The sequence below is a fragment of the Dermacentor variabilis genome, chromosome 5 (genome assembly GCF_050947875.1).
Source record: "Dermacentor variabilis isolate Ectoservices chromosome 5, ASM5094787v1, whole genome shotgun sequence".
In the NCBI taxonomy this organism is placed as follows: domain Eukaryota; kingdom Metazoa; phylum Arthropoda; class Arachnida; order Ixodida; family Ixodidae; genus Dermacentor; species Dermacentor variabilis.
Window position 1 is genome coordinate 27,050,582 of NC_134572.1, and position 72,089 is coordinate 27,122,670.

General features: G+C 43.9%; 1 protein-coding gene across 1 annotated transcript; it reads right to left on the reverse strand.

Moving 5' to 3' along the window:
- Positions 1-256: 256 nt before the first annotated feature.
- On the reverse strand, positions 257-32,924 carry LOC142582376 (venom metalloproteinase BumaMPs1-like). The gene is made up of 14 exons (XM_075692025.1): positions 32,798-32,924; positions 30,932-31,095; positions 30,745-30,834; positions 30,408-30,545; positions 25,071-25,125; positions 16,396-16,523; positions 16,000-16,074; positions 15,783-15,913; positions 14,281-14,330; positions 9,868-9,976; positions 4,377-4,541; positions 3,577-3,715; positions 2,476-2,583; positions 257-377 (listed from the first exon to the last, which is right to left on the reverse strand). Exons 1-14 carry the CDS (start codon positions 32,853-32,855, stop codon positions 336-338), a joined length of 1,452 nt encoding a protein of 483 aa, XP_075548140.1. The 5' UTR covers positions 32,856-32,924; the 3' UTR covers positions 257-335.
- Between the last annotated feature and the right edge of the window lie 39,165 nt (positions 32,925-72,089).

Here is a 72,089-nt window from a genome sequence, read left to right on the forward strand (position 1 = left end):
ACAAGAAAGCTGATTGCATTTGCCGCAGATGCCTAGTAAATGAAAACAAGATTGCAGTAACGGCAAGGTATGCGCAAGTGTAATATGATGTTCTGTTTTTCGCTCGCTTATCTAGGGGAGGACAATGCTGAGAACAGCCTGTCTGGCTTTATTTAGCTGTTCGTGCTCCAGGGTACAGCGCTTACCGTTTGAGACACTTTAGATATGCTGTTTGTAAGCTACTTAAGTTTCAAAGTTATTTAGACAATGATGTTACGTTTAGAACAAATCACCGGTTTTATTTAACATGCTCCGGTGAACAGGTTATGATAACCAGGCAGCTTGTAGATCATTGGTTATTGTTTCTGGAGTTCAACGCATTTCCCGAGGATGCAATGCTGATATGAGAGAGAGAAGAACACACATTTGATTGAAAAATATCTTGTGCGCAGCTTATATGAGCGCAAGTGCAGTTAGTGTTCCAGTAACTGAAACACAGCCGTAGTAAGAAGAGAAATAACTTTTAAAAAAATTTTCTGCTCTGCTGAAGTTGTTCCTCCAAAAGTAGCAGCGCAAGGCAGCGATGACAATATGCATTTGTTAGTATGCAGCGTACACGCTATCATAAATACTAACGCAGCGCGAGATCATAGAAAAAGCTCAATATTCCGCAGCTTCGGAACACAGTCTTGAGATATATTTAGGATAATCTTTAAATTTGTATGATGTCTTACAGTTTGTTTACAACTAATGGCAATAGGTTCCACAGTGAAATGCAAAAAATATTTTTTTGCTAGATGCAAGTCTCGTCAAGTAAAGGTGATTATGAAATTAGATCAACTGGGAGCTAATTGCTCATAGCCTATAAATGATAACCCTTAAATTATAGTTATCTGTAGGAGATGCGGTTAGCATGTTATCGGATCTGAGGAGTTCTCTTGCATTGCAACAGATGTAAGTTAGTACACTTACGTAGTACTAGTGCTAACTGAATTAGTATTATTAAATAGGTAATATTATTATTTAGCAAATACATTTAATAACAGTTATTTGTCATTAGTTAACACTGTTTAATTCGTTCATATTAAGTTAGTAATTTTACTGAGTACTTGTTTGAAACATCTTCTGCAGGTAAATCAGTACTGAATAAAACAAGTTTTTAATCCTTAGAAACAAACACACTGTAGTATACGGCGGCTAATGCGCTGTTTTATATCATTTTTATTTTGGTTGTTCTTTTCGGGATTTTTATTTACAACCCATCGCGAGTAACGTCACGTGCATGCTCGCGCGAGCGAACGCTGCTTGGCGCGCAGCGAATCACAGCCGGACCTCGCGGAGTGATAACCTTTCTTGAGCAAATTTCTTGCGTAGCTTCCACAGCATCGACTGCTATGCATGGAACGCAGTATAGTCCGTCGTGCGCGTATACTGTTGCACGTGGACGTTTTTAGGGAGCACGCACAATTTCTTGTAGTCATTGTTCGCCGGATGGTGCTGTTACCGTTGTAGCTAATAGGCGTGCGTTTCTGTCCCTGTCTTCACGCCTGGAGAAGCTCTGAACAGACAGGACAAATCTTAGAAACTAACCGTTGCTCAAAGTAGCCAGCGTTCCCTCTATAGTAATTCTAGTAGGAAACTATATATGGCTAAAGGAACAGTGTGTAAACCGATGTTTGGAACGCTTGTTTGCAGGCAGCCATATTTTGCAGGGAAGTGCGGTTACTGGCGGAACGAACGGCCGTAAACTTCCCAACCTGCGCTAGGCGGCGCTTCGGACGCTGCTGAGCAGCGCCGCTCGCGGGAGCCAATGAAAGAATGGCCAGGCAACGCGGTTGCGTAGGCGTGTTGTGTACTGAAGTACGGGCTGCCAGGTTCTGTCGCCCATGCATTTGTCCACCCAAGCCTGCCGCTCAGTGGCACAGTAGCCACGAAAACACGGAGGGTCGACACAGGCCCGCGAAATTGTACACATTTCCGGGGCAAGTACTGCAAGCACGAAGGGAGACAAACCCGCACCACTGCTGTTGTTGGCAAAATCAAGTGCGTCGCGCTTATTCGCCTTCGCGTGCCGATTCGCATTCTTGCCGCCACTGCTCAGCCGTCGTGGCTTCGACGTTAGCTTGCACAAACTTGACAGAAACCCGCAGCTTGCGCGGGCTGTGCCGACAGATGGCTCTGGGAGTCGCGATTAAGTGCGTATGCGAGAATAATCTAGTGCGGTATATGGTGACATTAAAGAGTATCAAGTGTGCATAAGTCTTTATTGTCGAGTACTACGACGCGAGAAGAGAGAGGGTTCAGAAGATTTGTGAAGTTATACGCTTTGCGATTACTGTGACCGACACATGTCTACTCCATACTATTTCTGCTAGATTTCCAAGCGCACTACAGTTGATACGTCTGTCCATTTAACGCGATTGTTCGATCACCTTATGCACCATACCATAACTGCCCAGCAGTTCCGCAACATGTAACACGATTTCCCTAAGATACCTTTTTCGGTCCTGTGTTCTCTTCGCAAGGCGTACCGTCAATAGCGCCAACAGTGTACAGGACAGTCTTATTTCGACACCGAACTTTGCAGTCTTTGACGCCGTAATTCTGAAAAAAAAAATCCACACAAGATTAATGAGTAGATGGGGACAGAGCGCATGTATGTCATTTTAACGCCCAAGCTGGCGTTCATCCAAAAACAAAAACAAATTCAGATTTTTTCTTTTGACCACAAGAATAGTTCATAACCCGATACAATAAATACATATTATAAATACCACAGAGACACTAACGAGCAATAAAATACACGAATTATCTAAATTATTAAAACAAGTCATGGGCAATCAGCCGCATAGATGCTGTTTGTATTAGGCTTTTGAGAATGTTTGAAAACAAAGCATGCCAGATAAATAATATTTGAGTCAGGTTACCTGTCACTAAAAGACCTGGATATTAAAAACAACCAGTCAGAATAATTAGCCAATAGCCAAACGAATAACGAATTAAGCTAACGTCCAGCTTTTTCTATTTGCGGAACTTTTGGCTCGTGCGATATGCACGGACTCCGAATTTACGAATTCTGGCTAACAGGACGCTCATCTTTGCGCTGACTGATTGATTCCTGGCTCATTATGCACCGTAAAACCTAAAGTGGACGTGCGAAGTGATCGGCGTCGTCAGTCCCAGAATGAACCTTGCATCTGTCGTCCTAATCACTGTTAATCTAGCATGGTTACATGATTGATAAAGCGCAAATCAGGCTCTTCTTAATTTCTCGTAGATTTTTCGATTCGTTTTGTGCACGTACAGTCTGACGCCGATATATATATATATATATATATATATATATATATATATATATATATATATATATATATATATATATATATATATATATATATATATATATATATATATATATATATATGTGTGTGTGTGTGTGTGTGTGTGTGTGTGTGTGCGTGCGTGTGTGTGTATAGTTATCTAACGTGTATAAATAGAGCATCTTCATAATATGTATATGGGGGTGTCGTCGTCATACTATATAACTGAAGAAAGGATGTTTACGGCAGCTATGCTTTATGAGAACCTTAAGTTTACCTTGTCGTAGAACGCAGTATAGTCGAATAAGAATATTCGACTACAGAAATGTTCTTTTGTCGTTCGCATACCAGGGAGGTCTTTGTTAGTTGTGAGCTTTTTGAGATTCGCTTCACTCAAACAATGCCAGCGTTGCTGCCTGAAACACAAAGGAAAATATTAAGGGAGAGGTTGTCCTCAGCAGTCAATTCAAACCTTGGTTTGGTATGTTACGCTTTCATGTGCTTTTCTTTTGTCCCTGATCATTTCCTTTAGAAAGAAAACAAAATAATATATATATATATATATATATATATATATATGTTGAGCGTGGCTGAGAACGGAGGGAAATGTTTAATTAGCTCTCGGACGCTCTGCAGCGCTTTGTGCTGGCGCCTGTGGAATAGATCAATGGGTACTATAGATATCTTGTTCGTTTAATATGTACGTTACGTTAGGGCAACCATTCATATTCACGTTTAAACAATCATGTATTGTCTTAGCTTTGAACCTATGGTAAGCAGACGAGTATGAGATGCTCAGGCTGAGCAAGCCCCCATCTCGACTGTCGGGCTAAACCCATGTGCAACTACCACCACCTGACCTAACGTCCATATTGTCTCTGCACCACCACCAAATATTGCAGGGATTATTATTTACAGGGGCTACATACAGAGGGAGAATGCGTAGCTCTATAGCACAGGGCAGAACTATACCATTGATAGATTCCAGCGGCACATCATCTTCCTCTTCTCCTCAACACGTCTTTCATAGCAGCACAAATTACTACCCAAGAATATGAAGTCTCATCATGCAATTACCTCACTAGATTTCGGATGTTCTCCTGGCAACACTCAGAAAATAGGTACTGTTTTTCGTCTTCCATTGTGTAGCTCATTATGTAGCCGTCGCTAGCAGGACACTTCTCTGAACTTATGTGACCTGGTAGGTTTAGTGCAGGCTCTCCGTCGTGTGCACAGCCGAGACTGTAAGAGGGCAAAAAAAGAAGTGCGAATGGAAAATATTCGAGACCCTTTTATAGGAATATTTGTCTAATATATAGGACAACGGTTTCTTGGACAATACAGGTATCCGAGGAGCTGCCATCCCACGCAAAGCCATTCGTCGGCTGGCATTACGATATGGGGTGAAATGTAGCAAGTGGGGTTAAAGCTGAAATATTTTTCGAATCACCAGAAGCTATCAAAATATGGACACTCAATGCATGCATGTTCCTCTACATATGTCAATATTTTTAATAATAATAATAATAATAATAATAATAATAATAATAATAATAATAATAATAATAATAATAATAATAATAATAATAATAATAATAATAATAATAATAATAATAATAATAATAATAATAATAATAATAATAATAATAATAATAATAATAATAATAAATATAATAAAAATAATAATCCAGTTTATCCAGGCCGTCCTCCACTGCAGGACACGTCCTTTTCCTGCGATCTCCTATCACCCCTGTCCTGCGCCAACCGATTCCAACTAGCGCCGGCGAATTTCCTAATTTCATCGCTCCACGTCGTTTTCTGCCGTCCTCGACTGCGTTTCCTTTGTCTTGGTATCCATCTGTAACCCTAATGGTCCAACAGTTATCTAACCGGCGCATTACATGACCTGTCCAGATCCATCTTTTTCTCTTGATGTCAATTAGGATATCGTCTATACCCGTTTGCTCTCTGATACAAACAGCTATCTTTCTGTCTCTTAAAGGGGCACTAAAGCGAAACAATAAATCAGTTTACACTAATGAAGCGTTGTTTGAGAACCCTGCAGGCAGTCATTTGAAAAAAATAGTTTGATTAGTAGATGAGAAAGTGAAGGTCCAAGTATCAGTATTTAAATTTCGCGCCGAAACCCCAGCGCCGGTACGTCAGCGTGACGTCAGGGATTCCAAAGTATGTTTTCGCATTTGGGCCGCGTTGGCTGAATAAAGGTTCCCGAAACTTGCCATGTTTAATTTTTGGTTCCTTTAGAATACAATGTAGTCAATCTGTACCACTATATACAGTTAGTAGGCCCTAGAGGGTGCCATCAAAATCCAAGACGTCACAGCCCCCAGGTGCGGGAAATAAGTAGGCGTCGCCACCCCTATTTAGTTCTTGCGCTTTTTCTGGCTTACCAAACGTCTTATCGTTGTAAGAGTAGTGTTTTTGGTGTTGTAGGACGGTGCTTTACTGAAGCAGAAGAAATCATTTTTCACTTTAGTGTCCCTTTAACGTTATGCCTAGCTATCTTCGTTCCATCGCTCTTTGCGCGGTCCTTAACTTGTTCTCAAGCTTCTTTGTCAGTCTCCAAGTCTCTGCCCCATATATCAACACTGGTAAAAAACACTTATTGTACACCTTCCTTTCTTTTCACTCACTCCTTGGTTACGTAATGCCTCTATAACTGCTGGTATCTCTACTGAATCAAATGCCTTGTCGTAATCCATAAAAGCCATATAGAGAGGCTTATTGTACTCTGCGAATTTCTTGATAATCTGATTGATGACATGCATGGGATCCATTGCAGAGTATTTCTTCGTGAAGCCAGCCTGTTCCCTTTGTTCACTAAAGTCCAGTGTTGCCCTTATTCTATTTGAGGTTATTTTGGTAATATTTTATATAATACTGGGAGTAAGCTAGTAGGCCTATAATTTTTCAATTCTTTAACGTCTCCCTTTCTGTGGATAAGTGTAATGTCTGGATTGTTCCAGTTTTCTGGTACCCTTGCAGTCGATAGACACTTCGCATAATGAGCCGCCAGTTTTGCAAGCATTATGTCGCCTCCATCTTTCATTAAATCGACTGTTATTCCATCATCTCGAGCCACACCTCCTCGTTTCATGTGACGCAAGGTACTTCTGACCTCATCGCTTGTTATAGGAGGAATTTCTATATCCTATTATTTAATGTTTATAATGGAGGTATTCTGACTCCTCTAGGTAGTGTACATGTCAGAATAGAATTCTTCCGCTTCTTTTACTACATCTTCGAGACTGCTGATGATATTACCCTGCTTATCTTTCAGTGCATACATCTTGGTTTGTCCTATGCCAACATTCTTTCTCATTGATTTCAGGCTTCGTCCATTTTTTACGGCTTGTTCAGTCTTTGTAACGTTATAGTTTCGAAGATCACTTATTTTCGCTTTCTTGATAAGTTTTGAAGGTACCGTGAATTCTATGTTATCTCTTGAGTTCGACATTTTCATTATTCGTCATTCCTTTATTAGGTCCTTTGTTACTTGGGAGAGCTTGCCTACTATTTGCCTTGGTGCCTTGCCTCCCACTTCAATTGCTGCCTCTGAAGCCAGCCTATTTATCGTTTATTTTATTCATTATCTCTATGTCGTCATCATCTCTCTGTTCTAAGGCTGCATATTTGTTCGCAGGTACCAGCGTGAAGTTGACTGCTTCTGCCCTTGCTGCCTCTAGGTGGAGCTGTTTCTTCTTGGGCAATCTTGCTCTTTCTCTCTTCAAATTGAGGTGAATCGTAGCCCCCGCTAAGTTATGATCACTGCACTTTACCCTACCTATCACTTCTACATCCTGCACTATGCTGGCATCAGCAGAACGCATGAAGTTAATTTCATTTCTTGTTTCACCATTAGGGCTTTTCCAGGTCCCCTTTCTGTTGATACGCTTCCCGAAAAAGGTGTTCATTATTCGAAGCTTATTCCTTTCTGCGAATTCTAGCAGCATCTCTTCTCTAGCGTTTCTAGAATCGACGCCGTAGTTGCCAATTGCTTGTTCACGAGCCTGCTTTTTCCACACTTTTGCACTGAAGTTGCCCATTACTACAGTATACTGAGTTTGCATTTCTTTTATCGTTAATTCAACATCTACATAAAACTGATCTACTTCATCGTCATCGTGACTGGATGTTGGAACTTAGGATTTTACTACCTTTAATCTATACCTCAAATTAAGTTTGATGACGACTACAGCTACCCTCTCATTAACGCTGCAAGTTGGTCAATGTTGCCCGCTATGTACTTAAGGATTAGGAATCCTACCCCGTATTGCTTCTTATGTGGGAGACCTCTATAGCAGAGGACATGTCCGTTATTCATTCAGCAATGTATATGCCTCACCAGTTCTCCTAATCTCACTAAGGCCGATAATATGCCAGACAATGTCTGATAGTTCGTCAATGAGTTCTGTTAAGCTAACTTCACTCGAGAGAGTGTGGGTGTTAAACTGTGCAAGGGTCAGTTCCTATTGGCGGCCTGTCCGGACCCAGGATTTCTTAGTGCCCTCTGCTGCGTTACAGGTGTTAGCGCCGCCTTGGTAAGGTGCTCCACAGCTGCTGGGGACTGAGTGCCTTTGGGTAATTGAGTTGTTGGTTATTGGTATTGGTTATTATTGGTTATTGGAATTAATTGGTTTGCGGCTGCTAGGCGTTCCAGTCTTCTCGGCATTTTTCTGCACGTCTTCTTCCCTCGTCACGTTTGTGTCGTAGCTCATCTTCACAATCGTTGCTTTGAAAAAAAAAAAAGCAAGGCGAGTACACTAAAGGGCAACAACGAATAATCGACGCCAATATGCGGTGTACGAAGCCGTACATATGGTGGCCATCATTGCAATAAATACATCTGTATTTGGCAAAATGCACGCCTTTACTACGCATGCATTTTGTTATGATGTTTCTATGTATTAGGAAAAGAAATACCCGCCGTGGTTGCTCAGTGGCTATGGTGTTAGGATGCTGAGCACAAGGTCGCGGGATCGAATCCTGGCCACGGCGGCTGCATTTCGATGGGGGCGAAATGCGAAAACACCCGTGGTACTTAGATTTAGGTGCACGTTAAAGAACCTCAGGTGGTCCAAATTTCCGGAGTCCCCCACTGCGGCGTGCCTCATAATCAGAAAGTGGTTTTGACACGTAAAACGCCATAGTTTGATTAATTTAGGAAAAATAAATATTGCTGTAAAATATATGACATATAGTTATTGTAAGACGCATTTCGGCCATATTTTTTTATTACTTTTGAGGCGATGGCAGCGCTAAGGATACGTTGCAGTTTCTGTTGAAAGCTTAAACGGAGCTTCCAGGGAGACCGTGTAGCACGGACATATATCCCTTGAACTAATGTGCCTTTGAAAGCTCAATGCTCCTTAACTTCAAAGGACCTTTGGCATGCTCGCGTGACTGGGCTATAAGTCATTTGGGATGGAGTGGCCGAATACTGCACAAAGGAGGCCAATTCTTGTTCTGCTGAGGGAGTGTCTTGTAGAAGCCCAGTAGGCCTTCCTAATTTGGATGTACCTGTATTAGTATAGCCCCACTCGCTCTCGGCATCTTTTGCCGGGGACAGCTGTCACTCCAAGCCTGAAGGTGTTGTGCACCGGAGTAGGCGAATTTCAAGCTCGCCATCGTAAAAAAAAAACCCTTATAGAGGGATTCGAACAACCGAGCATTCGACATCGCTCAGTCAGATAATCAAACCCATAGGCGCCGAGGCTACCTTACCGCCGACAAGTACAGACCAGAGGCCCCTACATGCCTAAAAACTGCTTTCATTTATCCGCGATAGAAGTGTTTTTCTGATTGCGATTGGTAACTCACTATAGAACGATTTCTTAACGGTTCTATCCTCGTAGTTCCAGAATCGCACGTGCGCAGACGGCCGTGAACTCAGCTAGGCAAACCCTTCAGCCGCACTGACGACCATTCACACTTCCTAATACATGCTCTTGATCTACAGGAGTACAGACAGAAACCCGCGAAAACAAATATAAGTGCAAATGTATAAGATATAACTGGATGCAAACTACGGCCTTTTTTTTTACTTGTTGAAAATCTGTATGTGAACTTCGCAACTGTTGACGTTCCGTTATTTATTTCTTATTGTTTGCGTGCTACTTCAAACTTTCTCATCACTTTTTCTCTCCCTTTAGCACTACAATTCTTTTTTTTTGGGGGGGGGGGGGCTCTCACTAGAAAGTCAGGGCGAGGCAGGTCGGTAGAGTCTGTTTAACTCTATTTAGTTCAAGTATATCAACACATATATACAGCAATTTTTATGCATTTTAAAAGCTTTCTAAGTATTTTAAGCGCTATTAATACAACAATAAAATTAGGTTATACATGCTTATTACTGCAGAGCGCTCTTGCAAAAAAACGAAAGAAAGAAAGCTTAACATTTACCTATATTGAATGCATGGCTAATACATCACTTTTACATTGAATTTCGCTTCACAATTCAGCAGAAATTGCTAAAGCACATTCAGTGCGTATGGACTAAAATATTTGCATGCTTGTATGCTTTTATTCCTTGGGCGCCTGCACTTACCTGTGCCCCACTTCGTGAGCAAATGTGTAAACGCCGTAATAGGCTCTCGGCCGGTCTTCTGCCATAGCTACTTTGTCTTCCTGGCATATCCCGCCGGTACGGGCCACTCCTAATTGAAGAGAGCATCTGTTTTGGTTCACAAATTATTACCCTTCATTTCAGTAAGGACTACTAAGACCAAGATTGTGTGCTGCAGAGGTGACGCAGTGAAACTCGTGGAAAACTCGATTTGAAGCTGTCTCTACGTTTTAAACTAGATGTTTAAGTCCTCCTATTTTCACATATATTTTCTAGAATTTCTTACAACTAAAAGTATTCGACTATAAGTAAGTTAGATTTCTCTTCACTCATAATTTGTTATGGGGCAAGCATATTGAATGAATATGGAATAAATCAATAAAAATCTTAGCTACTGTTCGCGTGGTTCCTCAAGAAACTAAACTGGTAACATATGAAACATTATTCAGCCCAATCATTGAACATGTGCCTACAGTTTAGAGCACTTTTCGCAAAATTGACATTACCAAAATTAAGTCCACGCAGGAGAAAGCTGTACTTTTTATATTTCGTAGATATGACCGGGACCTTTACCTTCCTGGAACCTGTCTGGTCTGAACCTAACCCCTTTGGTAACAAGTCGTACACATTGTGAAAGATTAATGTTTCTGCATACTCTAAGTACGTTATCGTGCTTTACCTGCATAGATAAATGCATAAAGTTCGCTGAACCTTGACATATAAGTAGCTCTTACAACCTCAAGGTTCCCACTTAAAGCTATCATGTGAAAGCACAGTTTTCCCCTTTAATTTCGAAGAGTCTTAATGGGAAACAATTTTTTGTTTCCTTTTAAGCGAAGTAATTTACCTTTTTCGTGAATTTAGCGTTCTGAAAACTCTTGTAGTGGCCGGTAGGCATGTACACACGCTCACATGTATGTATGTATGTATGTATGTATGTATGTATGTATGTATGTATGTATGTATGTATGTATGTATGTATGTATGTATGTATGTATGTATGTATGTATGTATGTATGTATGTATGTATGTATGTATGTATGTATGTATGTATGTATGTATGTATGTATGTATGTATGTATGTATGTATGTATGTATGTGTGTGTATGTGTGTATGTGTGTGTGTATGTATGTATGTATGTATGTATGTATGTATGTACGTATGTAATTTTACACTTCGTTATAATAAACTAATCATTAAGAAAAAAAACATACGTTTACTGCGCAGCCACCGATAGCATCTGTGAAATGTATCCCCCTTCACACGTGCCAGCCGCCGTACCTGAGTCCGCTGCCGCCCAGGTGAATGATTCTTCATAGCTATCTGCCGTACACCAAAACGTCAAAAGCCTATCAATACTATTCACTAATGCACGAAGTGTACTCAACAAACGCATAGCTTTATCATCAGCCAATGATTCCTGTTCTGCTGACATTGTTATCATTACGGAAACGTGGCTGTCAGCAAAAATAAGCAGCAGTGAAATACTGGATTGCGAAAACACTTATAGTTTATACCGATATGACCGCGACATTCGATCAGGAGGGGGAGTTCTTATCGGTGTCAAAGATGCTCTTGTTTCTCACATCATTCCGATTACATCGTCATTAGAACTTGTGTGTGTACGGGTTGTCATTTCCAATCGCGAGTTTATTTTCTGTGCCTGTTATAGACCACCCGCTGCCCCTATTTCGTTTTGCCATGAACTTCATGATTGATTAATAACCTCATTGTTAGATACCCCACATCACCCTTGTTTATACTAGGGGACTTGAATTTTCCCAATGTTGTGTGGTCGAAGGATGACGTAGTTGTGAAACAGAGTTGTCCTCAATTTTTAGAATTTTTGGACCTGTGCCACGATTTTAACCTTATTCAACTTGTGCACTACCCCACGCGCACTACACTGACTTCTGCCATTATCCTGGATCTCATTCTTACCACAGCCCCCAACTTGGTTTCACCTCTAACGTTCCTACAAGGTATAAGCGACCATGTAATAATCCATTTCACTCTTAACGCGCATGTTACTACTAAAAAAAGCTCAAAGATTATACTAGATTACAACAGAGCTGATGCCTCGTCAATAACAGCCGAATTTGAGTCTTTCATTACGAACTACTTAATGAACTTTTCGCAACGAACAGTTGATGAAAACTGGTCTCTCTATAAGAACAAACTTCTATCGATAATTGACCGCTACATACCTAAAAGAAGAGTGCCTTCTAACCCCCGATCACCATGGTTTAATAATGCACTAAAGCGCCTGCGCAACAACAACAACAAAAAAAAAAACGGGTGTTTCGCCGCGCTAAAGCTACAAATCATCCTGATCATTGGTCTCGCTATCACCGCATTGCCAGTGAATATTGTTCGGCAATAGCCAGTGCCAAAAACACATTCCTAAATAATACTCTGCCCTCGTTTCTGGTTTCTAACCCACGGAAGTTTTGGTCTATTGTTGCAGGTACTAAAAAGAATGTTCTTCAATTAATCCAATCAGACGTGCCAGTTCCAACTCACGAGTGCTGCGGAATTCTGAATAATACCTTCTCGTCATTTTTTCAGCGATCAGTACAGCCAAATTTTCCATTCTTATCGTCCCCAAGTTTTCCGCCTATGGATCCTATCTCGCTTGACTGGATTGGCATCGGCAAACTTATCAGAAATAAAAAAATTTCTTCATCCTGTGGTCCCGACTTCATTAATTCAAAAATGCTAAAGTGTACTGAAGTTTTTTCAAGCGTTATTTTATCAAAGATTTTTGACCAGTCCCTACAGCTATCTACCCTGCCCAAAGACTGGAAGGTGGGAAAGGTGGTTCCGGTCCATAAATCAGGTGACACTCATTCCTCCAATAATTATCGACCAATTTCATTGACATGCATTCCAAGTAAAATATTAGAGCACATAATTTATTCACACCTCATTAATTTCCTCGAGATGAATTCTTTCTTTAAGAACGCACAACATGGATTTAGAAAATTCTTTTCCTGCGAAACCCAACTCTTGTCTTTTACCAATGACTTGTTTATTAATGTAGATCAGCAACTTGATACTGACTGTGTATTTCTGGACTTCTCGCGAGCTTTTGATTCTGTTTCTCATGATTTACTTATTTTCAAACTTTCTCTTCTTAATATTGACCCAAACGTATTTGCATGGATTAAGGATTTTCTCTCTAACAGGACCCAGTATGTAACCGCTAATGATTATACCTCTAGAGCTTGTTCAGTTACCTCCGATGTACCGCAAGGATCCGTATCTATATTAATGACCTTCCTGACTGTATCTCTAACTCAATCATTAGGCTGTTCGCGGACGACTGCGTCATCTACCACAAAATAACTAACCTTAATGATTCCAGTAAGCTTCAAGATGATCTGGTTAGTGTATCAAATTGGTGTAACAAATGGCAAATGCAGCTTAACACAAATAAATGCAAACATATGCGTGTCTCCTGCCGCTCTACCCCTTCTGATCCGCCCCCCTATTCTATTAATGGTACTGTCCTGTCGGTTGTTAACTCTTATAAGTATCTTGGCCTGCATATTACTAGCAATCTTTCGTGGAACATGCATGTTGAATATATCACTAACAATGCTAACAGAACATTAGGTTATCTAAGACGTAACTTTGCATCTGCTCCGACCTCACTAAAGCTTACCATGTTCAAAACGCTCGTCCGTCCAAAATTAGAATATGCGTGTGCCATATGGAACCCTGCTCATTCCAATCTCATTAATTCACTTGAAAGCATTCAGAACCGTGGAGCGCGCTTTATCCTCTCTAATTATTCACGTCATTCTAGCGCAACATCCATGAAAAAAACGTTAGATCTACCTGACCTTTCACTACGTCGCAAGCATTCTCGCCTTTGTCTTTTTCATAAAATATACTACCTCAATCCTTTCCTGAAAGAAAATCTCTTCACCAGACCCAGTTACATCTCATCTCGCATCGATCATCAACACAAAGTTGAAGTGCCATCTTGCCGCACTAATTTATACCATTCTTCATTCTTACCAAGAACCGCCACTGCATGGAGCCGCCTTCCCGCCTCCTTAGTCACCATTTGTGACAGCACCAATTTCAAGCTTGCTGTTCAAAGTGCCTTATAGTTCCTTCATCATTTTTTTATTTTTCTCTCGTTCTGGAAATAATGTACTCTACCACTCCTTTCTGTTGTGCCTGCCGGCCTTGAAAGTATGTACAATAAATAAATAAAATAAATAAATATGTATGTACGAAAAAATCGAAATGAGCCCAAAATGAAAAGAATGCGTCATCCCTTATATGCGCTCTGATAAGTAGGCGTCTGAACTGATGGCATGTATCATTTCTTCAGATTGCAGATCTGCCGCGTAAAGAGAAATAATTTGAAAGAGACGCACCGGCAACCAAGGTCTCAGTGACGTTTTTTTCAATAAAAACCATGTCCAGTCTGAAAGATAAGCAAATATTAGCACTAACTAGCCACTAAACACTTAAGTGCCTGCCGACTGTCGTGCACACATTCAGGTTAGAAAATGCTAAATTTTGTGCATTTATTTTGTAATGAGATTTATTTACTCTAAGTCACCACATATTCAGATTTGATTATGAAGCTGCTGTGATTGTAAGCAAGGAGTTAGGACAAGGTGTGTTTGACGGATGGAGATCTGAAGTAAAGAAATTCAAAGGAGAACGAGACAAATGCAGCAACTGTCCGGTACAAATTTTTCGTCGAGAGAACCTTCATCAACGTAACCTTGGCCATTGGCGCGGTTATACAGGCTTTCATCTTCGAGGGAAACGGACCGAGAGTGTCGAGGAAGGTCTTGGTCTAGAAGGATGGTGGAAACGGTTACGCAGATGACAGGGGGTCATTCGGATGCACCTTCTTGAAGGAGACGTCAGTGAAAGTGTTCCTCAAGCGGATATTGTGTACCTTCGACTTATATGGAACACTGGATGACCGGTAAAGAGCTGCAGGGTTCAACATGGCGAATAGAACTGACGGCTGGACAAATCACATGAACATCAGTGTCTATCAGTAGTCCGTTCGTTTGCGCTGTGCGCCAGGTTGAACATATACCAAATAGCACAGCTTGGAGCACTCATACTTACGGGGTAAGAACACGCATGCAGAAGCGTGAAACGTATATTGGGGAATAAAAATCATGAAATAGCAAGCGTGTTGACTTTTTTGTCTACTCCACATAATCCTTCCCTCCCACCAGCTTCCAACTCGGCCACGATATCTTGTACACATACTGCATTCTTTCCCTTACTGTTTTTTTAACCGATTCGTAAGCTTTCAGATGCCTCCGCTTAATTTTTTTAACTTATTCTTTTGTGTGCCCCAGAATTCTGTGCGTCCTGTAAGTCCCAGAATTCTGGATGTGGGCTTTGCTAATGCAACTGTTATAAGACTCATTCCTCGTTTTATTTAATATTAGCCGAACGTACTTGCATCTGCTTCGTAGGAGCTCTTTAACAAGCTCATCAGTAAGAAGATGCATGGCTGATGTCACCCACTCCCAGGTCATCCCTCGTTTTCTTTGCACTCTCACTATGTCTTGCGCTGCTGGAAGGAAGTCCATAGAAACCATAGCACTCACCACTGCTGCACTGAAGACAAGTCATCTGGTCGAAATTTTGGCATCAGAGAGAGGATGCACACTGCCTGTCTTATTGAGTAAGCCTGCACACCCGCAACCCGTATGTCCAATTCTACGTTATCATCATTTAAGTTCACGTGATAACATACCGGTTGTCAAACATCCTTGTTTAATTATATGCGATGACTAAACATGTGGAACATGTGAAGTACATGTGTGTTTTAGACACGGTAGTTCCTATTTAGTACCTGTAGTGACGTACACTCCCTGCAATCGCAGTGCCATGCACTCACCCTGTCATCAGAAAGAGCAGGTCAGAGTTTTTGAATTGAACTGTATTTTTATAATGTTCGTTAAACTTTGTTAGCGTCTCGACGTCCAGTATTTGGTCATCCTCGGTTCCTGGCACAAGATACGGCTCCTTCTGAAGAAACAAGATCGACGCATAGTTTATCAAGGCCAATACATCGAGAAAAGAATAGGCAGTTTTGCAGTGGTGATGGTTTGTACCGTTTTGGACATTGTGATTCCCACCACTCTTAGCCTGATTCTAGGTCTGCGGATGCTGTTGAAGCGAAGGTTCACCTGTGAGGAAAGCATGAAGTGGGGTACGCAAAAAAAATGTTGACAACTTGGTTTCCTATATATCTTATCAATGCAGAAGCGCGCGTGCGCGCACGCGCCCACATGCACACAGACACACGCACGTTCAGGCAAAAGCAGAAAATTCCGCTTCGTGCGTGGCACAAAGTAAACAAATGCATGCACAATTAATTTAAATGACCACCGACACCGCTTAAGCGCAATGAAGCATTCACTTAAGAAAATGAATCCAGTGTCGGTGCAAGTTGCAAAGAATCGATTTCACATTCGAGATAAATTGATACCACGCAAGGCATTACTCACTGCGTTTACGAAAACCGATATGTATAGCGTTACGGCCATTTCACTAAATTTAAATTCTTGAGCAAAAGCGCAATCTACAACGACGTGAATTTCCGGATGCAGAATTTTCTTCCGTCGTTTTCGGAGACCTGCGCAAATAATTGGAGTTGAGCGACGTGTGCACACACGATATCTTTGAAAGAAATGGTGTGAGCCGTGTAGTTGCGATTTGTGACACACTAAATATTTTCTCCTGTCATACCTATTAAAGATCTGTGCCATCAGGAAACTGTGTGCAGCCTATTTCTCTCCATTTATCTTATCGCTCTTTTTAAATTTCTTCGTGTTATTCTTTTGTAAACGCCTGAATATAGCAGGATGGTGTGGTATGAATAACTTTATTGGGTCCTGAAGGTCAATCCTAGGTTGACGCGGGCCGCTACCACGTTGGGACTGGCAGGCCGAGCCCTTCAGCCACATCGCGGGCCTTCTGGACTGCCCGTAATTGGTCAGAGAGTGATTCACTGTGTAGCATTTGCCGCCACCAGTCTTGTTCCTTGTCACAATCTGTGAAGACCGCAGCGCACTGCGAAAACATGTGGTCAAGAGTAATGATGCCATTGCACTTATTACAATAGTTTGAGTTTCCCTCTCTGGATAGATCCTGTTAATAAAATCTGGATTTGGGTATGTTCTTGTGTGTGGCAAACGTAATGTGACCGCTTGTGCTCTGCAATGCTTACCGTGTGGCAATGGGTATTCCCTTCTGCTTAAATAATAGTGCTTCGTGATTTCGTTTATGTTAATAATCGATCCCTGTGTTCCCCGGGTGAAGTGTAAGTTGCTCGGTCTTGAAGAGCACGGCTAGGAAGTCGTCGTGTTGCTTCATCTGCCACCTCATTTAGGTTTCTCCGAGCTCCGTCCACCTCCCCCAGATGTGCAGGAAACCAGCGGATTTCAATCCTCTCACTGTTGACCTTCTCCAGTAATCTTGTTGCTATCGGTGTCACATATCCGTTAGTAAAGTTGCGTATGGCTGTTCCAGAGTGGCTGTAAATATGCGTTCACCGATTAGCCTGGATGGCTAAAGCGATTGAGGCTTGTTCTGCTACTGTTGGGTCCTTGGTATAGACGGTGATGACATCCCGTATGTTACCTTGAGTGCCTACAACAACGGAGGTATACGCATCCTTATTTTTAACCCAGGCAGCGTCAACGAACACCGCCTGCTGCTTATGTTGATCTATGTCTTGAAGGAGTGCCTTCGCCCGTGCCTTCCGTCTCTCGAGGTTATGTGTCGGGTGCATGTTCCTAGGAAACGGGGTCGTCTTTATTGTTTCTCGTAATCCCTCTTGCAATTTTGTTAATAATTCTTCTTAGTTGGTGTGGTTGTTAATTTATACGCCAATTTCTTCAAGTAGCGCCTTCTCAGGTTGTGTCTCCATTAGTGTCTCCTGGTGGGCCACCTGTTATGCCTCAGCTATCTCTTCTAGTGTGTTATGCAGCCCTAGGCACGATAAGCTATCATTGGCCGTGCTGATGGGAAGTCCTAGTGCAGTCTTTATAAGTCGTCTGATTAAAGCGTTTAGCTTGTTCTTATCAGCCTGTGTCCATTGTAGCATGCCTGCCACGTGCGAGAAGTGGTAAAAGGCGAATGCGTGTACAAATCTTATGGCGCTGTCTTTCCCTAGCCCCTTATTCCTGTTGGTAATTCTACGCAGAAGCCTAATTTCTTCTGATTTGTTAGAGATATGTTGCATCATCCTGCAATTAGATCCATTTTCTTGCAGGAGAAGTCCTAGCACTCTAATAGTCTTCACTTGCCTGATTGGTTCTTCATTCTTGGCGTATATGTCAATGCGGGGTTCTTCCTCTGGGATATATCCGTTCGGCTTGCGCCCACGCTTACGGCTCCGTAGTACCAATATTTCTGATTTTTTAGCAGACTAGTTCAGTCCCATACCCTCAAGTATTGTTTCCACCACATAAATGCTTTCCTATAGTTTGGTCTCTGTGGTCACTCCAGATTGTTACATCATCTGCATATATTGCAAAGTGGATACCCTCAATCTGCGCGAGACCTCGAGCCACTTTTGCCATTGCCAAATTAAATAACATAGGAGATAGGACAGACCCTTGTAGTGTCCCACGATTCCCAAGTTCCAGGGTTGTCGATTGTAGTTCGCCTAACCTGAGACAAGCAGAACGGCCACCGAGAAAGGCTTTGACTATATTGTGCAATCGCTTACCCAATCCCATCTCCGAGAGGATATCCAATATGGCTCTGTGCTTGATGCGATCAAAGGCCTTTTCTACATCTAGGCCTAGGAGAGTTCTCGCATGTAGCGGGCTAGCGAGTATAAGGGGATGTTTGATTAAAAGCATTGCATCTTGAGTCGAAAGTCCAGGACGGAAACCGATCAGGTTATGCGGAAGAACATTTCTGTTTTCTACATACTTAGTCAGTCCATTAAGTATGACATGCTCCATGGTTTTGCCCAGACATGTTAACGATATTGGTCTTAGGTTATCTAGATTGAGTTACTTGCCTGGTTTGGGAATAAGAATTGTGTTAGAAATTCTCCATTCCTTCGGATAATCACTGTTTTTCCAGAGTTCGTTGAAATACTCTGTTAAATATTTCATAGAATCATCGTCCAGATTTTTCAACAGCATATTGGAAATGCCTTCTGGATCGGCAGCGGATCTACTGTTGAGGTCGTACAAGGCTGCGCGAACTTCGCTTTCTGTGAAGTCTTGATCCATAGGCTCGCAGTCTTCCCCTGTATATTCAGGCTGGTCTGTGCTCTCATTGCTATCCTTAAGTGATAAATACTTAGCTGCGAGCCGATCCAGAATGTCCTCCTCCGTTGTGTCCTGACTCTCACGATGGACGAGTCGTGCTACTACCGTTCTCCTATTATATTTGGTGTCGGTCTCATGAAGCAAATGTCTAAGTAAGTTCCAATTTACACCACGTTTGATTCGACCATCTATGGAATTAGAAAGCTCATCGCATTGTTGTTTCTGTAAATTTATAGAGTGTTCTTCAATCTCCCTATTCAACAATGCTATGCACTTCCTGAGTCTCCTGTTCAGCCGTTGTGTTTTCCATCTTTTTAACACAGATTGTTTGGCTTCAATCAAGTGCGCCAGTCTACTGTCCATGATTTCGATATCCTCTTCTCTGGTAATATCCTTCGTTGCCGCCTTTACATCTTCCCTGAGGTGAGTGGTCCAAGTTTGGAGTGTTTTCTTTTGTCCTGTCTCTGTCTCAGCTCTGCTTTTCTTTGCATTCCGAAAAAGATCCCAGTCAATGTAGTTGAAGTGCTTTATCTCATTACTGGGTGTTTCCAATAGTACTTATAGTATGTAATGATCCCTACCCAGGTCAACATTGGAGTTATTCCAGCCAGCGTTCGCTAAATTTGATACAAAAGTGAGGTCTGGGGTGGAGTCCCTGCATGTAGATGTACCACACCTAGGGGGAGAAGCTGGGTCTGTGATGAGGGAGAGATTAAGATCTGTAGCTAGGCACCGGAGTTCATCCCCTTTCTTAGTATTCCAGCGATATCCCCAGGTTTGATGTGGGGGGTTCAAATCCCCTCCAATAATGAGTGGAGCGTACTTAGTAGCAGCCATAGTCTTATTAAGAAGTGCCCTGAAACTCTGTTTCATGTCGCTAGGGCTGCTATAAACATTGAGACAAAAGAGGCTTTGCGGTTTGCTTCTATTCCTTTTCAAAACTATTTCCACAAGTAAGTATTGTAATTTGTTTAGTCCAAGGCGGAAATCGTGTTCTATGCATGGTATTTTCTTATCTACGAGCGTGGCTAGCCCCCTACCCGGCTCTTTGCCCCTGCATGTCGCTTTGTATCCGGATAGGCTGATCTCATCCGCCAAGGTTTCCTGCAGCATAATTTTTCGGTTTGTTCGGAGAGGTTTTTATTAACTGCATGAGAGGTGCTCTTTTGGGATAAAATCCTCGGCAATTCCATTGCCACACGGTAAAGCTCCCCCTGCTAGCCATCGCTTATGGAACCCGCCTTGCTGCTACCCGCTAGAGTACGCTTCCTAGAATCCCTCGACGCGCCAGGGAGAGATCTGACGCTTTCTGCTTCTGAGGGTAGGTATTCGTCGTCCTCGCCTTACGCTTCTACTTTGGTAAGCCTCTTTTCAGTCGTCAGTCTCCATTTCCATAACTTATCAACTTTGAAGGTAGCTTTATCTATGGCATCTCTAAGTTGTTTAATCGCCTCCTTCATCCCTTCCAAAGCAGAGCGCACTGTCGTTTCTAGTGGGATTATTGCCCGCTTCTTTGGATCTGGTGTGTTTTCTTCATCCTGACTGTTGTCATAATTCACCGGTTCGGCTATTGCTACTTTTGTGGAGCTAGTCTGCGAGTTCTTGCGAAGTTCTACAACCTGCTTAGTAAGTTCTTCATTTGCCTTCCTGAGATATGTTACTTCTTTAATTAGCTGTTGTATCCTTGCATCATTATCTCCGACCAGCAGCCCCACACCGCTCTCCGCAGCCCTCACAGTACCTTTCACTTTGTCGGCCCAGGCTGTTCCAGATGTCATCTTGTCGCCAGGCATCTGCCCTCCTCCTTCGAAGCGCACCTGCACTTCACGTGATCTGGAGCGGCTTCTGCCCTTCGACGGCGTGCGGCATCTTGACAGTGTGGGGCTCCTTGAGCGCGTGCGCCCCCTGGTGCCTGTTTGGGCATCCCAATGCAGCTGAGCTGATGTCTCCCCCGATGCAGATCTGTTGCGTTATCGTCGTCGAATTCGCACCACGCATGGTATTTGGTACCGCTGTCGGCAAGTCTTGTCCCCAGTTGGGTGGTCCCCTCCACAGAATTTGCAGTTAGGCACACACATGCGATTATCCTCCGGGTTTTGAGTTCCACATCCTCTGCACTGTACCACGTCCGGTGTTGGACATACATCTGATCGATGTCCAATGTTTCCGCAAGCATAGCAGACATGAAACTGCTTCCTATACAGGTAGCACCTTACAAGGGTCGACCCGTATCTGACATAATTGGGTACCTTGAGCCCATCAAAGAGAACAATGACCGAGCCCGTCGATTTAATACGTTTGGCTGCCAATGCCAGTGGGTTAAAGTCATGCTCAATGTTCTTCGTTATCGTGGCCTGATTGTCTCTGAGGTCAACTCTCCGAATCACCCCTTTACACGTGGTATGCGGAGCTGTCTCGTAGGCGTTAACTTCATATTCGGTTTCCAATATAATGATTGACCTGATTCGCACATACCTGGCAGCATGACTGGGATCTGGTGTACTAACCACCACGATGTTTTGCGTGAAGTTAGGGCATACGACATCCTCTCGGGCTTGTTGCGGAGTCAGGCCCGATGCTTCAATAATCGCCACGCCTATCGCTGTGGTGCTCACTTTGCTCAAGTTGAGACCTCCTCGTGGGCGGATGGTGATTTTGCTGTGCTCCTCAGGCAATTGGGGCATCCTCGATGCCTTGACAATCTGGTTTTTGAACATAGTGGTTGTAGGTCCCTTGTTCTTGCTGCTGTTGCCTTGCTCTTGCTGGCTCTGCGGCGATGTTTTCCCATCGCCAGCAATCCTTGTGGTGGAGCGAAGTTTTTGGCTTGTCACAATCTGCCAACCTAGATCTTTCTCATTCTCTTCTAATCCGGTAGCGTCTTCATCTTCCATGCGCGTTTCCACCATTGCGGCTAGGCGGGACCAATAGGCCTACGTGGGTCTTGCACCAATAAAGACCAGTAAAAGTCGAAAAATAGATGCCCCACCTTAAAAGAAAGGCGACCGCCAATTCCCGGTGACTTCACAAATCCAGTGATGTGCTTGAATCCGTGATGGTGGTAAAGATGGCTGCACAAACATTCAAGAATGACGGAGCCGATGTGAGGGACGTCCGCACCTCGACTTCTTCTTTTTCCCTAGCAGTGAATGCCGCGTGTCCTTTTATTTTTGTTTGGCTCGTGAGTTTAGTTTTCCTTTCTATTTCTTCATTTTTTACTTACTTTCTGACCCCCCTTCTTTCTCCGGAGCAATCAGAGGTTCTCCGAGATAAAAAACGAGTTCGAACGTGCGCAAGACCTATTGCGCGTATTATTGCGCGAGCTGTCACGTCGCTGTTGAACATTATGGATGAACCAGCAATTTTTCTTTATTTCTGTATAAACCTCTCGAAAAGCACTGTAGGATTTCTGCGGTGGACAATGGTGGACAGTAGTAGCGGGCCTCAAAAGGACTATGATTGTGGGAGCTTATGAGTATTACTTAAAGAACTTCAAGTGCTTTTTGGATCAATGTGGGTCAAGGTGGACTTATAGTCGGTTATATGACGGAAACAGCGCGGGACCTTTGTCATTGTGAACCATTTAGTGAGCGTATTGCAGTTTGCCAGGTAATTTTCGAAGCAACATCATGCATGTGGAAGGGTTTAAATAAGCAATTATTATTGGTCGGTTAAACCCCACATGAGCAATAATTGGTGCACAAGTTAATTCGAGCAACGCAACGTAAACATACGATATGGTACACTAGAATATGCAATCGCTTTACTAAATAAAAGAGCAATCCTCGGCCCAATGTGGTTAGAGTGCAACTGCTCAGTATCATATTCTGTAGTATTTTTAAAAAAACAGTGAGTTCCCGCCGCGGTGGCTAAGCGGCTATGGTGCTGTGCTGCTAAGCGCAAGGTCGGGGAATTCAATCCCGGCCGCACTTCAATGAGGGCGAAATGCAAGAACGCCCGGGTCCCGTGAATTGGAGGCACGTTAAAGATCCCCTGGGGATCGAAATTAATTTGAAGTCCCTTACTACGGGGTGCCTCATAATCAAATGGTTCCTTTGGCACGAAAAGCAAAATAATTCAACTAGAAAAAATCGCCAGTACACGGCTGTATTCCCCCTCCCCCCCATGCTACGCTATATTTCCTTTAACTGCCACGCTCGCAAGAAGGGCCGAAGGTGAAAGTATCGTTGTCACGTATGACAACACGAGATGTGTTGTCACACACGAGGGTGTCGTGACCGAAATAACCAGCACATGAGCAGGCGAATGCCATTGTAGCTTTTCGGAGTGAGAAAAATTGAACTTGATGCGTGGCTCAGAAAATGATCCCAAGTTTTCATTGCATTCTCTAATTATTTCAGGTGCATGACATTTTTTTCTAATCATTATTACCATTATTCACACCATTTCTTATTAGTTCCCTCACCGCTAGTTGGAACGGCCTGCAGCACGTTATAAATAGCTTTTAGTGCATGTTTTACAGAGGCGGTCTAAACTGACTGCTCAATTTTTCCTTTATAATAAATCTCACTCTGTGAGTGCTCATATGCGAAAGAGAAAAAAACAAACAGCATCTCTCGTTATGCTCCTCTCATCCCTTCGTCCCTGTTTTGTAAAATTGTTTTCGGACGAAGAATAATTCATCACATTGCATTTTTGTGTTAAAATTCAGTAAGTCTTACCAAAAAAGTGAAAAACAAGACGCACAAAATCTTGGTAAGCAGGTTTTAACAGTTATTTTCCTGAACTTAAAATTTCCTGATGCCCACGGAAAATACGAGGCATCGACTGCGGTTGACGTCGCAAGTGCGGCGCTTACGAAGCACTACGTGTCTTTGAACTTCTCTGCCTTCAAGAGCTATATCGGTTTTTCGGATACCGAGCGTGAGAAGTGCAAATTATAATTTTATTTTCTGCCTTACGCCATTTAAATATCTATTACTGCAAAAGAAAGGCGAGTCTCTGCATGTGTGCATACATGTATGCCTCCTAAACTCCGCTCGTACAATGACGCCTTGTCCGGACACGCATGTGGCCCTCACAGCGACGTCACATGTACAACGTATTGCGAATTTAGCAACGTATAATTCTTCGCACTTTCTTTAAAAAGGCAGTTGTTTCTGCTAAGGCGACAAGACACTCAGGGGCACTTTTGAACACAGTGCATGTGTGATCACAGACACATATTTTTTTTTTCACAGCCAGTGCGAACAGATGCCGCTGTCGATCTTGCTATTTATTTTCATCGCGGGCTCTGACAGATTGACAATGGTGTTTTGATTGTATTCCCCATGGAAAACTTCCCCACGTTTACGTAATGCGCATAATCTTTCATTTAGTATAGAGAGGCCCGATGTCTTCAGCTCCCAAGACTTTTCACGCAATAAAAACACACAGTTTTAGTGATAATTCTGTCTCGCCGAAGCTTTGTGCTTGTTATTGTGGTTTTAATAAAATAATGCACAATAAAAACAAGAACTAAAGGAATGGTTACAAAACAGGACAGAAGGGGTACATTTCTCATGGCGCTTTCAAATGTTCAATTTTTTTGTGTCTGCTTTAGACTGCACTTCTAGCAAGGGTCACTAAAGTTTCTACGGATGTTGTGACAACAAAGCACAGCTGCGATGGGCAAGGACTTTTGGCAGCTCGCGGCGTTTCACGCACGTGCCAATTCCTAAACTTCGGCGTCCACTGTTATATGTTCATGCTTCCATGTGTGTACAATAATAACTGTTCATTTTTAACCGAACGTCCGAGTTCATCGATCGCCTGATGGAGCTGAAACCCACGTAAACACGATTTTCGGGTGTACGAACACCATCCTAGTTATGGCAAACCCACATGCCCAATATACACAAGCTCAATGAAGTTTGAAAGAAAGAATACCTGACCTGGAGACTGGTTATCTTGCCGATCGTCGATATTGATGACTGGTGGGAGATGAAGCTAGGGAAGGGATTTAAATTCGTCTTTAGAATTAGTTTATCACACAGGGTAAGCAGATCAATACACCGCAAGAAAAATATATGCGACTGCAGCAACAAATATTCAGAATAGCAAAATAGAACAGCTAAACATGACCTTTTTAATGGCATAGGATGCGTTAAGAAAGCGATACGGAAAAGTTCGAATCACCACGCCAAGTCATCATCTGTTTACACCCGTCTTTACGTGTGCGAGTCCGTATGCGCGCTGCAGTTTAACTGATCTCCATATATACGCACGTAGGATGAGTGTGTTACCTGTGTGTGAAGACTAACGTTTGCGGATTGCACTGCGCGCAAGAACTATTAAAAATCTATCAATGTGGCTCAATGGCTACAGAGTGGTGCTGCTGAGCCTGAGGTGGTGGGTTCGATACCCGGCAACGATGGCCTAATTTAGATATATATACATACCTTGATCCTTGATACATCCTTAATACCATGTTGTACGACAAGTTTCAATGCGACTACAAGACTGCTGGTCCCATAAACCAATTTATGGATGTAACCTGGAACTTGCAATCATAGGAGGGCTGATTGTACCTTACTGGAAAAAAGAATGGCCTGACGGTGCTTGGAACGTTTATCTCTAACGAGCAAAGTCATACTCTGTAGCATAACGTCTGTGGCATTTCGTGTTTGTGCTTCGTCATCCGACCATTCGGCAACGTTGTAAACATGCTTTTAAATGTCAGTAACCAAATTGAGCAGGTAGTAATAGTATCATATAACATTCCAACCCACGTTAAAAGCCTTCAAGCCTTTAATTATACCACTTAACTGCCAGTTACGGTTCTCCATGTCTTCATTCTGCTCTTCTTCTTCTTCTTTGTTGTCTTCGTTATCTGTTCACTCAGGAACACTACATTTTCTCGGGCATCTATTATAATCCCAGTAGGGATAATAATTGAATAAATAGGATGGCAATAGAATTCTTCTATATCGTCCCTCCTGAGATGATACTGAAGAATATTGGCTATCGACACCTATTCTGTTTTTCCTCAGGGTCCTTGATAATACACGGTCTTGGGAATCCCTTGGTGCTTTCCTGTTTTCAATACTGAATATGAGCCTACAAACTAACACTCTGAATCCAGCCCACTTCAGGCTATCACTATGTCTCCTGGTTCAATATCGGGAATCGTGGACTGGTGATGTTTGTCGAAGTTCTTTTTTCATTGGTTTATGATACTTCTTCTTCTGGTGCACATCCACTAGTTTTTCGGAAAGTGTTATTTTTTCAAATGTGTTAAGTTATTGGTCCGTAGGTAACCAACAGTGTTTCTAGAAAGCGGGAGAGTAAGGGCTACATCCGAATACTGTAGTTTGAGATCAGATACGGCGACGAACTGCTGCTTCTAGTGCACACTTTCACCCGTTTTTGAAGTTAGGGTATAGAGCTAGGAGTTTCTTCAAGTCGGGAATTAGTTTTTCTGCAAGCGAATTCGTTTCCTGGTGATACGATGCTGGAAAACGCAGCTCGATGCCTCTTGCTTCAGCCCAACGGCGCAGTTTTTCACTTCGGAATGCCGATCAGTTGTCCGACAACGACGACCTTGACATTGAAGAAGATATCCCTCTATAGAAAAGACGTTACACAGTTCGGATCTTCCTTGCCAGGTTTTGCATCCGCGAACCACGTACGCTCGGCTCCTGCAACTAGGAATGATTGCGTCTTTTTGACCCCTTCGTATTTGTTTTTGAGTTCAGCAAGATCAAGATGTAGTATTTTCGATGGCTACATTTGAATATTCCGACGCGACAATTTTGTTTCCACACGGCCTGAACTTGGGTTTCCAATGTTAGCAGTTATGACACGGCTTTATGTGTTTAGCGAGACCTGTCTTCATGCCTTTTCACGTAAATCTTTGCGTTAACGTTGTGTGCGCTTTAATGAATCCATTATGGCGTCCCGACTCCCGACTGTCATGGTAGAGTCGCAGTGTGATCAGTATCGCTGTTGCGGGCTCTTATACCTTGCCGTTTTGTATTTTCAGGTGTCCCACAATTTCATTATATACACTTCTTCAGAGATAGCTTCCCTTGGTTCATGAAGTCTAGACAGGTCATCTTTGTTCTAGTGCTTTCGTCCTGGGCGGTGCGTTGTCTCGAAAGTGCACTGATGAATTTCTTTTAGTTGTGCGAGTTGCAAAAGGTGCGTAGGGCTAGGTCATCAGTAAGCATTTTGAACGTTCTTCTTTCCAGATAGCTTATAAAATACTTGAGGGCCATAACTAGAGTTAATGTTTCTTTCTCTGTCGTAGCATAGTTTACTTGGGCCTTGCGAAATGTGCAAGGAAAATATTATATCACTTGAAGTTCTTTCACAACATGTTTGTGGGCATGTATTTGATAAAAAGCGGCTCCGGTTCCATAATGAGAGGCGTAAGTGTACAGTTTAAAATCCGTGAGCATCAAGACAGGGTCTGAAGAACAAATTTGAACAAGTTCGGCGTAACAAAACTCGCACCCTTTAGAGCACACAAATGGGGTTTGGCCTGCTCAGTGCACTTAGAATTATTGATACATCAGTAATGCGGTCATTCATAGTTCTTGGATAGACGAGCATGTCGTCAGCATACGAACTACAAAATTTCCCAATAGATTGTTTGAGCACAGAATTCATCACATTCTGGAGCCATGAACTTCAGTTTTTCCACGCAAATGGCAGCTGGTTATACACGTAGATGTTGAAAGGTGTAATAAATGCAGTTAATATCTTGGTTTCCTCTTTGAGTGGTGCTTACGAGGACCCTTTACATAGGTCTATCATGGAAAACCATTGACACCCACCGGTCTTTTCAAATTTTTCAGCACTTCGGGGCATCGGGGTAGGGAACAAGTCTGTTTGTCAGTTGATAACTATGCAATCTCTGCACAAGTGATAGGATCTGTCTTCTTTCGGCACTATAGACTCCTTGCAAAAGTACGCCGCTCGCGGCAGCCGGCGCAACTACGTGCGCTGCCGCCATCTTGTGGGGGTGCCGCCAGCTGCCGCTGCTGTTTCGGCTGTGTTGACTAAGCAAAGCGTCGCTTCGTTCAAGGCTCTTACATTACAAGTCTGCGTTAAAAATATTTTTTTGGCAATGGTTCACTTCTCCTGTGTTCCTGAATGTCACCAGGATGAATACCGATGCAAAAGCGGCGAGAAGGTACGTATACGTGCGTGCTATTATTACGGGTGTTGTTCGCGGAAATGCCACTGTTGCCCTGCTGCATTGACCCCGCGTAAACGAGCTTGCAGCGAACTTTTCCCGCTGCCGTATTCCGTTTTTTAGAGAAACATTGTGGGAACGCTTTAGAGGCTATGGTAACTGCGTCGCGCGTGTGTGTGTGTGTGCGCGCACGTCTGTGATCCCAGCAGGAATGAAACGACCGTGCGTGCTTAATGCAGGCGTTAAGCCGCGCTTCACAAACACTGCGCAAACTAGCCGCTCGAACTTTGTTGTCCACCGCGTGGGACGTTTCTGCAAAGCGTTCGTTTATGCACGCATGTCTTCAGATTTTGTTGGTCGGTAACGTTTTGGGGCACTTATATAGAGGGTAGAGACGCTGTCGCTCCCTGAAACCACGGCTGTACTTATATTATCGGTTTCTTATCCGTCTTTAGAGACTTCATCATTCAACTGCGTTGTGGCGAAGCAAAAACACGAGCATTTTTAGTGCAGATTTATGAAGAAAAGCCCCACATTTTTTAACAGGTGGTAGCGGGACAACCGCCTTTTTTTCGGGAGACAAACTATCTTGCGGTTTAGTAATGAACAAGCGGCTTAACAGTTCCACGAGCCTAAAGCCCTTGTAAGCGATTCACCTCAACAAAGTGGTTCTTTTCCGCTCGAGCCTGCATTCACGCACCGTGTATAAAGCTACAAGTACTACAACAACTAATTATTTGCACATTGCAAACATTGAATGACCAAATTCGGTTACATTAACCGCCTTTCATTCAGATAGCCTACTACATAGGTCCGAACAAGCGGCGGGGTGCAGGAGATATTAAGCGCTTCCCAACATGCCGAATCCTTGTGTGCACCAATGTATTGGCCTTGCAGGCTTTCTCAGCGCTGTTACTGATGTTATCTATGAAATTGGCTTCATTCAGCCGCAAAAACTTACCTTTTGCAGGAGTAGTTCGCGGAGACTGTAGAGGCAACAACGTAGCTCTCTGTCACCAACTTGTACGCCTTTCGTCGGCCTTTCGTAGTATTCGTCGAAACAAAACTGCTGATTGCCGTCTCCCGGAGTGGCGGGAGGCACGACAAGTCACTCTCCCAACCGTGTACCGGGTAAATGACGCCGCTCATGTCGAAATTCATGTCCAAGTGACACCTGACAACTCCAACTTACAGCAGCACCTCGTCATAGAATAAAGAACCAACTTCACCTCGTTACGGCGGTTACGGCGCTCCCGCGCTCACCCGCAACATGGCGAATTCATTCCCAGGCTGCCTTTCGCAACCGAAACCGAAACTGGATTTACTCGGCAGGTGGCGTACTTTTGCAAAGGGTCTATTAAGCGTGAGGCAAACGGAGACATCGAAGGCCTTATGATACCAGAATCCAACTTTCCTTGTATCTCCTGTTTAAGCCATACTTGGTTTTCATGGCTTAGCCCACATGCTTTCTATCTCACAACACTTTTGTCTCAAAGTTCTAAAGGCACACCGATCGCAGTCGTTGCGTGGGCATAGGTGCCGACACAGAAAACTCCGAGAAATTTCTACTAAACCTCGCTAGAGCTTGTGATTGCGTTATCTTGTCGTTGAACAAGGTTGGAATGATCGGTGGTGATGATGTCGTTCCAGAGAAGGTTCATTTCAACACGTTTAGTTTTAGTAGTAGTTAGAAGGCGGGAAGTACTTTTTTTTCTACATGTAACGGAAGTACCGGAACATGCTACACCTTATTGGACATAATGAGCTTAGAAAAGACGCCTCAAAAGCTCCATGCGGGAACACTTCAGAGGCAGTCTGTTTGTTCAAGGTATCCACCTACTATCCTAGCAAATAAGTGATAACAAGAACCCCAAAAATAGTCAGTAGTTTCAGAGAACTTACGAAAGAATGTACTTTTTATCCAAGCATGAAATACGGGTGACTATAGTCACCCGTATTTCAAAAATAATTTAGTGAGTTCACACGTCCGTATACATTGTGCAAACTCTGTGAATATGTGCGTCTCGTCTTCAGCTGGTACTGTGAAAGTATCATTGATGCCAAGTGGCATAAACTTAGTAATACATACCTTCCTGTGTCTTCTGTGAGCTTCTTTTGTCCACAAAGGCGATTTGATTTCGTATATAGTATGAGCAATTCGGCCATCTTCAGAACGCTCCATTTGCGCCATAGGTTTGATGCGCATTGTATCACTGAGGATACCTTCCTAAGCACAAAATACAAGAAAAAATGTTTTCTTTTCGATTATTAACAGTTTTGGAACACGGTTAAAATTTCATGACTGTTTATACGACATTAGAGAAAAAGACGCCGTGCCGGCACACAATTCTGGTTTAGACCTTTCACTGGTCAAAAGAATGCGTCGATTCGGTTCTATGACAAAATACAAGTGTCACAGTACTTACAACTTGGACGCCATCATCTTCGTTGACTATGACGGAAGCCATGCTTTTCTCATCGTGATACAAGTTTCTCTCGTAGTATTCGCGCTTCATCTGTGTGTTTGGACATAAGTTTATCATTTTACTTGGTGCGAGAAGTTAATATGCTTTGACGCCAATAGCACTGGGTGGCAGTTTGAGTCGTACTCACGAGGTAGTGGACTTGTTCGTTGTTTGATTCAGTGATAAACATAAAGTCATCTGAAAACACCTCACTCTTTTCAAGATTAAGTGTAATGTTCTGGTTTACCCGAAGTACCTTTCGCCCATTGTTGTTCCTCGGGGTAAATAACGTCGGATAGACAATTTGGCCATCTATTGTTAAAAAAGAAAAAAATTGTTATTTGGCAGTAATGTTTTCGAAATAGTGCCTAGCTACTACTTCAAGCATTGTTCTCTGTTCATGCGATAAATAAGAAATTGCGGGGTGTACTACGTGCCCAAAATCACGATCTGAATATGAGGTGCGCCGTAGTGGGGGACTCCTGATTGACCTTTCACGACCCGGTGTTCCTTAACGTGCACCCGAAGCACGGTACACGAGTGATCTTGTAGCCCACCTCCAGGGCAATAGAGCCGCCTTGACCGGTATCGAACCAACGACCTCGAGATCAGCATCGCAACGCCGTAGCCACTAAGCTACCGCGATGCGTGCAATTCAATTTTCTCATTCCTACTGATACAACTGTGTACTCTAACCATTACGCTCGTGTAAAGAATCAGGAAGCGTTACACTGAATATCAGTGGGATTTAGTATAGGTATGCAAAGCGAGGTGCGGCTACTGGCAGTCATACATCTTCGGTGTCATTAAAGTGTTTCAGCTTATGTGAGGCTCGCTACGCGGAGGAATGAGAGTTGTCATTGCTCTTAAATATGTGCAGTGCTGCACCTCAGGGATTTGCGGCAAAGCCCGTCATTTCGGAACAAGCAAGGTCCGAGCAGTCCGCAATGCTCCCTCAACATTGAGCGAACAGCTCCTGTAGCTATGCAGCGTCGATAACGAAAAGCGCACTCTTCGGGTGCGTTGTTTTCATGCAGACTGTCAATGCCAGGGGAGCCAGCTGTCGCTAGTGTGATGTGTACGGGGCACACGGCTTACGGTTGCGACAGCGGACATTGTCGCTTCGCTTAGTAGAGTGACTTAGTCAGAGTTGCTTGCACATGGTTTCTGCTTTAATCTAATAGGCAGGAAACGTGAATATTGTGTTCGAAATTGGAGCAAAAGAGTGCACTAAACTGGAGTGACATTTGTGAGTGGGTAAGAGCACTTACTTCAGGCGTTTGTTGAAGATGCTGTGAAAGCCGCCTAAGTGGTAAAGAAATGCTAAAGTGCAAGCAACGAATTGCAAAGAGCTACTTTGGAAGACATCTTTCCTGAATAAAGCATTGTGTGCCGACTGTTGACGCAAACAGTACTCTTGCCATTGTGATAACAGTTGTCCTTACGGCTATCTTGCTATCCGTCCAAAAATAACGGCCCATCCCGAAGGTGGCTCAGCCGAAAATGTAGGTCGTTCAAGGGGGTACGTGCCGCTGGATATGTGCCGCTCTTGAATGAAACGCGTTGAGGCCAACTTCGGTCACTCTGTATTTGCCACTGTGTACGCACGCACTTGACGGCGTCGCTGCCATAAGGCGCAGTGTGTGCTAGACCTGAGCGTTGCAGGGTAGTCCGGCGGCAGTGCGCGGCTGCAGTACGCGTGACGCGTTTGGGCGGTTCACATACGTCGATGTTGTCTTCGTAGATGAGTGGTGCCCGAATTTTTTCATCAATAAATGGTAATTTGACAATATGATATGAACGTGTAGCGAGTGACCGATTCTGCATTCGCTGGGGGGAGTGAAACACGAACAGGCAGCGCTTCAGCGCAAGTAAATTGTGCCATTTTCTTTTAGACCGAGGTTTGAGGGGAGATAAAAGAGAAGTTTCAGCCGTCAGTAATGCTTGCGTTCTTCTTCCTTTCCTTACATGTAGGTACGATGGAAGCAACAGAAAGAACGCTTTTCTTACATACCTTGCAATGTCGATACCAAGCAAAAAAGAAGGCTTGTCTCGACCGCTAGGGCAAGCATCGCGTCGGGATGAGGCCGCAGCACTTCTAAGATAGCAGTAGTAGCACACTATATACTTCTTAATCGCTTTACGCAAGCCCACTGACGACAGCAATGACGCATGCTGTAGCCACAAATGGCTAAGTGACCCTTCTTGTTCTTTGGTTTTGGAAATGGCAAGCCGTGCGTTCTTGACGTGGTCTTTTAAAACATTTATGCCGTGCTTCTGCGGCTCAAATATCCCACCGACAGTCGAAGGAAATTTCAGCATTGCTAAGTTAGAGAGATAATGACCTCTCCTTAATAAAATGTTCCTATATATCTGTACTATGGTTGCTCATTGGTTGCTACCATTGGTTGCTAAAGAAGCCGAAATTATATTACGTTCCGTTAACGCGTTCCGATATAAATCATGTTGATTTTTTCAGTGAATATCATATTTTCTTGATCGTTACGTTCACTTGAGAACTCTACTTCGAAAGAAGCACAGAATCACGTCTTGAAAAATGTTGCTTTGTCTGAATGGGAACGCGACCATCGTGTTGCCCTCCGAGTCATTCTTGGCTTAGCTCGTGAGGCGCGGTCTGTTTCATTAATCACTGAAATACACCAGCTACCCCTGAGGCTGCAAGCAGATCAGAGAGCGTTGCATCATCTAGAGTGTCTGCACTGCGCATCATAATGACAAGCACTTATTAACCGGCTGATTCAGTGACCGTTCTCTTGCATGGGTAAAATGGCGGCATTGTTTATTGCTATTGCTGGCAGTTCAGAAGTTACTACATCACTGACAACTCCAAAGGAAGCAAACAACAGATGCCCTTTCCCGATTCATCTTTCGATCCCCGAGATACATAAAAGGTCCGACCAGCCTGCTTCGGCACTATTCCAGTTGGCCCAACCGTACTTATCTGTAAAATATGGAGACCATCTTGAAGTATTTATGTACGCATTAGTAAACAGCGACGCTCTAGGTGCTGCAGCAGCTTTCTTGTGATCTTCGATTGATATAAGAAGAGTGTTTCGAATACCTCACCCATCCTCATCAACAACTGCGGAGCTGGCAGCGATTGATTTGCTCGGAAGTATGTACAGGAAGAAATAAGCATGTCGAAAGTCGTCATCCTTACAGATTCCCGCGCTGCCCTTACCAGGCTGTTGAGAAAGGATTCCGATAGCCCTATTCTACGCAGTATAATGGAGCCCGCCAACGAAATTATTCCTTTAGGGGTGTGCCTCATTGCCCAGTGGATACGTTCGCACCGGGCTATTGCTGGAAATGAGGAGGCTGCCCGTCTCGCTTCAACTTGTGCTCACAACGCGAGTGACTGCCCAGAAATTTCTTGTATGATTGACAAGCCCATGTGTTAATCCGTCGATACCTCCTAAAGCTGCACTTGGACCACTGTGTTGCAAGTGGGTCGTTCCCTACCCGTTTTCGTAGTCGTGGCTTGCCTCGTAGTGCTAGAGCACTGTTAGTGAAATTAAGAGTTGGGTTGTGTTGGTGCGCTAACGCTTGTATCGTCAATGACGTGTGGACAGTCCGCCGTGTACGTTCTGTGGCTACTGTGAGAAACTTGAACACCTTAGCCATCTAATGTGACTCGAAGGCCGCTCTCTAGTGTCTCATGTCCCCTTTCAACCACGGAACAAATGTGCAACCTGTCGCAGACATCCGACTACTCCCCCATCACGCAATCAACAAGGGGCAAAACATCTTCTACTAGTGGATACTGGGTGACTGTGAAATTTCGGGAAATTACAGTGCGGATGATGCCGCCCGATCGGCCCGCGATGGTGCCCATGTTATACTAATACCGCTGTCAGGAACAGATGCAGCCACAAGTCTTCGCTTCCTCGCCCGCGAGATTACGCAGAATCTGTGGAACACCAGTGAATTCATGAACGCACGTCTCCACAGATTGTATCCACGTCTGCAACTCCGCCTACCACCAGGGTTACCACGAGCGGAAGCAACACTTTTGTGCCGCCTGTGACTCGGTGTGGCATTCACGAACTCCCATTCATTCCGCATTGGAATGGCCGACAGCCCTACTTGCCACACCTGCGGCTGCGAGAAGACGATTGAGCACCTCCTTTGTGACTGTCCCCGTTACAAAGTGCCAAGAGAAGTGCTCGTGACGTTAGAAGAACTGGACAATCGCCCTTTACAGACGAAAAAGATCTAGGACACTGGAACAGACGGGCTTCGGCACTCAAGGCCTTAAGGGCTGTGCTGAAGTTTTTGAGGACATGCGAATTGTGCGACCGTCTTTGAGCGTTGTAGCGCATACTATTGTGTTACTGTGTGAATTTTCTGGTTTCCTTAATCCCCTCTTCTTCTTCTTTCTCCTGTTATTATCTTTACCCCTTTCCCCAGCACAGCATAGCCAGCCGGTACTTACACTGGCTATCCTGCCTGTCTTTTCTCCCCTTTGTCTCTCCCTCCCTTGAACACCTTATGTTGGAGTGGCCCGCATTCGTTCCACAACGTGCACTGCTAATTAAGGAATGTGGACTGATTGGTCTTATGTGTACGACCCTTGGCGATTGCCTGTTTCCGAGATGGAGTGCTGTTCAATGCGACCAGGCCCATAGAGCTTTGCTAAGTTTCAATCAGAAAACTGATTTGGCTTCCCGTTTATAGATATTTTTTTGCGTGTTTCTGCTTTCTTTTTTCCGAGTTTCTGCAGTTTGTTAATTTACTATTTTCTTTACCTTTTCTTTGTTTCTTATCTTCATCTGCTCTCCTCCTCTTTTCATTCCCTCCTCCCGACAGAGTAGGCAGGCGTTGTCAACTTGCTCCCTCCGTTTCCTTTGTGTGCTTGTATGTTTCAACAACAACAACAACAACAACAACAACAACAACAACAACAACAACAACAACAACAACAACAACAACAACAACAACAACAACAACAACAACAACAACAACAACAACAACAACAACAACAACAACAACAACAACAACAACAACAACAACAACAACAACAACAACAACAACTCATACTACGAGATACGACTAGCATAGTTAAAGAGATACTAGAGGGAAAGCTGGCATCAGTGAGTGCGCGAGCTTCAAGTATGGCGATTCCATGGGAGCATGGGAATGACAAAATTAGTACAGCAATTTGCCTAAATTTTTTCCTGCTGGCATAAAATTAGCTTTGTGACTTTGCAAATGGTTTGGCTCTAAACTTCATATTGATCTACACATGCAAGAACTTGCTATGATTAGTGCTTGTTATGACTTATTTCCTTCGTGTGCTTAGAAACATATTATTGCTCGGAAATCTAGAAACATAAGAAACACCACAAGAACATCCGACGCCACAAGGCCGAAGATTAGACAAATTGATATTATAAGCATGATTTTTATGGTAGCTGGACCGAGGATCATAATGAAGAAGAAGATGATGACTATAATGACGATTTCTTTTGGCGACCTTTTCAAAACGGGACAGCGACGAATAGGCACCTAGCATTCTTTGATCTATGTTGAGCCTGTTATTATTATTATTATTATTATTTGTTTTGAAATCATATACGCATATACACTTGACAGGAAAAGGAAAGTGAGGAGCAACAGCACGGAAGGGGCACAACACCTGATTACTCTTCAGGAAGGAGAAGACAGAAACATAGAAATGGAAGATAGGAAGAAAGGGAGGAAAGAAGAATGAAAGCAAAAGACGGGAGATCTCAAGGAATAAAGCAGAACACACACAGTACACGTAAAACGCAGTAGGGCAGGCAACTGCAGGTCATGCAACTAAATATGTTAAAATAGAAGAAATAGTGTCTCAGGTATTGTCCTCTGGATACAGAAGTAAACTGCAAACGTGAACCTATATTTAGTTGTTTCTAGAAAAGTAAGGAGAGCGCGATGAGCCTGATCGCGTCCAAACGCACAACCAGTGTGGTATAAACGTTCGTCGAGCTTCGTACACTGCAGGCCAATAAGATGATAGTCACTCACTAGCGACTTGCACTGAGGAATGAAAGAGGGGCACTGCGATATCAGGGGATGAAGTGTCTTGTAGCAATCGCAAGGCGTACATGATGGACTGGCCACACGTCTTTGTCGGTATAAACTTTCGCACACGTTTACACAGCTTACCCTCAGCTTGAGTAGTCGCGTTCTAACGCCATAAGGCGAGCCTCGACCACGAAAACTGGGCGGGAAAGTTCTATTTGGGACGCGCTGGTCTGAGTGCTGCTTGAGTAGGTGGCGACGAATGAGCTGACGAGCGTCATCAGGCTTGCACAAAACAGCGCAGACACAGTCATTATGAGCGCAAGTTCATGCTAGCCGATCAGTCTCTTCATTTCTGCCGATCCCTACGTGTGAGGGTAGTCACTGGACAACGAGAGATACCCCATGTGATGCAATTTTGTTGGCAGAGTCAGTAATGGCACGCACAACTGGACAGTCAATATGAGTGCTTTGTAATCTACAAAGGCCAGTGCGGGAGTCCGTAAAGATGGCGATCTCTATTTGGTTAACTCCTCTTGCACTTATTTCAGTGCAACATTAATTTCTCCTTGTTCCGCAGTTGTTGACGAGGCTGGATGGGGTATATGAAATATAAGCTGTATTTGAGTTGAAGGGAAAGAAAAGCTGCTGAGGCGCCTTGGCCCTCGGTGTGTACAGATGCATCCGTGAATATTTGAAGATAATCTCGCAATCATTCTAACATGTGCGACTGAACCAATTTGATTATTGTCAAAACAGCTTCATCAGACTTGTTGTGTATGTCAAGCACTGTATATCAATGGAGAACGCGTGTTCGGGGATATCTTTTGGAGGCGGAGGCATAACTGAAGCATCATGTTCAGAAAAGCCAGCAATGTTCATAAATAATGCCGCCAGCTATTCAAAGGACCCACTCTTAATAAACCAGACGAGAGAAACAAATTTGGTCCGTGCGCAAGACATAGCAAGGCGAGAAGGAATTGTTTTTTAAGAAACGTTTCTGCTCTTTGTTATCCCATGGTGCTGCTGCTGAATATTCAAGCAGCAGCAGGTAGGATGAAAGGAAAGTCAAAGGAGACAAAAAAGCTTCGCTTTAAAACACTGTGAGACATACAATTGTAAGATCTATGCAGTTCGGTCGTCAAAGGTCTGACGACAGAACAACGATTGTATCTTGCACCGTGATTTTTAAATAATTTGTTTGTTGAACCGCTTTGATAACGTTAGCTAGGACACCATATATAGCTCGACGTAGGTATGACGAAGAAAACGTGCGCTGCCTGCGGCTGCAAATTAAAATAAATAATGGCGAAGTGCTACGCCTGAGTGTCGCCCTGACTACAGATTGAACTATGCTGCGAAAGCCTGTCCATCACTGAAGACAAGCTAGAAGGTCAGAAAACCCTTACGTCTCTCTGCGGCCGCATTTAAATAAACAGCACGTCGAGGATGTTGCCTCGTCGCTTCGAACGTCGGCCCTGTTTAGCTGGCTGTCGGAACGCATTCACAACTGCACGTATTAGGGGTGTACGAATATACAAAACTCTCAATTACCGAATCGAATTGTGTCCTACGTGGTTCGGTCTTCAAGTACAATTGTGAGTATTTGTAAATAAGAATGTTTTTCGAATATTTCAGAACGTCAAATGTGAGCGTCCAAACATATACTTGGAGCCAAAGTACAATAAATTTCGTCTCCGCTGGCATGGCACACACAACTTTATTTGTACCAATGCTCCATTTGTAGTTCTTGTAAACAACCGTTCATAACTTGCATGTCATGACAGAAACTCACTAAAGATATGAATCATACAGGACGGCAACATCGTTATTTATTTATTGTGAAACTGGCTAAAATTATACGGAATTCGTATTCGATTCGGTGCCAAAAATTACTATTAGCACACCACTAGTACATTCTCGTTTAAGGGTGGTACTGATGCCGGCAAGATGCTAATGACGGTCCAAATTGTCGATAAAGAATTTCTCTGAGAGGCAACTTTGTCATACTATGCTGAAAACGACGCCGCTAACGGTTGCAAATCATCTGACTTGATTTAGTGCCAATGTCCTAGGCAAAAGCATTTTGCCGACCGGTGTTCCACTGGTTCTCATGCTATCAGCCTTTTGCCACAAAACAAAATAGAGTATGAGGACCTCTGTGCGGTCTGTGCGCAAATGAGTTTTAGTGTGTATGATGTAGCGTAGACAAACAATGAAGGTATAAATTGGCAATTATACACAGAATACTGAATGTTGTAGTCGAGGCGTAAGGAAAAACTTCAAAAATACAAGTGTAAACATGAATTGTTATTATTTGGAGCTTAAGCGAACTCCAATATGCAAGGAAACCATAAAAAGAGTGGTTTGTTCAAGAATGCAGCGCATAGACAAAATTGGTCACCAGGGTCAACTAAATGTGCCTCAGCTGCAGTAACATTGAACGCTGATTAATTTGAGGTGCTTTGACTGCCTGACTAAAATTAAAGGTTCGAAGCAGCTCATTCTTTTTTACAGGCGCCTTTAGAGCCTGAATATGTGACAGTAGCAGTAGAAGAAAAAATTGCGAAGTCTATACTCTCTGGCGCACCAACTTTTGCTAGTTTCAGTAGTCGCCAATGGTGCCGCACAAATGACACAAACTACAAAAGCAAGTTACACCATTCACGCCAATAGGCCATGAGGTGCATAAAACGGTAATTAAACGCAAATATACTCCTGAACTTGTGGATGCCAAGAAGCTGCGCTTGAAGAATTGCGTTGGCTTGTTCACTCACGTTCAAAGACGGTTGAAAACAGCTGCAGTAGATGTAAATGCCACGCTTCAAAAATAAAAATGATTGGTTTGTTCACATATACATAAATCAGAGCCATACTGCAAAGTGCATGATACGCCCTCACCATCTTAAGGACACTTAAAGAAGCTAGAGTGGTATTAAAATACCTGCCGCACTCAAATGTACCATGAACGCGTTTTCGGCCTATGCAGGGAAGCATTAGTGTACAATACATGTATTGAAACATAACTGCGAGTCGGCCTAGTTGAAACACACTCATTAAAAAAAAACGTTTGTGCGCAAACAAACAGGGGCGAAGAAAAGGAGCAACACAAGGACGAGCGCTCACATGGACGGACGCCATAAGCAGTAAGCGCTCGTCCTTGTGTTGCTTCTTTTCTTCGTCCCTGTTTGTTTGCGCACAAAATGTTTTTAAAAACACATGTATATTGCAGAATTTCCTGATAACATTGCGAAGTGTTCCCTTAAATTTTCATTACAGCGAAGCTGTTAAGGGCTACTTCACCCACTATTGTGTCCGCGTATAGAGAAAAATCTCGAATGTGGTGCAATGCCGGGCCGTCCCGCGGCGGAGGTGACGTAGGCTTTAAGCACACCCCGTAGGACGGCCGATCCCGAAGGTAGTACAATACCGGGCGGAACCGCGGTGGAAGTGAAGCAGGCGTCAAACGCTCCCATATGTGTCGATCTCAAAGAGTCAAATGCCAGACCGACCGACCAGTGGCGGAGGTGGAGTTCACCATTAAGGGGCCACATACACAACTTCGCTGATAATCCTTCATCACACAGGGGAAGGGCACTGAATTTTTTTGCTTTCAGAAAGTTCTATACATCAGCAATGTACGTGGCTAATATATCAAAAATTATCTCAAAGCGAGAGATTTTATTTGCTCATTAGTATCGGGAACATGTCTACGGGTATTAATTCAAGGGTGGACTAGGTCAATAATAAAAAAGACAAAAAAGAAACATAAAGCAGAGCCACACTACATAACAAATTGATGCAGTCACTAAAAGGACATAACATTTACCAGAAGGAGCCAGATCAACTTAGTTAGGCTTTAGTCTTTTTGGAAATGACATTTCTTTGGCCATATTGAGGCGTGTATTCTATGCAGACCACAACGAAGATAGGGAGATTAACGGACTTCATGTATTGGGTCAGTGAGATTCGGCGAGGACGAGCAAGACGTGTCTCTGGCCTGTTTGTTTTTGAACAAGTTGTCCTGATGTTCTTGAAGAACGTCTGCTTATCTTGTCTACTGTCCGCGTTGTACTACGACACTGCTGGAGGTGCAGGGTACTGACCACGCCTGATGCTCCTGATTCCTTCTAGGAGTCGTTCATCTAGCCCGGACGCGTTATCACTAGTTACGACACCCGTGCATCGCTTTAGTCGTCGACTGCTAGGCCTTGCCCCAGAGTTCTCCCCTCTTCAACCACCTCTCTCCAGGAGCTCCACACATCTCGCAATGGCCGAAACCAGCCCACCGCAAGCACCCCAATGCAGCCGGTTTTCCAGTCCACAGCGAGTAACCGTTCAGCATCCTCTGGTTCCCTATCCCTATCACGGTGTAGTCTTCGAACACATTGAACACTGGCTTGACAAGTATGAACGCGTCGCACAGATTAATCAGTGGACTGAGCAGCAAAAGCTCTTCCACGTCTGTTTCGCCCTTGACGACAGTGGCCGTACTTGGTACGATAACTGCGAAGCTAGCCTAACGACATGGAATGACTTTTGTCAGAAAATCACGGATACTTTTGCGAATGCCGACCGACGTGACCGCGCCCAGCAAATGATGGAGCTACGGGTGCAACAGCGTACTGAGTCGGTCACAATATTCGCCAAGGACATGGACCACCTCTTTCGTAGAGCCGACCCGAAGAACATGACTGAAGAATGAAAGCTGCGTTACCTCATGCGAGGTGCAAAAGAGCAGTTGTTCGCGGGTCTTGTGCTTAATCCACCAGCCACCGTCGCTGAATTTATCAAAGGGGCTACGGCTATTATAAAGCGGGCCCTTCATCAGAGATGCAGGCAGCACGATCGACTGTCTACCAGCACCACAATCGATGCCGCCGCCGTGACTGGCGAGTATCAGAACCCTTTTCGGGAATTGATCAGAGAACTCATCAGAGAGGAAATTCAAAAGATTCAGACACCGACAGCGGATAGACCCGTAGCGTCAGTCGCCGGAGTGGTGTGTGACGAAATTAAGCAGGCGTTACCGGCAGCCGATCTTGGAGATCACCAGCATCCCATCACTTACGCAGCCTCTGTACGATGTACACCACCCGTTACAACCACACCGCCGCACCACCAGCCTCCGACAGTCTCTCCTTGGTCGCCACCACAAGATGAGGCTTAGAGGCGCGCACCCGTTATGAAGCTACAGTCATACCACCAGCCGCCGTTCACAGCGCCTTGGTCAACGCCGCAACACGACACCACGAGAGGGCCGCACTTTCGGAGAACCGACGCATGACGCACCGTCGATAGGCGCCCTCTGTTTTCACTGCGGAGGCGCTGGCTACATTTCGCGTCAATGTTGCCATCGCGAAACATCATTCCGAGCTTTTCGTCCATGGTCCTATGGTCGACGTGCAAATGACGACTGCATGCTAAGCCATGACGAAACTGCTTTTCAGGGACCTCCAATAGCGCACTCGAATGAGGAATACGTGCCGCATGTTCAGTCCGATTTCGACCGTCGGTCGCGCTCTCCAACCCCTTCTCCTCACATGCCTTCCCCTACTCCATTTACTTTTGCTGGCCTCCGAGAACGAAGGTCTCCCAGCCCAGGCCGGAGAAACTGAAGGCGGCGACATCTAGTGGTAAGGTTGCAGGCCCGCCGCAAGATAATAAAAAGCCCCCAACACTATCGCCGCAGAATGAACGTGAAGCCGACACCGAAGAAATTGTGAGCGCCGACATTGATGTTTTGGTGGACGGACAGCCGGTGACAGCGTTAGTAGCCTGTTGTTTTCATATCGCACTTCTTATTTTGCTTTAAAGGCGCAAACTTGAGGTGTACGTAGTTTACTTTCAATAATAAAGAACTCTCAGCTCTGTGGCGGGTAATTTTATTGATCATCTTGGATTTTATAGAAAATTTGTCTTTTAATGCGAATAGCTTTCTTTGACGAGAGTGGAGGGCGGCCGTGAGAAGTTGTGAGGAATTTCAGAAGTGGTCCACAAGGGGGCGGGGAGCAGAGAGGGGGGGCGGCCCGATCCCGTACGCTATGGTAGGGTGTTGGAGCGATTCGGGATGCTGACAAACACGCAATGCTGTAAACTGCATTGTCCGCTATTGCTGTGAAGCTCGACCTATACCGTGTGCCCCAGGTAACCTTAGCCAGCTACATAACAAAAAAGGATATAAAAACACTGTTCAACATACAATTATATTATCTACGGAGTTCGGTCGTCAAAGGTCTGACGACCAAACAACAATTGTATGTTGCACGGTGATTTTTAAATATTTTTTTTCCTTGAACTGCTTGGCTAAAGTTAGCTAGCACACCCTATGTAGCTCGAAGTCGGTGGGACGCAGAAAACGTGCGCAGCCTACGGTTGGCAATTAAAATCTAAAATGCGAAGCGGTACGTCTGGGTATCACCCGGACTACAGCTTGAACTGCGCAGCGACAGCCTGCCCATCGTTCACGACAATCTAGCAGGTCAGAAAACCTTTATATCACTCAGTGGGTACATTTAAATAAACATCACGTTGAGGATGTTGCCTCGTCCCTTCAAACGTCGGCCCTTTTTATCTGGCAGTCGAAAGGCATTCACAATTGCATGTATTAGTGTGTACGAATATTTAAAGCTCTCAAATAACGAATTGAATTGTGTCCAATGTGATTCGGTCTTCAAGTACCATCGTCAGTATTTGTAAATAAGATTTTTTTTAATATTTCAGAATGTCAAATGTGAGATTTTAAACATATACTTGAAGCCGAAGTCGACAAATTTAGACTCCGCTGGCATGGCCCAGACATCCTTATTTGTTCCTAATGCTCCATTTGTGCTTTTTATAAACAGCGGTTCATAACGTGCAACGTCATGACCCGAAACCTACTAACCTTATGAATACTATAGGATGGGAACACCGTTTTTTACTGATCGTGCAATTGGCTAACATTATGCCGTAATCGTATTCCATTCGGTGCCAAAAATCCCTATTAGCACACCACTAGCGCGTACTCGTTTAAGCGTGGTACTGATGCCGACTAGACGCCACTGACTGGCGAAGTTGTCGGTACAGCATGTCTCTGAGAGGCAACTTTGTCATACTAGCCTGACACCGACGCCACCGACTGCTGCAAACCATGTGAATGGCTTTCGTGCCAAACGACCAAAAGCATTCTGCCGACCAGTGTTCCATCGGTTCTCATGCTATTGGCCTTTGACCACAAACAAAAACGGAAATTAATGATGTCTATGTGGTCGGTGCGCAAATAAGTATTAATGTTAATGATGTAACAGAGACAAACAAGAATAATATAAAATGCAATAATACACAGCATTCTAAATGTTGTAGTCGAGCCGTAACGATTAAATTAGGAAAACACAAGCCGAAACAAGAATAGCTTTTGTTTAGAGCTTAAGCGAACTCCAAAACACAAGAAAACTATAAAAAAGTGATTTGGTCAAGCAGGCAACGCATAGGCAAAATACGTAACCATGACCACAAAAATGCATCCCAGCTGGAACGACGTTGAATGCTGATTCATTGGCGGTGCTTCGACTGTCTAACTAAGATTAAAGGCTCGGAATAGCCCATTATTCATTCCAGACATGTTTAGAGCCTGGAAATGTGGCAGCAGCTGTAGAAAAAAATTGCGAGGTCTATATTCTCCGGTGCAACAACTTTTGCTAGTCTTCAGTAATCGCCGATTTCGCCGCAGAAAGGACCCAAACTACAAAAGCAAGTTACACCTTCAACGCCAATAAGCGATGAGGTACAGAAAACGGTAAGTAAAACGTAGCTGTATTCCTGAACTTGTGGAAGTCAAGAATCGTTGCTTGAAGAATTGTAGTTGTTCACTTGTTCACTCACGTTAGAAAAGGCTTGAAAACAGCTGCAGTATATGCAAATGCAGTATATGTATATACGTAAAAAATTCTTTTTTTCATATACACAGAAATCAGAGACCTACGGCAAAATGAATGATCCACCCTCAATATCTTAAGAAAGCTTAAGGAAGCTAGAGTGGTACTAAAATACTTGCCGCTAGACAAATGTGCCATGAACTCGCGGTCGGCTTACGCAGAAAACATTAGTGTACAAAGCATGTATATTGCGGAATTTCCTGACAACATTGCGCAGTATTTCCTTAAATTTTCATTTTCGTTGGGACAGTTCTGCGCATTAACATTGTACGTTGCTAATAGAGCAAATGAAATCTCAGAACGATAGATTTTTTTTCTGCTCATTAGAATCAGTAACTACTGTAAAGATACGACTCCAAGGGTGGACTAGATGAACAAAAACAAATTAAAAAATACTAATGCACAGCCACACTACATAACAAATTGATGCAGCTATCAAAATGCCATGGTATTTACCACAAAGTGTCACAGCAACGTAAGTAGGCTTTAGTTTTTTTGAAAATAACATTTCTTTGTCAATATGTGCTCCTAACTATATTAAAGCTTGAGGTATTCGTAAAACAAAGTGACATTATTTTCTACGGCAATGGCAGGTTTTATTACGCGTCTGTCGGACCCCGATGAGTTAAGTGACGGGAAGCATACAAACTTGACATTTTTGAACACATTGGTCCGGAAGTAAGCTAACTTCGATGAAATTTTTCATGCAGCACATCTACAAGCAAGAGAAGTGCAGGCACGTGGAAGAATCCATTCTTCGCAGCTTTGTTGCTTTCGTGGGCCTTGCCGCTGGGCGGCGTCGTAGTCTCGACTACGGAAGGAAAGGTGCGTGGCATGTCCAAGACACTTCTCGGAAAGGACATGGAGGTTTTCCTTGGAATTCCGTACGTGGTGCCACCGACCTGAAATCTACGTTTTCGCAAACCACAGCCCCAGCCACCGTAGAAGGGAATGCACGATACAAAAAGCATTAAAGACTCATGCATGCAGCCACTATTGCCCTGGCTTGCTCACATACCCGCAGCCCTCTCTGAGGATTGCCTCTACTTGAACGTGTGGACGCAAAAATCAATAAGGAAGACAAAAAAAAGTACCTTTTTTACTGTGGTTATATGGTGTAAACTTCAAGACAGGCTCGGCCTATGAAGCAGGTATGATGGCGGCGTGTTAACAGCACTGAAAGATATTATCGCCGTATCCTTCAATTTTCGATCAGGCATGTTTGGCTTCCTCGATACAAGCCCGAGGAGGCGCCAGGTAACGTTGGTTTGTGGGACCAGCTTATGGTTATGCAATGGATTCAGCGAATCATCGGAGCGTTCGGAGGTGATCCCGAACTTGTCACAGTGGTAGGCCAGAGTTCTGGGGCTAGTGCTATTCACCTTCACCTCATGTCACCTTTTAGTGCGCGTCTTTTCCATCGTGCATTTTTTATGAGTGGCACTGAAACAACTAATCCATACGTCGACTCTGTGTACGAAAGCATGACAACGGGAAACTCGGTTGCTGAAATACTAGGATGCAGAGATGCCTCCCAGGACCTGACAACACATCCGGAAAAGGTATTGAATTGCCTGCGAAGGAAATCCGCCTCAGATATCGTTGACGCCACGGAAAATGCGACGGCGCCATGTATGTTAGCGTTTTTTCCAACTTTCAATACAGAGTTCATCCCGTACATGCCATCGATTGCGTCTAAAAATGTGCTATTTCGAGCTGTTGATGCTATGGTTTCGGTTGTAGCAAACGAAGGCGTATCTTTTTTATCATGCAGTACGAAGAAATGCAGCTACAGGATGACTTGAGTCACTGCGAATATGCCGCTTTCCTTACGGCGTTGCACAATACCTTTCGGAAATGGCTCAAAAGAAAAATCGTTCCTTTAGGCGAAGCCTACTTGATGAACAGTAGTTCGACGAGCAAGGCGAGCATGAGGCAAAGAATGGCTGACTTCATTGCCAAGCACTAGATTTACTGTCCAGGCCAGATTTTCTGTGAAGACAACCCGGCGAACGGAGCTGACGTATACGGCATGGTGTTTGGTCATCGGTCTCGAAAGTCAACTGATCTGGAATGGGTTTACGTCATGCATATGGAAGACGTCCCGTACTTTTTTGGAATTCCTTTCCTTGAACATGGCTACTACACTGATGAAGATCGGAAATTCAGTGCATACGCAATGTAGATTTTGGTTCGAGATGGGTGAGTGACTATCTTGATCTGCTAACTGTTGGATGGATTTTTCTAAATTGTAAATATATTTGTGGCATGCAGGAAGGGAAAAGAAAGTTACCGCAAGAACAATAAAAGAACGTAGAGAAAGTTTGCCTTGGGTTCGCTATTTCGACGAGCTCAAACGAGTAACAGCTAAAGGGAGATATTTAGTTTGGCTGAGTTTGTGTGCTTCGAGTAATCACACGGTTGCCCTTGCGCACGCTTTCTTTTTTCTAATTACTCGCCGCGTCCATCCAGTGGCTCGCAAAAAAAAAGAGAAAAAGAAGAAGTAAACAAAAAGGAAAAAGACCAGGTTGGGCCATTCTGCAAAGAGGAAACTGCCGAAGAAGGATGAAGGACATCTTGTTTGCTCAAATTTAAAATACTACTCTTTCTCTTTCTTCTTGGCCTCCTTGCACGTGGCCACCTATACTGTTTCTGTATACTTGACAAAATTTATTACTCCTATAAAAACTTCGAACAATACCTTTTCCCGTCACTGAACATGTGTCAGAGTGTGCATGCACCTACCTTGTTGATCCACACAGCAATGCAAAACTATTGTAACGAACTGTACTTGCTCACATCTTTTTTATTTATATTCCCACTTCTCTTTGTAAGGCTCGTGACCGTTATAACAAACAAACAAACAAACAAACAAACAAACAAACAAACAAACAAACAAACAAACAAACAAACAAACAAACAAACAAACAAACAAACAAACAAACAACATAAATAAATAAATAAGAACTACAAAAATACATAAATGAATTGAACAGACTGCATGGAGTTTCTAAGAACCGTTCTTCTAAGAACAGAAAATGGCTGCTCTATCTACCTATTTGTGTAATAATTGCTTTGTTCCGACTCAAAGGATTTGTTATTCCTTGATGTAAGCAGGAGTGCATTTCAAACTGTGGGGGCTTATTACCGCGCAGGAAGCCGGCTGATCCTGGCGGAGTCAAGTGGACCACGTACTCCCCCGAGCAGCCGAAGTTTATGTGGCTGCAGCCTGGGAACTACAGCCTGGTGGACTACATGGAAGGCGGCGCTTGCACCTTGTGGCGAAACCTTTAGTTCTTGCACCCATGTGGCTAGTGGCTCAGCAGAAATGGGACATTTAGGCAGGAATATAACAGTGAACATACAAATTGGTTGCCTGTGTTTCTGTTGTAATACTTGCCTTAGACGGCTAAATGGACAGCTAAGTAGACTGCGGCCATGTTATGTCTCAATCAAATTCTGACTAAGCCCTCAAAAAGGTGAGCTTTGCGAACACAGTATCGAAATTAAAAACCATGTATCGCTACTTTACTGTCCTGACAAGGTGGCGGTTAAGCTGAATGCTTGGAAACTTGTCGCGACAGTCATCTGCGCAGAAGAAAACGTAGTCCCGCATCGTCATGCTATGAATGTTATAAGCTACGTCGTGTTTTTTACGGGCTTGCACCCGATATAGGCCAAACAAAAATTGAGAAAAATTTGTACTTTTAGCTTTTTCTCTTCAAAGAGAGGGGGCATCAAGTCACAGAGGAGTCTTTCAAATGCGGTCCATTACTTGGGCTCGAGAAAGAGAGAGAGAGAAAGGTTGAATGATACGAAATGCAAAGAGGTCGGCCTGAAGTAAATTCCACGAGCGAGCTACTCTGCGTTGGGGGAAGGGGAAGGGGCAAGAAAGAGGGAAGAAAAAGGCGCATGATGGGTGACGATTATGAGTAAAGATGTTGAACGTATAGTAAGTAAATTGGACTACTTCAAGACTACAGTCCAGGTCCGTGCTTTTTAAGAAGACAAGTGAGGCCTTCATGGCCTTAAAACTTGGGTTCGAAGCTGTCTTCTTAGCTGCCGACCTAAACTGCGCGGTAGAGTGCATCCAGTAGTGGCCAGTATTGAAATATACGCTGCGACGGCTTCACTGAATTCCGAGATTCTCTGAATTAACGAAGTAATAAAATAAACGACAATGGTTTGCTATTAGTAACTTTTGGTAATCCTTGCAGCAACGGTTATCGATCAAGTGACCACGCTCCACAGGAAAGTGTCCGCTACGGATGGGGTGCTATAGCTTTAATATATTGAAGGTTAAATACCCGTTGTATACGTTGGCGTACCCATTCTGATAGACTGGCCAAGAATGGGCACAAGCTGATATCACATACCCAACGACCCTAGTTGTCTGCTCAGCCACATACCAAGTGGTACATACTCAGCGGCTCATGTTGTCTGCTCGATAAGACAGCAGCAAGCACGTATATTTGGTGGAACAAGGCAGTAGCTGCAACTTGGTGTAACTGCACATGTGAAAGAAGTCAGCATACTGAGCAAATTGGGCGAATTTTCCAAGGAAATGTAGCTGAATTCAAAGACGAAGAACAAGTACCGGGGGACACACACGAGCGCTGCTCATACGCGCCTCTTTCTTGTACTTGTGCTCTGTATTATTGCACTATGGTTAACGTGCTATAATGATACCAACTAGCTAAATTTTCTGTTTTGTTAGATGTTAATTATTACCGACGTTGGCATCCCTAGTTCTTGCTATGCATTTTATTCGGTCTATTCATACATTTCTTCTTGTTGATTTTCGTGCTTCGAGCATGCTTGACGTTTTTCTCAATGTTCTCAAATCTGTACTGTTACGGGCTGTTTAAATTTCACTCAGTGGTTGAGGTCAACGGTTCTGGCAGTCTATCATCATCTTCAGTGGTTGAAAAAGCTGACTCATGGAACATGGGAATTCCGAGTAGACCTAGCACAACCGCAGAGCTCGGCGGGAGGTTCCTTGAAAGGTTACGAAGACTATCTGATCAGGCAAGTTAAGATTATCATGTTGATAAACTACATATATATTATCGGCAAATTAATGTACTCCAGCATGCCATTTATGCGCCTTCGTAGCCTTTGCGAACAGGCTGTTGTGGGTTGTAGGGGTTAAAGGGACACTAAAGGCAAATATTAAGTTAAGTTAACGGATCAGATTATTGATGTTGGACGTCTAAGACGTCATTACTATCGCGATAAAAGCTTTGGTAATCGAGAAATTGAGATAATAGCAGGGCACGATTAGGGACTCCCTCGGGACATTCAAGCACTAACCCGATGGCGACAACACTCATAATTATAATTCTATCACTGTCTTGGCTCGGTTTCTCCATCACCATGCGTTTACGTTTTGCACAGAAAACTGAAACATCGTCTTTCGGGAAATATTTTACTCACAGTAAAAGGCGGTGTTGGCATGTGCAACATGGCGACTTCACCGCTCGGGAGCAGGTGATTTGAATTGCGCCAAATGTCTGCGGACCCTTCAGACGCAATTTTCGCGTAATCTAAGCAGTTTGTTGGTGCGAAATAAGCGCTGCGAGGCTTGTGAAGTGGTCAGTATGCGCCAACTTACTATTTGCCTTTAGTGTCCCCTTAAGGAGCTGCGAATTAAAAAGTGATGCGTAGGAGGTAGGTAAATATTCCGACCGAGACACGTAAGACTGCTTACGTGTGGTAATACGAAAGCATTATAGTCCTTTTGAAGAAGAAGAAAATAAACTTTATTGAATAAAATCATTCGGTAGTTCTTGTTTTGGTGGTTTCAGGTGGCGGTTCGTAGTCCTCGGTCTCGGGCGGCATTTTCGGCTTGCCCAGTGGTGAAATATCTTTTCCCGCGCGTTCTTTGTCAACGCAACCTCTCGCCTGCTTTCTAACTATGCCTCGGTAGCGCCAAATGAAAATGCGCCAAGCGCCTCAACGGGCTCGCTTGCACGCGAGGAGTTCAGAACTCCAAGGACTTTCAGTGGCGTTCAATTGAACATTAATGCTTTCAGAGCGAGAGCTCTACTACTCCAGACAGAAATCTAGAATACGCCTCGTTCCGCAAACTTGACCGTCAAGCTCAGCCAAGGTCGAACGTGCACATAGCCTGCCACTAGCGGCTGCTTCTGCGTACGCAGCATGGGTCCCGTTTCTTGAAAGCGATCTGCGATGTGTACAAAGTGGGCCGAGCGCTGGCAGCTTCGTATGAGCTGGGCTTTCGATGCTTAGTTCGCGTTGAAGCGAGACGCAGCATTAAGGTCGATTCGCTCGCTGCTGCTGCCGCGCCGAGCAGCGTCTGTGTGTTGAGGTGCCATTGTAGATGCGGTAGTTGCTGACGGCACGGAGCAGCGTCTGTGTCCTTTCGCAAAGCAAGAAAAACCGTGCTATCGCTCGACAAACTTGATTTAACCTTGTTCAACCACAGCAAAATTTTACTGCGAAGCTACATATAGCCACCCTCCAGCAGTGGTCGCTGTCTGTCCGGCTTCGCATCGCGTCGACACGGAAAAAATGTTCGTCTCCAGTTTCTCGCGAATGCTCTTTAGCTCTCAATATAATGCAGGTATCTTGGAAAAAAGAAATTTGCTGAATGCGACCGCTAAGACGACTCTAACATTACGTCCATTCTCATTTATTTGTCATAATTAGTTAGTTCTTGGTGAAATTGTAAACCTCACAGAATTCACATCTGCTGTCAATAAATGACCGTCTACCGACGGAGTATGGTTTCAGAAAACGGCTGTCACTCGTTTTATCGACACTATCCCGAAAAAATCATACTAAAATTGGCCACTAAGACAACTCTAACGTTACGCCTAGTTTCATCCACTTTTCTTAATTACGTAGTACACAGTGAAGTTGTAGATATTGTGGAATCACTATCTGCCATCGCGGCGGCAGTTGCACGCGTCGAGATAGTTGGCGTCAATCCGAGAATTGTTGATCCGAGAATTGTTGACAAATGGCCGTCGGCCAATTCTGGTACACCTCTCGGTGGCAACACCGACGACGCTGCATTTTCGCTCAATGGGGCCAATAATGCTTTCGCATTACAACCCTATACTGTGAAGTATTCTTTATAGAAGTTTGTGCATTTTGGGAAGAGTGCGCGTCCATTAAGAGCCTTAAGCACATTAAGAACGCTACAAACGGTAGATAATTAAGCCGCAGATATTCGGTTGCCACCTTCAGAGAGCAATGGGTGCAGTTAGTGAAGTACCGCTCGTTGCCCTTCGCAATAAGAAGAAGGTCCTTTGAAACGACCAGCCCCGTGCCATGTTCGCGTATTTGCCTGCATGTATTTATTTCTTGTTTTCTCGTTTGCTACGTTTGTAGCAAAAAACCTAAAGCCCCTCCCTTCTCAACAAAGATTCTTTCTATTTTTCTGTTCTACGCTTGCAGCTTAATTGTATGAACAGTGAACAACCAAATGCAATGTCTGTCATTTCTGTGCTAGCGCTTCCTCGAGGCCGGTAATCTCAGGTTCGAATCGTCCATGCACAGCTCGGCATTTGAATCAGCACAAGTAGCTGAATTTCAATCCTTTTTTAGCATGTCAATCCAAATAAATTCCACAGTGGCAAAAAATAAAAAGAGATCACAAAAAAGCAGTGTGCTTTATGGCACACTGCTTTATGGAAAATATAATGCATTTGTGCATATAACCATTTTTTTAGATTACAATATACACCTTGGCTGACTCTTTCAAGCATGACGCGTATGTTGTACGTGCATAAATGAACATCACTCTTCTGGCTCTGATAAAAAAAGTCGATAATATAGCTGTTGACCCTTGTAGGCTTATGCAGTAAAACGGTATAAACTGTAAAGGTAAACTGTAAACGTCAGCCACTCGACCAATTAACCTGCTAAATATGGAGGAAAAAAAATAAATGTTGTTTTCTTCTAATAGATTAACAAAGCTACCGAAAAAAAAAACGTACAAGAAGCGTGCGTTTTGTCGGATAATCTTAGTTCTTGACCAAACTGCATTACTACAGCCTTACAAAACCTAATCACCTGTAAGTACACTGTATTCTGGTGTGAGAAATGAGGTACCATAATATGTACGGCAAATTGTGCAGAAACCATTGACGATGACCGTAAATGTAGTTGAACAGCCGAAAGCTTCCAGTAAGCGATTAGTTTCATTAAAAAGAATGCGCTCCGCTTGAAGGCAAATAACGGCTGCTTCAGTGGACACTTTAAAACATTTTTGAAAGTGCCTGCGGCAAATAGCACAATTCTAGTCCATGAGCTGGTCTGTTCGAAAGGGCGGACATAACTTGAGCTGGAAAAAAATTAATGCATGATCGACTAATTAACAATAAGCTCACTAATGAAATAATAAAAGGGAAATGAGACATACACATAGACGTAGCTAATTGATACAAAAGTAACCCATACGGATTCCTCGAAATAAAAGCCTCGCAGGTGAAGAAAAATTCGTCCGGGTCCGGGAATCCAATCCGAGACCACCGCCTTTTCGGGCCAGCCGCTTTACCATCTGAACTAACCAGGCGGCTAGCAGATGGCACGGCGAAGTCGAGTTCATCAACCACTCGAACCAAAGGCAAGAGTTTGACGTAATAGTTCTGCGGAAACCTGCAAGGTGGAGAGATATAATTAATCGTAGTGAATAATTAAGTAGTAACTAATCAAGTTTCTTACTAATTATCTGATGACACATATTGCAATTTACATATCCTAGCCGGGGAGTTCGCAAAGCGGATATACTTGGAACGAATTCTCAGGATGACACCAGTTTCGAGATATTAATTCCCTAACTTTGCGTAGAAACGAATTGGTGTTACAGTTACTTTTGTGTTGCAATGCATAAAACGACGTTTTGTTAAGAAAGTAAGTGGAACGAAAGTGCATTGTGACGGCAAGTTGGACGGCGCATATCTCATAAATGGTGTCATCCACACAATTCTTTTCAAGTGGATATACCGTGCAGCTTCGCCCACTAGAATTTCTAAATTGCAATATGTGCCACAAGTTCTTTGTTACGGGCGTAATTGCTGCGTTTTTGTTATTTAGCCGCTTGTTGATATGGTTTTCTTTAAAGTAACGTACGTCTCTTCAAGTAGCATGGTTTGAGTACGCGCTAGTTGGTATTCGATTGCAAACGTGACTTACAGCGCATACATAGAACAAGGGAGAACCTGCCGTAGCACACGTCGATGCAAAATTTGCTCAGAAGATCATGACCACAAGGAGTGCAAGTCATTTCTTCAACCTAAATGTGCAAACTGTGCGGGGAACCATGCCGTCTCCTTCTCAGGCTGCCCTCAGAAAAAAGCAGCGGCACAAATGCGTCGACATGAACTAATTCATGGAAGACAACCGCGACGCAATGAACCCGCCCCAAACCTTGAGATTGTTCATCCAGTGCCAGATCACCCATCTCAGCGGGCACCGGAACCACCACAGCTAAGAGCACGAACAAGCTATTCCTCCTCTAGAGAACAACCAACAGTGCAATCAAGAGACCAATCAAGAGGATCACAGTCAAGTGCCCAGTCTTATGCATCAGTGCTACGGAAACCCAGAGGACAACAGGTAGAAAGTAATACACAAGAAAGCTCCAATACTCGCACACATTTCTCTCAGCGACCTTACTCATCTACTGCAGAAGTAACACCAGCTAATAGCGAACGTACCACAGCATCGGTGACACAACTGATTTTACCAATGCTTTTCGCAGCTCTTAAGGCAATCCTGTCTGCTCTGCCGGAAGCGAATAACCTACCAGAAGTGAAAGCCTTGTTGCCTCTAGCAGCACTATTGTGTCAACAATCCGGGCTGAAACTGCGGCAGGCAGAACATGAATAACCGCTACAAAAATGTCTCCATATTTCAGTGGAATGCCAACAGTCTTCGAAGGAAGTGTGCTGACTTTCGTAAACTGCTTGTGCAATACAACTTCCCAATACTTTGCATTCAAGAGGCGGGAATCAATGACGACTTTCGCCTCTCAAATTATGTGATATACAAGACTTCTCGTCAAGGTGCTGTTAGCAGAGTGCTCCTGTGCGTCAGAAAGGACCTAACATCTTATCAAATTCAGCCCAGTGATTCAGACTTCCCGGAATTCATCGCATGTAAAGTATCCTTTGGCAAGCTCTGTATAACAGTGATTAATCTATATCTACAACCTTCAAACCGGATTTCAGTAGAAGTGCTAGTGCATATCTTCAAAATAGCTCATTTTAATGTATTTATATGTGGCGACTTCAATGCACACAACACCATCTGGCGCAGTGATCATTGTGATGCACGGGGTAACGTTATTGAGTGCGCCATAGGTAAATGCAACTTGACTGTTTTAAACGATGGGTCGCCAACATTCCTTCGTGGATATAATTACTCAAGCTGCATAGATGTTACCCTGTGTTCACATGATCTAGTGAATGGTGTGGGATGGACAACAGATATGGAAACGCGCGGAAGTGATCATTTTCCCATCCTTGTTTACCACCCTAGCATGCACTGTGATATCAGGCGTTACAGCAGACTAACCAACTGGCAAGCTTTTCGGTACCGCCTAACTGATCAAATGAATCAACATGCAACAGCGGAAAAAGTTACAGAATTTTTGCAGGACAATATGAAAATATGCACAAAGAAGGTCCCAATTCCAAAAGATTATGCTGCAGTTGACGGAGAATATGAACACCTAAGAGCCATCCGACGTCGATCCGAAAGAGCTTACCGACGGAGCGGAAGTTTAGAAGCATACAGAAACGCTCAGAAAATACACAATGTAATGCGCAGACGAATGGAAAATTTAGGCAAACGGCGCTGGCGCGATTTCTGCGGCACGCTGTCTCCTCACACGGCTGTCCCACGAATTTTTCTAGTAATTCGTTCTTTAAGCGGACCTGCAACACAGAGCTTCCCATTTCGTGCTCTCGCTGTAGCTCGGTACACGTGTGAAATAATAGTTGCAGATGAATTTTGTGAGCTTATTTCCAGACCTGCTTTCTCATCGCAATGTGCAGAATTTGATATTTCAGTAGTGTTGGCTAAGCGAAAGATTACTGCTTGCTACTAGGCCCAACATCCTCAATTAGATCACACTTTCACATTAAGCGAGCTTCAATGTGCAATTGCATCATGTGTGCGAAAGTCCGCTGCTGGGCCGGACGGCATTGCGTACAATATGCTAAGAAACCTCGGACTGACAGGTAAAAATGCTCTCTTAGACATCTATATTAACTTAGGGATAGAAGAAACTCTACCTGACTCTTGGAAAGTCGCTCGAATCATATCAATTTTAAAACCTGGTAAGACGCCCTTGTGCCTTGAATCTTTCCGCCCTGTTAGTTTGACAAGTTGCTTATGCAAAGTAATGGAGAAAATGATTGACGCGCGACTTCAATGGTGGTGTAATGAAACGAATGTGCTGTCCAACTACTTAGTAGGTTTTAGAAAACATAGATGCACAATGGATGCAATATTAGATATAATAACCTGTGTGGAGCACGAGCGTGCACGTGGGAACATGACTATAGCAGTATTCCTAGATTCCTAGAGTATTCCTATTCTAGAGATTCCCATTCCTAGAGTATTCCGTGACACTGTTAGTCACGTTCATGTTTTGCTAAGCATGTTGGAACTTGGTCTGTCTGGCAGGTCCTTGCGATGGATGTCTGAATTTCTATCAGGTCGCAAAATATTTGTTCAGAGGGGTGAAGGAAAGAGTGCTGAACATGTTGTCAAACAGGGAGTACCACAGGGAAGTGTACTCAGCCCCTTCCTTTTTAACTGCGTCATGGCTGATCTAATAAGAAGGCTGCCATCACAGTTAAAGTTTTCACTGTATGCAGATGATGTGTGTATTTGGACATCTGGGTCTAATGCTCAACTACTTCAAATAGCATTGCAAGACGGCATAAATATAGACAACAAATTTTTGAGAGAGAGAGGAATGGTACTATCACACGCAAAGACAGCTGTATTGCCCTTCACTCGAAGGCAGTTAAAAAATTTCACTCTTAATCTGGAAGGACACCCTCTAATGATTGTCACACAGCATCGATTTCTAGGCATAATACTTGATAGGCAGCTATCCTGGGCACCCCACATAAAAAAACTCGAAAGCGAGGTCAATGCCATAGTGACTGAACTTCGCAGACTTGCAGGCACATCATGGGGCGGATCAGTATCGTCCATGCTGACTGTTCACAATGCATTAATACGACAAAAAGTTGCGTATTCCGCGCCCATCTTACACGGACTTTCCCACACGTCAGAAGAGCGACTTCAAAGACTTTTAGCTAGAGGACTACGCCCATGCCTAGGTGTTCCACGAGCGACTTCTAGTTCTCTTGTAATAGCTGAGTCTCGCCAATCACCATTTCCAGTTATGCGAACTACAGAAACATTCCGCCATTATTTCCGTCTTCAAACCCAGCATAAAAACCACCCATTGGCTCTAGACATAATGAAACGAGATAGAAGTTATGTTAATGTAGAAATTCAAGAAAATCTTCACATATTGCCAAGAAATGAATTTTGGAACTCAGACATCGAATATCCTGCATGGCTGCTTACAGTTCCAAAAATCGCATTGTCAGTAGATGGGATATTCAGCAAAAGCGACATGTTTATTCGAGCTGCTCAACAACTAGCGCTGTACCAGATATATATGCGGTATTCAGGATACACACACGTCTATACAGATACAGCAACCTCTTCAAGTTCATCATTCATTATACCGCACCTCAACAAACAAGAATCATTTAAGTTATCTCGTGCGACTTCGTCCACAACGGCTGAACTGTTCGCAATCCTATGTGCGATAAAATTTATATTGTCAGTAAGAGATGCGCAAAAATGGGTAATTTTCAGCGATTCACAGGCGGCTCTAACATTACTCTGCAACACAAAGGGGAAAACATTCAGTGACAGTATAATATATGAAACACTTAAAAACCTCACAAAGGCAAGTGAAGCGAAACATTCAATAGCATTCCAGTGGATACCAGGGCATTGCGACGTTCCTGGCAACACAGCAGCCTATGAAGCAGCACGACAAGCGCACCTCAAAGATGATACGGCTCCGCTCCTAATATCAAAGGATGAAATACGCTGCATTATAAGGACAACGTCTCTCAACATGTCTAGAAACACTTGGTTTGACCAGAATTGTAAGAGCTCGGACTTATATCATATTGATCTATTTATTGAATTCAAATTTTCATTGTCATTAGATAGAACTATGGAAACCCTTATTCATCGATTAAGGCTAGGCACTGCCTGCACAAAGCATTTCTGTGTACAGAATCAGCCGTGCGGAAACCCCCGAATGTGATTGTGGATTTGTAGACGAAGATATATATCACCTCCTTCTAGATTGCCCACATCACGACACACCAAGAAGCCTACTTAAATCAGCGCTAATTAAATTAGACCGCAGACCTTTCAGTTTAAGGAAACTTTTGGGCTCTTGGCCAACAACGGCCTTACAGAAGAGTGCTTTAAAAGCACTAAAGACTTTTCTTGAAGACAGCGGCATTGCTGGACGTTATTAGCGCTTTCATTGTTCCCTTCATTTCATTGTCACTGTATATATCCATCTGTTTGTGAATTATGTTATGTTGACTGTTCTGTTGTGACTGTATGTGATAATGCATCTACACGATGTATGTACCACCCGCTGACTAGACAATGTGTTATTAGGCGACAATATCTTTTGTACTTTTGAGAATTTCATCTACATAAGTGTGGAGACATTTGCATTGTATATTGTATGTACCATGTGTTCCTTACGACATAGTCTTCCTTAGGAAACGTTGAGTGACAAGTCCTGGTGCTTGTGTGAAAAGACTATTTGATATGTAACCTTGAACCCTGTACGAGGTATGCCGGAACCACTCAAGAGATGAGGAGTAGCCGGCGCTTTAAACTGTGCACCAACATCTCCTTATATCATATCAATAAAAAACAAGGGAGAGATAGAACGACGAAGACAAGCGCTGTAGACTTCGAGTAGACGGCCTTATGGACTAGAATTTTGCTATCTGCCACAGGCAATTTGAAAAAAAAAAATTGAAAGTGTTCACTGCAACACCCTGTATTTTTTGCAATAAGAACCTTTAGATGTCGTTTGTTGTTTCATTGCGTAATACTCTACAGAGTAGAGCTGTGAAGCAGTAAATGTGTAGCGGTGCAGAAGCTTTCTACTCGCCCCCTCAGGTGGAGAGTGCGGCCGAAGAGGGGGAGGACTGTCATACCTGGGTGCGCCACAACACCTTCTAACCTCCACATGACCGCAAGCTGTTGCGCGACAGCACGCCCTGGCAGGCTGGGCTGTGCGCTTACACTCGCAACTCCGTTACCCTTGAGAGACAATGTTACAAAGTCATGTCTACAACGAAGCCCAGGCGTGCCTTCATAATTGTTGCCCATTGCCCATTTTTACAACCTCCGCAAAAGCCCTGTATGCTTATTGAAAGTTTATTTTACATTGCAAATGACATATATTTAGTTACATTGCAAATGACATATCTATAGCTCATTAGTTTGTGAGACTGGCATGTAATGTTATTTTTTTCTGTAATATGACATATCTACTGCTGTCGTTCGGAGACAGACGCGATACGGAACTCGGCTGTGTGAGGGCGCGTGCCTTTAGCATCTGCGGTGAAAGTTGGACCAACAACCCGCCGCCTCCGACCACGAAAGCGAGAGAACGAAAAAAGAAAGAAAGCCATTTTGATTAAAATACAAGCTAAAAGCAGCAGTTTACAACAGGTCTTATTCCATTTTGTTAGTCCTCTGAAGCTTGATCATGCTGCGGCAGCTGTTTTAGCGACCCTGGAAAAGTCGTACGGGCACATGTTCTACGTTTTGCTGAGTGCGGATGCCTTTTGTTGTTGGACAGTGTGGATCTAGAGTTCGGAAGAAAAAGAGGAAGGTGGTCCGGTTTCAAGCACATTTAGACATTTAAAGCGTCACATGTTCACGGCTGAACCATACGCTTCTCAGCTATGCACTGCTTTATAGGGTAAGTGAAAGGTTACCATGCTTCTTGATACATTGAATTGCGGCAAGTATGTTTAAAGCATGTTCGTTCTAGCGTTGGATTCTTTAACAATACGCAACGCAAGCGTATTAACAACACTTTTCGTACGATTTCTGATAGCACTTATCTGCCGCTATCGAACGCAGTATGTTCAATTCAGTTCACTTCTTAGTTTTTCAAAAGAGAAATGAAAATTGTACACTTGTAAGGAGCTGGATTGACCACTCAAAACACTGCTGCGTTAGCAAATGCTTTTCAACAAGGCGAGGCTCACGCACCAATGGCTTTAAATGCTAAAGCATTATATGCCCTATTTCGCTAACATACGGCGTCGGCGTGACCAAAACATGGTTCCAATAATGGCTGACAGCGCAAACAAACACGTCAAGAAATTCTCAGATTGACGTAAAATTTCTCAGTGTCGTACATAACCCGGCATCATGTCTTCCCCGAGTGCAAAAGGTCACGCAACACCTCTGATGGTGTGTGACTCACCGTCGTCATCGTGTTCTATCAAGAGCTAGCGATTCTTCAGTACGAAGTGGCACCACTGCGCTGCGTGTATCCATTTCTTTGCCAATCCGCCATTGTGCGTAGGATCCACATACGTGACAGTAAACAATAAAAACTACAACCACAACAGTAACAACAACACTCTCGATGCGAAATCATGAGCGTATAAAATGAGGTGTACCAGCGCTATCAAGTCTCAAAAGGAACGCCGTGCAAGTTTACAACGTGCACGACGACATGCGGATGAATACTTCAGCAGAGACAGTTCGCCAAAGCGACTGCAATGCTTTCGCATTCCCACGCGTAAGCAGTCAAGTGTCTTTGCCGGACTCTGGCAGCTGCACAGAAGACATCCTCCCGTTGCAAGGTAAAAAAAATTATACTGGTGTTTCAGGTGCGGAAACCGCGATCCGATTATGAGGTACGCCATAGTGAGGTGCTCCTGTATGATTTTGTCCAGTTGCTGTTCTCGAACGTGCGCCCAATGCACAGTACACGAGCGATTTTGCATTTCGCCTCCGTGGAAATTTGGTCGCCACGGCAGGGAAATAAACCCTCGACATAGTCCAGCACCACGCCGTAGCCTCTAAGCCACAGCGACGGGTGTATAAAAATCAAGTACCGCAGCTTTCTGACAAATATATGAAGACATAGTTATTCCATCATAGGGGGAACGGGGCACGAAGTACTTCGATGTGAATTATTGATGGCGTTTCCCTTTCCTAAGCAACACAGTGTTTATCGACAGCCGCAGTTATGGAGAGCTCCGGACCGATTTGACCGCCAAGTGGGTCACGTTAAGTTACCATGCATCTGTAGTTCGTCACACTGCAGCCCTGCAAAGTGCCTGTAATTGATTTATCTCTCTCTTTCACTCCCCATATGCATTTGCGGGAAATATCTTACTGCATTCATGAATCATATCCGCTGGCACATGGCATACAGAGGGCTCTTCGTTTATATCGTAAGGGTTTTTGGAGATGTGTAAGCACGCAGGTCAGCTGTTGAAAAGCAACTTTTATTTTGTCTCCAGCTTCAGAAGTAATGCCGGACATGATCGTTGTGGGGAGAATGGAGCAATCAAAGCTCAGACTGTGACGTCAGCAAGTACATTTTATGACGTCAAGTACAAGTACATCGCCACGATGAGCGTATATTAAGGGTGCCCTAATAAAGGGTGCCTTAAGTAAAACATTGCCTGTACGCAGGATAAGAATGACAGATGACGAGAGGTGATAGAGGGAAAGAAAGACAGCCGTGGACCTTCCGCAAAACGATAATCTAGTCTCAGCTTTGGTATTAGTGAGGGCGTATTTATGTTGGGGGGGATGAGCAGAAAGAATAAGACGTAAGTTGTCAGAATACGTTTTCAGGATAATATCGAAGGATAAGCAAAACAGCGAAGTTAAAGACCTAGTTGAAAGAAGGCAAATTACCCAATTAGATGAATGTCTAGAAGTAAATATTCGGTTTTTCGCAGACGAATGCAAGAAACCATAATTACACGTGGTTACTGTGGGGTTTTGCGCCTATCGTCAGAAATTCCTGAAGTTTCAGTAATAGTGAATGTAAGTAAGCGTGTCACCTATAGGACGCCCACATTAGGTACGTACACAACCCTTCCAATTCTAATACGCTTTTACTATATACTAAATTTGATTATCCTTAACTTTACCATTTAATGCGCGACTCCGCACGTCTACATTCTAGAATCGGAACATGAGTGGATGTTTCTGGTGGTACGGAGCACAATCTCTGGGCTGGCAAGTATAAGCTTTGGGCCATCAAGAACACATTTAGATCCATTTGAAAGCTAGCAAATGGGGGTGGTGAAAACGAAAATTCGGATATACGTTGTAAGAAAACCACGACGTTGAGACCTTTCACATGGAGCTCTTGATACAAGTGCATAATGGTGTCTGACTTGATGAAAACTAAAAATGAATAGGACTTATGCCAAGCTTTGTGCATTGACAGCATAATGAAATAGTTTGCGGTAGCTCGTTTCAGCTAGAAGAAAAATTCTGCACTCTAATATTGGTGTCACTTTTGCAGCTATTCCAAAAAGATGTAGTTCATTTTGTATTCATGGCGTTCATATTCCAAAATAATGTTGGTCCTTTAGTTTAACTGCATTACATGAAATCCCAGCATTGTTTGCTTGATCCCAGCCGTGTCTACGGTGTTTGCTTGTAAGTCAACCCTAATTTCGTGGAAATTGGAAAAGAATAATATGGGGGGGGGGACATTAAGTTGCATTTAGTGGCTATTCTTTCTATATTCGCTAGCTAAGAATACCTATAATATTTATGCGAAGACGTTTCCAAGGGTTGTCACTAAGCTGTGAAGTGGAGTTTATGATTGGCAAACGATAGGGAAGCCACCGAACAGAACTCGTTGAGAACGATGGCATCATGTAAAAGTGGAGCATAGGAAGCAGTACACCAGATAACCTTCTTCTTTGGCTACGGTAGTCCCATGGAGCTATTATGAATACATATTGGGAAGTCCTCCTTGCTATTAGGTATATATAGTGCTACATGAAACAGTTCAGCAGTGGAAAACGAATTCAAATAACCGTCAGCCAGAAAGAAGGATGCGCAATGCCTGTGTGTTACTTTATTGAGTGAGGCGGCAGAGAGTGCCTTTATTGAGAGAGGCCTCTGTACATTTCAGAAAATAATTTTGTTGACGCTGCTCTGCGGGTAATTAATCTGGACAATTTCTTTTCATGCAGCCCACGTCCAAGCAAGAAAAGTTCAGGCACGTGGAAGGATCCATTCTTCGCAGCCGTCTTACTTTCATGGGTCTTTCCGCTAGGCGGAGTGGTTGTCTCGACTACAGAAGGCAGGGTGCGTGGCATTTCGAAGACAGTCCTCGGACAAGACATTGAGGTATTCCTCGGAATTCCATACGCTGTGCCACCGACCGGAGATCTACGTTTCCGCAAACCGAAGCCGGTGGTCCCATGGCAAGGGATCTACAATGCGACCAGCGTGAAAGACTCATGCATGCAGCCGCGTGTCCCCCAGATTTTTCACATACCAACGCCTCTCTCAGAAGACTGCCTCTACTTGAACGTGTGGACGCCAGAAGCGTCAAATGCGATAACAGTTCCTGTCTTGCTATGGTTTTTCGGTGGAATCTTCAATATTGGCTCTGCTTACGAGAAAAGATATGATGGGGCTGCATTAGCGGCACTAAAAGATGTCGTCGTCGTCTCTTGCAATTTCAGATCAGGCATGTTTGGTTTTCTCGATGTAAATACCGAGGGAGCACCAGGAAATGTGGCGCTTTGGGACCAACGTATGGTTATGCAATGGGTTCAGCGAAACATTAAATCGTTCGGAGGAGATCCAGATCTCGTCACTGCCGTCGGAGAGAGTTCTGGAGCCATGGACATTCACCTTCATCTCATGTCACCATTTAGTGCGGGCCTTTTCCATCGCATGTTTTCAATGAGTGGGACGGAAACCAGTAACTCCAATGTCGATTCGGTTTTCGAAAGCATAAGCAGAGGGAACGCCGTTGCTGCATTACTGGGATGCGCGAATGTCTTCCAAGATCTGACAACACACCCAGAAAAGGTTTTGCAATGTCTCCGAAGCAAGCCGGCGCAGGAAATTGTCGATGCTACAGAAAATGCCACCGCTCCATGTATGTTAGCCTTTCTCCCCACATTCAACACCGAGTTTATCCCGTACCTGCCATCAATTGCGTCTGATAAAGGCCTCTATACAGATGTGGATGTAGCTGTTTCAGTTTTAGCAAACGAAGGAGGGTTTTTCTTCCTTATGCAGTCTGATAAAAAACTACTTCAAGATGACTTGAGTGACTACGAATATTCCGCTTTCCTTACAGCCTTGAATAACACCTTTCAGAGATGGCTCAAGAAAAAAATGGTTCCTTTAGGATTATCCAATTTGGAGAACAGCAATTCTTCTAGTAAGGTGGGCCTAAGGCAAACAACGGCCAACTTCATCGCCAATCACCATTTTTACTGCCCAACGAAGCTTTTTAGTGAAGCCCACTCGGACCACGGAGGTGACGTGTACGGCATGGTGTTCGGCCATCGGTCTCAAAAGTCGAGTGAGCCGGAATGGGTTTACGTTGCGCATATGGAAGAAATACCATACTTTTTTGGAATCCCCTTTCTGAACACTGTTAACTATACTGATGAGGACCAGCAGGTCAGCGCATATGCCATGGAGGTTTTGGTGTCATTTGCTCGAGATGGGTAAGTGAACATTGCAATTGGAGTCACGGCGATGTGGTGGTGGGTGTAACATACTGATTTACGTCAATATATGGAGCCGATACTCAAGTGAATGGTTAGGTTTAGGTGCACAGGTGATGTGCAACGGTAGATAAACCAAGGGTGAGGATACATAGACCTAAGGTCGACGAAGGGCAAGCACTCGAGCAAGCGGCGGCGCTCCAGGGTGCTTTAGTGCAACTAGCGCGACCATACATCGAATCCAACCTTCGCTTGTGCAATAAAGCCTGCAAGCGTGACTTCGTGTCGTCTGCTACACTGTTAGGCGCACCAAAGGTACGTGCGCGGAATCAAATTTTGTTGGTAGCAGAGCTGCACGATCCGAGTCGTAGCTGCGAAGCCACCCTTTCGTTGGCTAGTCAAATATAAACGGTGAGCAGATGCCTCATCCAGAGTCAAACGAACTCAAGAAAACTGTTCTCTGATGAGGGGAAAATATTTGGTTCCTTTCGTAAATAGCCGGAGGTACCGATAGAATCAAAGTGTGTTTCATTGGCACAAGGTTTATTAACTCCTTTGAATTTTCATAAGGCTCAAGCTCGTGAAACCGCCTGACTTTTACAAGCTGTACACAAACATAAGGCTGGCGATACGGTACTGAAATCGGAATTATTTTCGATGCAACGCAGGCTTGGCGAGTCAGAAAACTGCAGTAAACGACACGAGGCCGAACACCGCGCACCACTGCACCAGCGCGGGCTTGCTTTGACGCACGGCCACGCTGGATGCACTGGCGCTTCACGGATCGTGGCTATGGGCTCACGTGCTCACCCTAACTTTGCTCATTGCTGTACACGAATTCGCCATTGTGCTAAGTATGTAGGTCGTTATCTGTAAGTTTCTTGACAGACATTTGTTTTATCACAGTGTTCGTTGGTGGGTTTTACTTTTCTCTATAAAGTGGGATATGTAATTAGCAAGGGAGTTTTAGTAAAAGCGTCGACAACGTTTTTTAACGATGTCTGCTTAGTGCTTTGCAAAGATTGCGCCATTTATTATAATTATTTATGTGAAGAAACATTTGATACACACAACCGAAACCGAAATACCTATTTAGCTTGGCATACAGATTAATGGGCACAGACTGACGTTCAAAGTAATACGAGTGGTACGTAAAATAATATAACAGCGTACGTACGTAAGGGCTCCCGCATTGATTACGTACAGCGCATGCACAGTGTGGTGCACGCAACGCTAACGCTAACTCATTGCTTGCTGCTTTACGCTATACTAAAACGTATTATTATTTAAAATGGAGGTCATGCTAAACAAGTTTATAAGCGTTTTGTTATGAAATATTTATTTCCGCCGAAATAGGTTTCCCGCGAAATAGATATATATCCGAGAAGACGTGCAGAATTAAAACATATATGGTCGAGCCCCACAAGTGGCCGAAATTGCAATCGTATGCATTCGTTATGTCATGTATCTAGCGCTGTATTCTCAACAAAACAAGTACAAATTCGTTCCGTTAGGGCATACACGTCGCGATTTGATCCCTATGCTGAGACATAGCATTGTTTCAGAATTCTGCGGGGGATTTAATTTATCATCTGATGCGCACGATTCCCCGCGCAGAATAGTTTTGGGCTGATCAAAAGCATAGATGAGTAAGGAAATAATTAGTCGGATGTTACCAAAGTTGAAAGCGGAACATCGATGGTGACGCAACAAAAGAAATTAGCGTGTCATCAGTGAAAGACTATTAGCGCTGATTGTGCCCAGCTGGTATTTGTCACTAACTGCGAAGAACGATTGACGTAAGCCTTGTCTGCTTCTGTTACGTGCTTTTTATGCGGGCCAGTTTACGCCTGACAATATTTATTGAAAACGTGGGGTCGGAGGAGGAGGAGGAATAAACTTTATATGTGCACATCATATTTGAAACCTAGGTTTCTCTACCTAGATGACGGCCTCGAGCCCTTGGGCCCTGGCGGCGGCATCTTCGGCCTGCTGGATTGCCTTAAATTGGTCTTCCGGTGCAAAGCTGTGCACCGCGGTCTGCCACTGCTCTCTGATCTTGTTTATTTTATTCTGTGTGGGTGTCCGAGGACAATCCCAAACCATATGCTGTAGGTCCGCCATTTCTTGACAGAATCTGCATCTGTCCGTGTGAAGATCCTTGTAGTAGCGGTGGTAGGCCACCGGGTTCAGATATGTATGTGTTTGTGAGAGGCGCCATGCCATCGTTTACCGTCTACTCAGTCAGGAGTGTGCCGGGGGGAAATGGGCCCTTCCCAATTTATAGTGTTTGGTGATCTCGTTAAAGCTGGTCATCCGGTCTCTCTCCGTTCCCAGTACTTGTTGCATGTCACCTGCTCCGCCCGTCTGTTCTGGAGCCAGGTATTAAAGTGGGGTTGGGTTCCAGCTTTTTAGTTATAATGTTCTGCATTAGGTTTACTAGATTAACTATTTAAACCTTGCCTTGGAGTGCCCATGTAATAACCAGTCTCTCGGCTCACTGACTGATAGTAGTTCATACACAAGTAGCTGAGTGTCTCACCCAGTGATTTAATTATTGTGCAGGAAACCTACCGCACCTGATGGGCTTGAGTGGCCCGCGTACTCAGCCGAGGAGCCGAAGTTTATGTGGCTACAACCAGGGAAGTACAGCCTGGTGGACTACATGGAAGGAGACGCGTGCGCACTGTGGCGAAACTTCTAACGCCTGACTGTGTTTTCTTCTTACTTAACTTAGAAGCCAAATTCACATTAATGAACAAGAAGAATTGTAAAAATAAACGTAACAGCTCTCGTGGTGCTAGCTTCGAATATCATTTAAAGAGAGCAGTTACAAAGTTACTGGTTTTGTTGAATTGAATTGAATTTATTTCCATATTGAATGGGGGAAAGTCCGAACGAAAAAGTGAAAGTGAATTCACTTGACAGAGGTTCGAACCCCCTTTACAGGGCATACAGTAGGAATAACCAGTGACACTGTAATATTTTAAACATAATATGAGCAGAAGAAGCGTTAAAGTCAAAACAGCACATATTTCAATATCAACATTTTAGGCACGGACTACTATTTCACATATTCTCTGTAGTAAAAAAGAAAAGAAATGCTGAAAATACAGAGAATTGCAGGGCTCTATGCACGTTCCGTTGGGATTACAAACGTAAAGTTGGCATACCGTCTTGTCGAACAAAGTTGTGCTTGGATCCCTTTATTCCGAGAACCCTGCATTGGAAACCCCGCCTCTTTCCATCGTCGCTATTCCTGATTTTGCAAGTTTCACAAGAGCCGTAAACAACAGGTTGTGTTAAAACTTTATCGCTGAACATGTATGACATTGTTGTTGGTGCATAGCACTCCTTTCTGGAATGTGGCATGGAGAGTATTTAAATAAATAAATAAATAAATAAATAAATAAATAAATAAATAAATAAATAAATTTACACCAAGAACTAGTTATATCAGAGTACGAACAAATGTTTACGGAAGAAACCAACTTACTCGCAGAAGTATTCAAGCTACAGTACCTGTAGTATGATATTATCATTAGCGCACAAACCCGTCACGATACTCCTGCTATTAGTGGGGACAAGTGATACCAAAAGATTAGACTTTGTCAAACTGGTAAAGCGCAATGACAAGGATTCAAGTGCACAGAGAGTACTCAAGAACTCAATGCAAATAACCTCATAGCTGAACGAAATGAAAATTTTGGTAGAAAAAATGACCAACTCTTTTCCAACCGGAAAATGAGGGTAAGCGAAGCTTATCCTGCGGCACCTGACCTTCGTCACGGTTAAGTAACCCACAGGTGACGACGCCGGATTGCTTACGCCTCCCGCTCCCTCAGTTCGGTATCTTCTCGTTGCTTTCGGATTGCCTGGACTCGCGCGGCTCTAACGGCTGGATCGGCGCGCCGACGGCGAACCCTTTCACGGATGAGTTCGCGGCGCCGCTCGTCGAAGGCTGCCAGTTTCTCGGGGGAACGCAAAACGCGTGGGCCGTCCTATCTGGTTTCCGAGAATGACATGAACAGAAAAGAAGCCGGCGCAGTGTGCGCGACACCCTTTCCTGCCCTACTCCCCCCTCCCCCCTCCGGCGAAATCGAAATGGCTCTAATTGGTTGCGCACGTGGTGTGAGCGCGCGCCTATGCAGCTTGAATCCTTGCTAACACCTCACGCTCCGGTGCCGGCGCAGCTGTCAGCTCATCAAACCGTCCTTTCGCTTAGCTGCTGTGTTTTGGGAACAAATTGATTTTTTGCGTGACCACAATGCCACCGAAAATTGTGAGCCAATACAAGCTTCCGTTGAAAAAGATATGCGTGCAGGCACGGACAGGAGAAGAAAAATACGGATAACACATGCAGACACCGACTATCAAAACAGTTTGTGCGTTTTTAATTCAATCATGGGGTTTTACATGCCAAAACCGCGATCTGATTATGTGGCATGCCGTTGTGTGGTACTCGGAAATAATTTCTCCACCTGGGATTTTCTAACGTACGCTTCTAAGAATGCGGGTGTTTTTGCATTTCGCCCTCACCGAAATCCGTGCTCCGTGGTCGGGATATGATCCCGTCACATCGTGCTTAGCAACGCCACACCAAAGCCACTAAGCAACCACGGCGGGTATACATTGTACTGTTCATATTCCACTTCGTATGAGAGTGCCTGCCCACTTCACTTTCTTCTAATATCAATCCTTATGAACTAGCCCAACTTTCTGCCCTTGAAAAATCTTTTATAAAACTGCGTTTCGACATAACACCTAACAGTAAACCTATTCAGCTGCTTGTGCAGTCGAAAGCAACATCCTTACTATGATGTACAGCGTCGTTGAAATGATTAAATATCATTGCTTAACCCATGTATCAGAAAAAAATTCGGTAGATGCATTTAAGCTTACGTGTGGAAACGCGAAATTATTATAGTCGCTTCGGCGAAATGTTTTTTTCTGCGGGGTTGTTCGCGAGAGCTCTCGTCAGCGTTTTCACTGCTCCTCGGTTAAGCCAAATGAAAACGCGCCAAGCGTCTCAACATGCTCGCTTGCCCGCAAGGAGATAACTAGAAGGACCACTCAGCGGCATTCAATTTGACATTAATGCTTTTACAGCGAAGCTGTATGCATCTACCGTCCAAGGAAATTTTCGTGTCGTTGTAAGCAAAAGAATTCTCCATATATGGGCCGATCCCGGAGATAGTGCAATGCCGGGCCGACCCGCGGCAAAGGGGAAGGAGGGGTTAAGCACTCCCCATACGTGGGCCGATCTCGAAGTTAGTGCAATCCCGGCCTGACCCGTGGCGGAGGTGAGCAGACGTTAAGCACTCCCCATATGTGGGCCGATCCCAAAGATAGTGCAATACCAGGCCGATCCGCGGTGGAGGTGAAGCAGGCGTTAAGGACTCGCCTTACGGTGGTCGATCCGGAAGATAGTGCAATGCTGGCCCGACCCACGGCGGAGGTGTAGATCGCCCTTAAGGGGCCCACATACACAGCTTTGCCGGTCATCCTTCGTCACAGAGTGGAAGAGCACTGAGATCTTTTAAATTTTATATACTCATTTTATACAATCATGGCATGGCGCAACCACCCAAACATGTGGCACCATGGCATGGCGCCACATGTTTAGTCAGCCAGATGGCTGCGACGGCATATGCGCAATGTCGCAGAATACAGCGCTCCATTGGAGTGGCTACAGCGGCCTGGCATGGCTGCTGTAACAGGTTTTTATCAATGGACAATGAGTACCAGGTAGTTCTGCCCACTTTACTTATAGGCCGGTTAGATTTAAATATCGTTTTCAAAGCGAAGCTTTTAAAAGGCTCCTTTCTTTGCCTCTTTCTTCGACTTTCCCACTGCTGCTGCTGTTGTGGCTGGCACACCTTGTCGGGGGGAGGGGGTTGGTCCAGATCGTATGTGTTCATAACAGGAGCGAGTCAGAGAGGAAAGGTGATGCGAGAAACTCGTTTGGACCTCATCGCGTCGAATGGGCACAATGCCCTCTGGAGCTCCCTGCGCGCCGCCACATAAGGCACTTGACAACTCTAATAAAGCGAAGCTTTCTTTGCCTCTTTTTTCGACTTTCCCGCTGTGGCTGCTGCTGCTGCCTCTGCTGGTGCTGCTCTGGCCTTGCGCGACGCTAACGCTGGCCACGTCGGGACGTGGTTGTGACGTACGCCATTAACGCCGGTAGCGTCGGGACATGATTGAGACCTGGCGATGTCACAAGAAGATAGAAGGCAAGCGCTGTGGGTGTATTGTTTCACGACATTTGTTTATGAGCTGCCATTCTCAAAATGTCGAGGAATAACGTTGTAAAGAATGTAGGATTAATTTTGTGCCTGCTCGGCACGTGCTGTAGCGGACGACGCGTGGGATTTGTCATACACGCTCCCGTTGCAAAGGCCAGGCTCTGGGCAGTTCCCAACCTAGCAAATGTAAGCTTGCGCTACTTGCAACACTCCAGTTTTTTGAGGACCGCTATATCCGCATTTTAACACAGTCAGCAAGGTAATTTAACCTGCGGGCGAGGGGAAGCCCGGATAAAATATTATGATCGGTCCCACCGAATGACTGGTCTGCCTTACGCCATGAAATCGTTGGGTTATCAAATGCTGAGACTATTGAATCTCCGTCCAGGGGTAGCCTACGTAGCGTTGCAGCCTCAGTATCTTATTTTCATGAAAATTCTAATAAAATCTCATACAGGCATAATAGTCGAATTTCATTGTGTAATCACGACTTAACGCAGATTCATCCGTGAAAATGGCCTGAATCGAACGTGCAAAGCCATTTCAATACCAATAGAACACTGGGTTGAATTTTTTTCTAATGACATGTGTCAGTTATGACTGTAGATTTAATTTTCAGATTGTTTCTAATTAAGAGCTGCACTATTACTTTTTTCCCGGCAGGAGCGAAAACAGGCTATTTCACATTTTGAAGAAATGAGGGCCATCTTTTGGTAATGTGTACCGAAAGTTCGAACTGTTTAACTGTATAGGTTGCTTATGTTCTCTGTAAACAGCTGCTGATCGCTCGTTGCGAAATAATCATTGTGAAGTACAGCACAGTGTTTATATTTATTAGAAGTATACGAATCATTGTGCTTGGTGACGAGCGATAAATGTTAATTCTGTGCAGGTTCAACACAGCTTTTGTATAAATAGCTCATCCAAGTATTCCAGGATGTCACACTGCCGCTAATCAAAATGTTTCGCAGATTTCTGAAACAACAGCACCAGAAATGAACTTGAAATTGCGTGAAAACATCAAGTTTCAATGCTTAAAATGTGAGCGTCACAGATATTTACTAAACCCTCGTTTTTCCATGTGTTTTTATGCATCTTACGATATACAATTTGTGTCTCCGGTGTCCTCGGTGAGCTAAACAAAGCATTTTTCATATATGTAGGGAATTAGCAGCATGGTAGGAGTAAGGTGTAGGCAATGTTCTAAATGGGTGGGTTAAACGTGCCTTTTCCAGTAGAATACGTATGCAAGTAGTCCATTGCGTCATTAGTCTGTTTTGAGAAAGCAAGCGCTTCTTTCGGATAGA

Excerpts from the sequence above, each read along its gene's own strand:
- LOC142582376 (XM_075692025.1), bottom strand. The coding sequence starts at position 32,855 with ATGCTTGCCCTAGCGGTCGAGACAAGCCTTCTTTTTTGCTTGGTATCG. Across the intron at positions 16,524-25,070 it reads GCAAGATAACCAGTCTCCAG|GTCTCCGAAAACGACGGAAG; the intron begins GTCAGGTATTCT and ends TTATTTGCGCAG. Across the intron at positions 14,331-15,782 it reads CTGCTCTTTCTGATGACAGG|ACTGGACATGGTTTTTATTG; the intron begins GTGAGTGCATGG and ends CTTATCTTTCAG.